Source organism: Atractosteus spatula, chromosome 5 (genome assembly GCF_055471065.1).
Source record: "Atractosteus spatula isolate fAtrSpa1 chromosome 5, fAtrSpa1.hap1, whole genome shotgun sequence".
NCBI lineage: Eukaryota > Metazoa > Chordata > Actinopteri > Semionotiformes > Lepisosteidae > Atractosteus > Atractosteus spatula.
Window position 1 is genome coordinate 12,708,022 of NC_142710.1, and position 72,089 is coordinate 12,780,110.

The following is a 72,089-nucleotide window of genomic DNA, read 5'->3' on the forward strand; positions in this document are numbered from 1 at the left end:
CTACAACAATGCCTGTCCCAACTACCACCACTACTCCACCAAGCACAACAACAGCCCCAACAACTACAACTCCTGCCCCTACTACCACAACTAACCCCACCACCACAACAACTCCTGAAACTACTACAACACCTGCCCCTACTACAACAACTAACCCCACCACCACAACAACTCCTGAAACTACTACAACACCTGTCCCAACAACCACAACTAACCCCACCACCACAACAACTCCTGAAACTACTACACCCGCCCCAACTACCACCACTACTCCACCAAGCACAACAACAGCCCCAACAACTACAACAACTGCTCCTACTACCACAACAACTGCCCCCACAACAACAACTCCTGAAACTACTACAACACCTGCCCCAACTACCACCACTACTCCACCAAGCACAACAACAGCGCCAACAACTACAACAACTGCCCCTACTACCACAACAACTGCCCCCACCACCACAACAACTCCTGAAACTACTACAACACCTGCCCCAACTACCACCACTACTCCACCAAGCACAACAACAGCCCCAACAACTACAACACCTGCCCCTACTACCACAACTAACCCCACCACCACAACAACTCCTGAAACTACTACAACACCTGCCACTACTACCACAACAACTGCCCCCACCACTACAACAACTCCTGAAACTACTACAACACCTGCCCCAACTACCACCACTACTCCACCAAGCACAACAACAGCCCCAACAACTACAACACCTGCCCCTACTACCACAACTAACCCCACCACCACAACAACTCCTGAAACTACTACAACACCTGCCACTACTACCACAACAACTGCCCCCACCACCACAACAACTCCTGAAACTACTACAACACCTGCCCCTACTACAACAACAACTGCCCCCACCACCACAACAACTCCTGAAACTACTACAACACCTGCCCCAACAACCACCACTACTCCTCCAAGCACAACAACAGCCCCAACAACTACAACACCTGCCCCTACTACCACAACTGCCCCCACCACCACAACAACTTCTGAAACTACTACAACACCTGCCCCAACTACCACCACTACTCCACCAAGCACAACAGCAGCCCCAACAACTACAACACCTGCCCCTACTACCACAACTAACCCCACCACCACAACAACTCCTGAAACTACTACAACACCTGCCACTACTACCACAACAACTGCCCCCACCACTACAACAACTCCTGAAACTACTACAACACCTGCCCCAACTACCACCACTACTCCACCAAGCACAACAACAGCCCCAACAACTACAACACCTGCCCCTACTACCACAACTAACCCCACCACCACAACAACTCCTGAAACTACTACAACACCTGCCACTACTACCACAACAACTGCCCCCACCACCACAACAACTCCTGAAACTACTACAACACCTGCCCCTACTACAACAACAACTGCCCCTACCACCACAACAACTCCTGAAACTACTACAACACCTGCCCCAACAACCACCACTACTCCTCCAAGCACAACAACAGCCCCAACAACTACAACACCTGCCCCTACTACCACAACTGCCCCCACCACCACAACAACTTCTGAAACTACTACAACACCTGCCCCAACTACCACCACTACTCCACCAAGCACAACAACAGCCCCAACAACTACAACAACTGCCCCTACTACTACAACAACTGCCCCCACAACAACAACTCCTGAAACTACAACAACACTTGCCCCAACTACAACCACTACTACTCCAAGCACAACAACAGCCCCAACAACTACAACTCCTGCCCCTACTACCGCAACTAACCTCACCACCACAACAACTCCTGAAACTACTACAACACCTGCCCCTACTACCACAACAACTGCCCCCCCCACCACCACAACAACTCCTGAAACTACAACAACACCTGCCCCAACTACCACCACTACTCCACCAAGCACAACAACAGCCCCAACAACTACAACACCTGCCCCTACTACCACAACTAACCCCACCACCACAACAACTCCTGAAACTACTACAACACCTGCCACTACTACCACAACAACTGCCCCCACCACCACAACAACTCCTGAAACTACTACAACACCTGCCCAAACTACCACGACTACTCCACCAAGCACAACTACAGCCCCAACAACTACAACACCTGCCCCAACTACAACCACTACTCCTCCAAGCACAACAACAGCCCCAACAACTACAACTCCTGTTCCTACTACCACAACTAACCCCACCACCACAACAACTCCTGAAACTACAACAACACCTGCCCCAACTACCACCACTACTCCACCAAGCACAACAACAACCCCAACAACTACAACACCTGCCCCTACTACCACAACTAACCCCACCACCACAACAACTCCTGAAACTACTACAACACCTGCCACTACTACCACAACAACTGCCCCCACCACTACAACAACTCCTGAAACTACTACAACACCTGCCCCAACTACCACCACTACTCCTCCAAACACAACAACAGCCCCAACAACTACAACTCCTGCCCCTACTACCACAACTAACCCCACCACCACAACAACTCCTGAAACTACTACAACACCTGCCCCTACTACAACAACTAACCCCACCACCACAACAACTCCTGAAACTACTACAACACCTGCCCCTACTACCACAACAACTGCCCCCACCACCACAACAACTCCTGAAACTACTACAACACCTGCCCCAACTACCACCACTACTCCACCAAGCACAACAACAGCCCCAACAACTACAACTCCTGCCCCTACTACCACATCTAACCCCACCACCACAACAACTCCTGCCCCTACTACAACACCTGCCCCTACTACAACAACTAACCCCACCACCACAACAACTCCTGAAACTACTACAACACCTGCCCCTACTACCACAACAACTGCCCCCACCACCACAACAACTCCTGAAACTACAACAACACCTGCCCCAACTACCACCACTACTCCTCCAAGCACAACAACAGCCCCAACAACTACAACACCTACCCCTACTACCACAACTAACCCCACCACCACAACAACTCCTGAAACTACTACACCCGCCCCAACTACCACCACTACTCCACCAAGCACAACTACAGCCCCAACGACTACAACACCTGCCCCTACTACAACAACAACTGCCCCCACCACCACAACAACTCCTGAAACTACAACAACACCTGCCCCAACTACCACCACTACTCCTCCAAGCACAACAACAGCCCCAACAACTACAACACCTACCCCTACTACCACAACTAACCCCACCACCACAACAACTCTTGAAACTACTACAACACCTGCCACTACTACCACAACAACTGCCCCCACCACCACAACAACTCCTGAAACTACTACAACACCTGCTCCTACTACCACAACAACTGCCCCCACCACCACAACAACTCCTGAAACTACTACAACACCTGCCCCAACTACCACCACTACTCCTCCAAGCACAACAACAGCCCCAACAACTACAACACCTGCCCCTACTACCACAACTAACCCCACCACCACAACAACTCCTGAAACTACTACACCTACCCCAACTACCACCACTACTCCACCAAGCACAACTACAGCCCCAACGACTACAACACCTGCCCCTACTACCACAACAACTGCCCCCACCACAACAACTCCTGAAACTACTACAACACCTGCCCAAACTACCACGACTACTCCACCAAGCACAACTACAGCCCCAACAACTACAACACCTGCCCCTACTACCACCACTACTCCACCAAGCACAACTACAGCCCCAACAACTACAACACCTGCCCCTACTACCACAACTAACCCCACCACCACAACAACTCCTGAAACTACTACAACACCTGCCCCAACTACCACCACTACTCCTCCAAGCACAACAACAGCCCCAACAACTACAACACCTGCCCCTACGACCACAACTAACCCCACCACCACAACAACTCCTGAAACTACTACACCTGCCCCAACTACCACCACTACTCCACCAAGCACAACTACAGCCCCAACGACTACAACACCTGCCCCTACTACCACAACAACTGCCCCCACCACAACAACTCCTGAAACTACTACAACACCTGCCCAAACTACCACGACTACTCCACCAAGCACAACTACAGCCCCAACAACTACAACACCTGCCCCTACTACCACCACTACTCCACCAAGCACAACTACAGCCCCAACAACTACAACACCTGCCCCTACTACCACAACTAACCCCACCACCACAACAACTCCTGAAACTACTACAACACCTGCCACTACTACCACAACAACTGCCCCCACCACCACAACAACTCCTGAAACTACTACAACACCTGCCCCTACTACCACAACAACTGCCCCCACCACCACAACAACTCCTGAAACTACAACAACACCTGCCCCAACAACCACGACTACTCCACCAAGCACAACTACAGCCCCAACAACTACAACACCTGCCCCTAGTACCACCACTACTCCAGCAAGCACAACAGCCCCAACAACTACAACTCCTGCCCCTACTACCACAACTAACCCCACCACTACAACAACTCCTGAAACTACTACAACACCTGTCCCTACTACCACAACAACTGCCCCCACCACCACAACAACTCCTGAAACTACTACAACACCTGCCCCAACTACCACCACTACTCCACCAAGCACAACAACAGCCCCAACAACTACAACACCTGCCCCAACTACCACAACTGCCCCCACCACCACAACAACTCCTGAAACTACTACAACACCCGCCCCAACTACCACCACTACTCCTCCAAGCACAACAACAGCCCCAACAACTACAACACCTGCCCCTACTACCACAACTAACCCCACCACCACAACAACTCCTGAAACTACTACACCTACCCCAACTACCACCACTACTCCACCAAGCACAACTACAGCCCCAACGACTACAACACCAGCCCCTACTACCACAACAACTGCCCCCACCACAACAACTCCTGAAACTACTACAACACCTGCCCAAACTACCACGACTACTCCACCAAGCACAACTACAGCCCCAACAACTACAACACCTGCCCCTACTACCACCACTACTCCACCAAGCACAACTACAGCCCCAACAACTACAACACCTGCCCCTACTACCACAACTAACCCCACCACCACAACAACTCCTGAAACTACTACAACACCTGCCCCAACTACCACCACTACTCCTCCAAGCACAACAACAGCCCCAACAACTACAACACCTGCCCCTACGACCACAACTAACCCCACCACCACAACAACTCCTGAAACTACTACACCTGCCCCAACTACCACCACTACTCCACCAAGCACAACTACAGCCCCAACGACTACAACACCTGCCCCTACTACCACAACAACTGCCCCCACCACAACAACTCCTGAAACTACTACAACACCTGCCCAAACTACCACGACTACTCCACCAAGCACAACTACAGCCCCAACAACTACAACACCTGCCCCTACTACCACCACTACTCCACCAAGCACAACTACAGCCCCAACAACTACAACACCTGCCCCTACTACCACAACTAACCCCACCACCACAACAACTCCTGAAACTACTACAACACCTGCCACTACTACCACAACAACTGCCCCCACCACCACAACAACTCCTGAAACTACTACAACACCTGCCCCTACTTCCACAACAACTGCCCCCACCACCACAACAACTCCTGAAACTACAACAACACCTGCCCCAACAACCACGACTACTCCACCAAGCACAACTACAGCCCCAACAACTACAACACCTGCCCCTAGTACCACCACTACTCCAGCAAGCACAACAGCCCCAACAACTACAACTCCTGCCCCTACTACCACAACTAACCCCACCACTACAACAACTCCTGAAACTACTACAACACCTGTCCCTACTACCACAACAACTGCCCCCACCACCACAACAACTCCTGAAACTACTACAACACCTGCCCCAACTACCACCACTACTCCACCAAGCACAACAACAGCCCCAACAACTACAACACCTGCCCCAACTACCACAACTGCCCCCACCACCACAACAACTCCTGAAACTACTACAACACCCGCCCCAACTACCACCACTACTCCACCAAGCACAACAACAGCCCCAACAACTACAACACCTGCCCCTACTACCACAACTAACCCCACCACCACAACAACTCCTGAAACTACTACAACACCTGCCACTACTACCACAACAACTGCCCCCACCACTACAACAACTCCTGAAACTACTACAACACCTGCCCCAACTACCACCACTACTCCACCAAGCACAACAACAGCCCCAACAACTACAACACCTGCCCCTACTACCACAACTAACCCCACCACCACAACAACTCCTGAAACTACTACAACACCTGCCACTACTACCACAACAACTGCCCCCACCACCACAACAACTCCTGAAACTACTACAACACCTGCCCCAACAACCACCACTACTCCTCCAAGCACAACAACAGCCCCAACAACTACAACACCTGCCCCTACTACCACAACTGCCCCCACCACCACAACAACTTCTGAAACTACTACAACACCTGCCCCAACTACCACCACTACTCCACCAAGCACAACAACAGCCCCAACAACTACAACAACTGCCCCTACTACTACAACAACTGCCCCCACAACAACAACTCCTGAAACTACAACAACACTTGCCCCAACTACAACCACTACTACTCCAAGCACAACAACAGCCCCAACAACTACAACTCCTGCCCCTACTACCACAACTAACCCCACCACCACAACAACTCCTGAAACTACTACAACACCTGCCCCTACTACCACAACAACTGCCCCCCCCACCACCACAACAACTCCTGAAACTACAACAACACCTGCCCCAACTACCACCACTACTCCACCAAGCACAACAACAGCCCCAACAACTACAACACCTGCCCCTACTACCACAACTAACCCCACCACCACAACAACTCCTGAAACTACTACAACACCTGCCACTACTACCACAACAACTGCCCCCACCACTACAACAACAACTCCTGAAACTACAACAACACCTGCCCCAACTACCACCACTACTCCTCCAAGCACAACAACAGCCCCAACAACTACAACACCTGCCCCTACTACCACAACTAACCCCACCACCACAACAACTCCTGAAACTACTACAACACCTGTCCCTACTACCACAACAACTGCCCCCACCACCACAACAACTCCTGAAACTACTACAACACCTGCCCCAACTACCACCACTACTCCACCAAGCACAACAACAGCCCCAACAACTACAACAACTGCCCCTACTACCACAACAACTGCCCCCACAACAACAACTCCTGAAACTACAACAATGCCTGTCCCAACTACCACCACTACTCCACCAAGCACAACAACAGCCCCAACAACTACAACTCCTGCCCCTACTACCACAACTAACCCCACCACCACAACAACTCCTGAAACTACTACAACACCTGCCCCTACTACAACAACTAACCCCACCACCACAACAACTCCTGAAACTACTACAACACCTGTCCCAACAACCACAACTAACCCCACCACCACAACAACTCCTGAAACTACTACACCCGCCCCAACTACCACCACTACTCCACCAAGCACAACAACAGCCCCAACAACTACAACAACTGCTCCTACTACCACAACAACTGCCCCCACAACAACAACTCCTGAAACTACTACAACACCTGCCCCAACTACCACCACTACTCCACCAAGCACAACAACAGCGCCAACAACTACAACAACTGCCCCTACTACCACAACAACTGCCCCCACCACCACAACAACTCCTGAAACTACTACAACACCTGCCCCAACTACCACCACTACTCCACCAAGCACAACAACAGCCCCAACAACTACAACACCTGCCCCTACTACCACAACTAACCCCACCACCACAACAACTCCTGAAACTACTACAACACCTGCCACTACTACCACAACAACTGCCCCCACCACTACAACAACTCCTGAAACTACTACAACACCTGCCCCAACTACCACCACTACTCCACCAAGCACAACAACAGCCCCAACAACTACAACACCTGCCCCTACTACCACAACTAACCCCACCACCACAACAACTCCTGAAACTACTACAACACCTGCCACTACTACCACAACAACTGCCCCCACCACCACAACAACTCCTGAAACTACTACAACACCTGCCCCTACTACAACAACAACTGCCCCCACCACCACAACAACTCCTGAAACTACTACAACACCTGCCCCAACAACCACCACTACTCCTCCAAGCACAACAACAGCCCCAACAACTACAACACCTGCCCCTACTACCACAACTGCCCCCACCACCACAACAACTTCTGAAACTACTACAACACCTGCCCCAACTACCACCACTACTCCACCAAGCACAACAGCAGCCCCAACAACTACAACACCTGCCCCTACTACCACAACTAACCCCACCACCACAACAACTCCTGAAACTACTACAACACCTGCCACTACTACCACAACAACTGCCCCCACCACTACAACAACTCCTGAAACTACTACAACACCTGCCCCAACTACCACCACTACTCCACCAAGCACAACAACAGCCCCAACAACTACAACACCTGCCCCTACTACCACAACTAACCCCACCACCACAACAACTCCTGAAACTACTACAACACCTGCCACTACTACCACAACAACTGCCCCCACCACCACAACAACTCCTGAAACTACTACAACACCTGCCCCTACTACAACAACAACTGCCCCTACCACCACAACAACTCCTGAAACTACTACAACACCTGCCCCAACAACCACCACTACTCCTCCAAGCACAACAACAGCCCCAACAACTACAACACCTGCCCCTACTACCACAACTGCCCCCACCACCACAACAACTTCTGAAACTACTACAACACCTGCCCCAACTACCACCACTACTCCACCAAGCACAACAACAGCCCCAACAACTACAACAACTGCCCCTACTACTACAACAACTGCCCCCACAACAACAACTCCTGAAACTACAACAACACTTGCCCCAACTACAACCACTACTACTCCAAGCACAACAACAGCCCCAACAACTACAACTCCTGCCCCTACTACCGCAACTAACCTCACCACCACAACAACTCCTGAAACTACTACAACACCTGCCCCTACTACCACAACAACTGCCCCCCCCACCACCACAACAACTCCTGAAACTACAACAACACCTGCCCCAACTACCACCACTACTCCACCAAGCACAACAACAGCCCCAACAACTACAACACCTGCCCCTACTACCACAACTAACCCCACCACCACAACAACTCCTGAAACTACTACAACACCTGCCACTACTACCACAACAACTGCCCCCACCACCACAACAACTCCTGAAACTACTACAACACCTGCCCAAACTACCACGACTACTCCACCAAGCACAACTACAGCCCCAACAACTACAACACCTGCCCCAACTACAACCACTACTCCTCCAAGCACAACAACAGCCCCAACAACTACAACTCCTGTTCCTACTACCACAACTAACCCCACCACCACAACAACTCCTGAAACTACAACAACACCTGCCCCAACTACCACCACTACTCCACCAAGCACAACAACAACCCCAACAACTACAACACCTGCCCCTACTACCACAACTAACCCCACCACCACAACAACTCCTGAAACTACTACAACACCTGCCACTACTACCACAACAACTGCCCCCACCACCACAACAACTCCTGAAACTACTACAACACCTGCCCAAACTACCACGACTACTCCACCAAGCACAACTACAGCCCCAACAACTACAACACCTGCCCCAACTACAACCACTACTCCTCCAAGCACAACAACAGCCCCAACAACTACAACTCCTGTTCCTACTACCACAACTGCCCCCACCACTACAACAACAACTCCTGAAACTACAACAACACCTGCCCCAACTACCACCACTACTCCTCCAAGCACAACAACAGCCCCAACAACTACAACACCTGCCCCTACTACCACAACTAACCCCACCACCACAACAACTCCTGAAACTACTACAACACCTGTCCCTACTACCACAACAACTGCCCCCACCACCACAACAACTCCTGAAACTACTACAACACCTGCCCCAACTACCACCACTACTCCACCAAGCACAACAACAGCCCCAACAACTACAACACCTGCCCCTACTACCACAACTAACCCCACCACCACAACAACTCCTGAAACTACTACAACACCTGCCACTACTACCACAACAACTGCCCCCACCACTACAACAACTCCTGAAACTACTACAACACCTGCCCCAACTACCACCACTACTCCACCAAGCACAACAACAGCCCCAACAACTACAACACCTGCCCCTACTACCACAACTAACCCCACCACCACAACAACTCCTGAAACTACTACAACACCTGCCACTACTACCACAACAACTGCCCCCACCACCACAACAACTCCTGAAACTACTACAACACCTGCCCCTACTACAACAACAACTGCCCCCACCACCACAACAACTCCTGAAACTACTACAACACCTGCCCCAACAACCACCACTACTCCTCCAAGCACAACAACAGCCCCAACAACTACAACACCTGCCCCTACTACCACAACTGCCCCCACCACCACAACAACTTCTGAAACTACTACAACACCTGCCCCAACTACCACCACTACTCCACCAAGCACAACAACAGCCCCAACAACTACAACACCTGCCCCTACTACCACAACTAACCCCACCACCACAACAACTCCTGAAACTACTACAACACCTGCCACTACTACCACAACAACTGCCCCCACCACTACAACAACTCCTGAAACTACTACAACACCTGCCCCAACTACCACCACTACTCCACCAAGCACAACAACAGCCCCAACAACTACAACACCTGCCCCTACTACCACAACTAACCCCACCACCACAACAACTCCTGAAACTACTACAACACCTGCCACTACTACCACAACAACTGCCCCCACCACCACAACAACTCCTGAAACTACTACAACACCTGCCCCTACTACAACAACAACTGCCCCCACCACCACAACAACTCCTGAAACTACTACAACACCTGCCCCAACAACCACCACTACTCCTCCAAGCACAACAACAGCCCCAACAACTACAACACCTGCCCCTACTACCACAACTGCCCCCACCACCACAACAACTTCTGAAACTACTACAACACCTGCCCCAACTACCACCACTACTCCACCAAGCACAACAACAGCCCCAACAACTACAACAACTGCCCCTACTACTACAACAACTGCCCCCACAACAACAACTCCTGAAACTACAACAACACTTGCCCCAACTACAACCACTACTACTCCAAGCACAACAACAGCCCCAACAACTACAACTCCTGCCCCTACTACCACAACTAACCCCACCACCACAACAACTCCTGAAACTACTACAACACCTGCCCCTACTACCACAACAACTGCCCCCCCCACCACCACAACAACTCCTGAAACTACAACAACACCTGCCCCAACTACCACCACTACTCCACCAAGCACAACAACAGCCCCAACAACTACAACACCTGCCCCTACTACCACAACTAACCCCACCACCACAACAACTCCTGAAACTACTACAACACCTGCCACTACTACCACAACAACTGCCCCCACCACTACAACAACAACTCCTGAAACTACAACAACACCTGCCCCAACTACCACCACTACTCCTCCAAGCACAACAACAGCCCCAACAACTACAACACCTGCCCCTACTACCACAACTAACCCCACCACCACAACAACTCCTGAAACTACTACAACACCTGTCCCTACTACCACAACAACTGCCCCCACCACCACAACAACTCCTGAAACTACTACAACACCTGCCCCAACTACCACCACTACTCCACCAAGCACAACAACAGCCCCAACAACTACAACAACTGCCCCTACTACCACAACAACTGCCCCCACAACAACAACTCCTGAAACTACAACAATGCCTGTCCCAACTACCACCACTACTCCACCAAGCACAACAACAGCCCCAACAACTACAACTCCTGCCCCTACTACCACAACTAACCCCACCACCACAACAACTCCTGAAACTACTACAACACCTGCCCCTACTACAACAACTAACCCCACTACCACAACAACTCCTGAAACTACTACAACACCTGTCCCAACAACCACAACTAACCCCACCACCACAACAACTCCTGAAACTACTACACCCGCCCCAACTACCACCACTACTCCACCAAGCACAACAACAGCCCCAACAACTACAACAACTGCTCCTACTACCACAACAACTGCCCCCACAACAACAACTCCTGAAACTACTACAACACCTGCCCCAACTACCACCACTACTCCACCAAGCACAACAACAGCGCCAACAACTACAACAACTGCCCCTACTACCACAACAACTGCCCCCACCACCACAACAACTCCTGAAACTACTACAACACCTGCCCCAACTACCACCACTACTCCACCAAGCACAACAACAGCCCCAACAACTACAACACCTGCCCCTACTACCACAACTAACCCCACCACCACAACAACTCCTGAAACTACTACAACACCTGCCACTACTACCACAACAACTGCCCCCACCACTACAACAACTCCTGAAACTACTACAACACCTGCCCCAACTACCACCACTACTCCACCAAGCACAACAACAGCCCCAACAACTACAACACCTGCCCCTACTACCACAACTAACCCCACCACCACAACAACTCCTGAAACTACTACAACACCTGCCACTACTACCACAACAACTGCCCCCACCACCACAACAACTCCTGAAACTACTACAACACCTGCCCCTACTACAACAACAACTGCCCCCACCACCACAACAACTCCTGAAACTACTACAACACCTGCCCCAACAACCACCACTACTCCTCCAAGCACAACAACAGCCCCAACAACTACAACACCTGCCCCTACTACCACAACTGCCCCCACCACCACAACAACTTCTGAAACTACTACAACACCTGCCCCAACTACCACCACTACTCCACCAAGCACAACAACAGCCCCAACAACTACAACACCTGCCCCTACTACCACAACTAACCCCACCACCACAACAACTCCTGAAACTACTACATCACCTGCCACTACTACCACAACAACTGCCCCCACCACTACAACAACAACTCCTGAAACTACAACAACACCTGCCCCAACTACCACCACTACTCCTCCAAGCACAACAACAGCCCCAACAACTACAACACCTGCCCCTACTACCACAACTAACCCCACCACCACAACAACTCCTGAAACTACTACAACACCTGTCCCTACTACCACAACAACTGCCCCCACCACCACAACAACTCCTGAAACTACTACAACACCTGCCCCAACTACCACAACTAACCCCACCACCACAACAACTCCTGAAACTACTACAACACCTGCCACTACTACCACAACAACTGCCCCCACCACTACAACAACTCCTGAAACTACTACAACACCTGCCCCAACTACCACCACTACTCCTCCAAGCACAACAACAGCCCCAACAACTACAACACGTGCCCCTACTACGACAACAACTGCCCCCACCACCACATCAACTCCTGAAACTACTACAACGCCTGTCCCAACTACCACCACTACTCCACCAAGCACAACAACAGCCCCAACAACTACAACTCCTGCCCCTACTACCACAACTAACCCCACCACCACAACAACTCCTGAAACTACTACAACACCTGCCCCTACTACAACAACTAACCCCACCACCACAACAACTCCTGAAACTACTACAACACCTGCCCCAACAACCACAACTAACCCCACCACCACAACAACTCCTGAAACTACTACACCCGCCCCAACTACCACCACTACTCCACCAAGCACAACAACAGCCCCAACGACTACAACACCTGCCCCTACTACCACAACAACTGCCCCCACCACAACAACTGCTGAAACTACTACACCTGCCCCAACTACCATGACTACTCCACCAAGCACAACTACAGCCCCAACAACTACAACACCTGCCCCTACTACCACCACTACTCCACCAAGCACAACAGCCCCAACAACTACAACTCCTGCCCCTACTACCACAACTAACCCCACCACCACAACAACTCCTGAAACTACTACAACACCTGTCCCTACTACCACAACAACTGCCCCCACCACCACAACAACTCCTGAAACTACTACAACACCTGCCCCAACAACCACCACTACTCCTCCAAGCACAACAACAGCCCCAACAACTACAACACCTGCCCCTACTACCACAACTGCCCCCACCACCACAACAACTTCTGAAACTACTACAACACCTGCCCCAACTACCACCACTACTCCACCAAGCACAACAACAGCCCCAACAACTACAACACCTGCCCCTACTACCACAACTAACCCCACCACCACAACAACTCCTGAAACTACTACAACACCTGTCCCTACTACCACAACAACTGCCCCCACCACCACAACAACTCCTGAAACTACTACAACACCTGCCCCAACTACCACAACTAACCCCACCACCACAACAACTCCTGAAACTACTACAACACCTGCCACTACTACCACAACAACTGCCCCCACCACTACAACAACTCCTGAAACTACTACAACACCTGCCCCAACTACCACCACTACTGCTCCAAGCACAACAACAGCCCCAACAACTACAACACGTGCCCCTACTACGACAACAACTGCCCCCACCACCACATCAACTCCTGAAACTACTACAACGCCTGTCCCAACTACCACCACTACTCCACCAAGCACAACAACAGCCCCAACAACTACAACTCCTGCCCCTACTACCACAACTAACCCCACCACCACAACAACTCCTGAAACTACTACAACACCTGCCCCTACTACAACAACTAACCCCACCACCACAACAACTCCTGAAACTACTACAACACCTGCCCCAACAACCACAACTAACCCCACCACCACAACAACTCCTGAAACTACTACACCCGCCCCAACTACCACCACTACTCCACCAAGCACAACAACAGCCCCAACGACTACAACACCTGCCCCTACTACCACAACAACTGCCCCCACCACAACAACTGCTGAAACTACTACACCTGCCCCAACTACCACGACTACTCCACCAAGCACAACTACAGCCCCAACAACTACAACACCTGCCCTTACTACCACCACTACTCCACCAAGCACAACAGCCCCAACAACTACAACTCCTGCCCCTACTACCACAACTAACCCCACCACCACAACAACTCCTGAAACTACTACAACACCTGTCCCTACTACCACAACAACTGCCCCCACCACCACAACAACTCCTGAAACTACTACAACACCTGCCCCAACTACCACCACTACTCCACCAAGCACAACAACAGCCCCAACAACTACAACACCTGCCCCAACTTCCACAACTAACCCCACCACCACAACAACTCCTGAAACTACTACAACACCTGCCCCAACAACCACGACTACTCCACCAAGCACAACTACAGCCCCAACAACTACAACACCTGCCCCTACTACCACCACTACTCCACCAAGCACAACAGCCCCAACAACTACAACTCCTGCCCCTACTACCACAACTAACCCCACCACCACAACAACTCCTGAAACTACTACAACACCTGTCCCTACTACCACAACAACTGCCCCCACCACCACAACAACTCCTGAAACTACTACAACACCTGCCCTAACTACCACCACTACTCCACCAAGCACAACAACAGCCCCAACAACTACAACAACTGCCCCTACTACCACAACAACTGCCCCCACCACCACAACAACTCCTGAAACTACTACAACAACTGCCTCAACTACCACCACTACTCCACCAAGCACAACAACATCCCCAACAACTACAACACCTGCTCCAACTACCACAACTAACCCCACCACCACAACAACTCCTGAAACTACTACAACACCTGCACCAACAACCACGACTACTCCACCAAGCACAACTACAGCCCCAACAACTACAACACCTGCCCCTACTACCACCACTACTCCACCAAGCACAACAGCCCCAACAACTACAACTCCTGCCCCTACTACCACAACTAACCCCACCACTACAACAACTCCTGAAACTACTACAACACCTGTCCCTACTACCACAACAACTGCCCCCACCACCACAACAACTCCTGAAACTACTACAACACCTGCCCCAACTACCACCACTACTCCACCAAGCACAACAACAGCCCCAACAACTACAACAACTGCCCCTACTACCACAACTAACCCCACCACCACAACAACTCCTGAAACTACTACAACACCTGCCCCTACTACAACAACTAACCCCACCACCACAACAACTCCTGAAACTACTACAACACCTGCCCCAACAACCACAACTAACCCCACCACCACAAAAACTCCTGAAACTACTACACCCGCCCCAACTACCACCACTACTCCACCAAGCACAACAAAAGCCCCAACAACTACAACAACTGCTCCTACTACCACAACAACTGCCCCCACAACAACAACTCCTGAAACTACTACAACACCTGCCCCAACTACCACCACTACTCCACCAAGCACAACAACAGCCCCAACAACTACAACACCTGCCCCAACTACCACAACTAACCCCACCACCACAACAACTCCTGAAACTACTACAACACCCGCCCCAACTACCACCACTACTCCACCAAGCACAACAACAGCGCCAACAACTACAACAACTGCCCCTACTACCACAACAACTGCCCCCACCACCACAACAACTCCTGAAACTACTACAACACCTGACCCAACTACCACCACTACTCCACCAAGCACAACAACAGCCCCAACAACTACAACACCTGCCCCTACTACCACAACTAACCCCACCACCACAACAACTCCTGAAACTACTACAACACCTGCCACTACTACCACAACAACTGCCCCCACCACTACAACAACTCCTGAAACTACTACAACACCTGCCCCAACTACCACCACTACTCCACCAAGCACAACAACAGCCCCAACAACTACAACACCTGCCCCTACTACCACAACTAACCCCACCACCACAACAACTCCTGAAACTACTACAACACCTGCCACTACTACCACAACAACTGCCCCCACCACCACAACTACTCCTGAAACTACTACAACACCTGCCCCTACTACAACAACAACTGCCCCCACCACCACAACAACTCCTGAAACTACTACAACACCTGCCCCAACAACCACCACTACTCCTCCAAGCACAACAACAGCCCCAACAACTACAACACCTGCCCCTACTACCACAACTGCCCCCACCACCACAACAACTCCTGAAACTACTACAACACCTGCCCCAACAACCACGACTGCTCCACCAAGCACAACAACAGCCCCAACAACTACAACACCTGCCCCTACTACCACCACTACTCCACCAAGCACAACAGCCCCAACAACTACAACTCCTGCCCCTACTACCACAACTAACCCCACCACCACAACAACTCCACCAAGCACAACAACAGCGCCAACAACTACAACAACTGCCCCTACTACCACAACAACTGCCCCCACCACCACAACAACTCCTGAAACTACTACAACACCTGCCCCAACTACCACCACTACTCCACCAAGCACAACAACAGCCCCAACAACTACAACACCTGCCCCTACTACCACAACTAACCCCACCACCACAACTCCTGAAACTACTACAACACCTGCCACTACTACCACAACAACTGCCCCCACCACCACAACAACTCCTGAAACTACTACAACACCTGCCCCTACTACAACAACAATTGCCCCCACCACCACAACAACTCCTGAAACTACTACAACACCTGCCCCAACAACCACCACTACTCCTCCAAGCACAACAACAGCCCCAACAACTACAACACCTGCCCCTACTACCACAACTGCCCCCACCACCACAACAACTTCTGAAACTACTACAACACCTGCCCCAACTACCACCACTACTCCACCAAGCACAACAACAGCCCCAACAACTACAACACCTGCCCCTACTACCACAACTAACCCCACCACCACAACAACTCCTGAAACTACTACAACACCTGCCCCAACTACCACCACTACTCCACCAAGCACAACAACAGCCCCAACAACTACAACAACTGCCCCTACTACCACAACAACTGCCCCCACAACAACAACTCCTGAAACTACAACAACACCTGTCCAAACTACCACCACTACTCCACCAAGCACAACAACAGCCCCAACAACTACAACTCCTGCCCCTACTACCACAACTAACCCCACCACCACAACAACTCCTGAAACTACTACAACACCTGCCCCTACTACAACAACTAACCCCACCACCACAACAACTCCTGAAACTACTACAACACCTGCCCCAACAACCACAACTAACCCCACCACCACAACAACTCCTGAAACTACTACACCCGCCCCGACTACCACCACTACTCCACCAAGCACAACAACAGCCCCAACAACTACAACAACTGCTCCTACTACCACAACAACTGCCCCCACAACAACAACTCCTGAAACTACTACAACACCTGCCCCAACTACCACCACTACTCCACCAAGCACAACAACAGCCCCAACATCTACAACACCTGCCCCAACTACCACAACTAACCCCACCACCACAACAACTCCTGAAACTACTACAACACCCGCCCCAACTACCACCACTACTCCACCAAGCACAACAACAGCGCCAACAACTACAACAACTGCCCCTACTACCACAACAACTGCCCCCACCACCACAACAACTCCTGAAACTACTACAACACCTGCCCCAACTACCACCACTACTCCACCAAGCACAACAACAGCCCCAACAACTACAACACCTGCCCCTACTACCACCACTAACCCCACCACCACAACAACTCCTGAAACTACTACAACACCTGCCACTACTACCACAACAACTGCCCCCACCACCACAACAACTCCTGAAACTACTACAACACCTGCCCCTACTACAACAACAACTGCCCCCACCACCACAACAACTCCTGAAACTACTACAACACCTGCCCCAACAACCACCACTACTCCTCCAAGCACAACAACAGCCCCAACAACTACAACACCTGCCCCTACTACCACAACTGCCCCCACCACCACAACAACTTCTGAAACTACTACAACACCTGCCCCAACTACCACCACTACTCCACCAAGCACAACAACAGCCCCAACAACTACAACACCTGCCCCTACTACCACAACTAACCCCACCACCACAACAACTCCTGAAACTACTACAACACGTGCCACTACTACCAGAACAACTGCCCCCACCACTACAACAACAACTCCTGAAACTACAACAACACCTGCCCCAACTACCACCACTACTCCTCCAAGCACAACAACAGCCCCAACAACTACAACACCTGCCCCTACTACCACAACTAAACCCACCACCACAACAACTCCTGAAACTACTACAACACCTGTCCCTACTACCACAACAACTGCCCCCACCACCACAACAACTCCTGAAACTACTACAACACCTGCCCCAACTACCACCACTACTCCACCAAGCACAACAACAGCCCCAACAACTACAACAACTGCCCCTACTACCACAACAACTGCCCCCACAACAACAACTCCTGAAACTACAACAACACCTGCCCCAACTACAACCACTACTACTCCAAGCACAACAACAGCCCCAACATCTACAACTCCTGCCCCTAGTACCACAACTAACCCCACCACCACAACAACTCCTGAAACTACTACAACACCTGCCCCTACTACCACAACAAGTGCCCCCCCCACCACCACAACAACTCCTGAAACTACAACAACACCTGCCCCAACTACCACCACTACTCCACCAAGCACAACAACAGCCCCAACAACTACAACACCTGCCCCTACTACCACAACTAACCCCACCACCACAACAACTCCTGAAACTACTACAATACCTGCCACTACTACCACAACAACTGCCCCCACCACTACAACAACTCCTGAAACTACTACAACACCTGCCCCAACTACCACCACTACTCCTCCAAGCACAACAACAGCCCCAACAACTACAACACGTGCCCCTACTACGACAACAACTGCCCCCACCACCACATCAACTCCTGAAACTACTACAACGCCTGTCCCAACTACCACCACTACTCAACCAAGCACAACAACAGCCCCAACAACTACAACTCCTGCCCCTACTACCACAACTAACCCCACCACCACAACAACTCCTGAAACTACTACAACACCTGCCCCTACTACAACAACTAACCCCACCACCACAACAAATCCTGAAACTACTACAACACCTGCCCCAACAACCACAACTAACCCCACCACCACAACAACTCCTGAAACTACTACACCCGCCCCAACTACCACCACTACTCCACCAAGCACAACAACAGCCCCAACGACTACAACACCTGCCCCTACTACCACAACAACTGCCCCCACCACAACAACTCCTGAAACTACTACAACACCTGCCCCTACTACAACAACTAACCCCACCACCACAACAAATCCTGAAACTACTACAACACCTGCCCCAACAACCACAACTAACCCCACCACCACAACAACTCCTGAAACTACTACACCCGCCCCAACTACCACCACTACTCCACCAAGCACAACAACAGCCCCAACGACTACAACACCTGCCCCAACTTCCACAACTAACCCCACCACCACAACAACTCCTGAAACTACTACAACACCTGCCCCAACAACCACGACTACTCCACCAAGCACAACTACAGCCCCAACAACTACAACACCTGCCCCTACTACCACCACTACTCCACCAAGCACAACAGCCCCAACAACTACAACTCCTGCCCCTACTACCACAACTAACCCCACCACCACAACAACTCCTGAAACTACTACAACACCTGTCCCTACTACCACAACAACTGCCCCCACCACCACAACAACTCCTGAAACTACTACAACACCTGCCCCAACTACCACCACTACTCCTCCAAGCACAACAACAGCCCCAACAACTACAACTCCTGCCCCTACTACCACAACTAACCCCACCACCACAACAACTCCTGAAACTACTACAACACCTGCCCCTACTACAACAACTAACCCCACCACCACAACAACTCCTGAAACTACTACAACACCTGCCCCTACTACCACAACAACTGCCCCCACCACCACAACAACTCCTGAAACTACTACAACACCTGCCCCAACTACCACCACTACTCCACCAAGCACAACAACAGCCCCAACAACTACAACACCTGCCCCAACTACCACAACTAACCCCACCACCACAACAACTCCTGAAACTACTACAACACCTGCCCCTACTACCACAACAACTGCCCCCACCACCACAACAACTCCTGAAACTACTACAACACCTGCCCCAACTACCACCACTACTCCACCAAGCACAACAACAGCCCCAACAACTACAACAACTGCCCCTACTACCACAACAACTGCCTCCACAACAACAACTCCTGAAACTACAACAACACCTGCCCCAACTACAACCACTACTACTCCAAGCACAACAACAGCCCCAACAACTACAACTCCTGCCCCTACTACCACAACTAACCCCACCACCACAACAACTCCTGAAACTACTACAACACCTGCCCCTACTACCACAACAACTGCCCCCCCCACCACCACAACAACTCCTGAAACTACAACAACACCTGCCCCAACTACCACCACTACTCCACCAAGCACAACAACAGCCCCAACAACTTCAACACCTGCCCCTACTACCACAACTAACCCCACCACCACAACAACTCCTGAAACTACTACAACTCCTGCCACTACTACCACAACAACTGCCCCCACCACCACAACAACTCCTGAATCTACTACAACACCTGCCCCTACTACAACAACAACTGCCCCCACCACCACAACAACTCCTGAAACTACTACAACACCTGCCCAAACAACCACCACTACTCCTCCAAGCACAACAACAGCCCCAACAACTACAACACCTGCCCCTACTACCACAACTAACCCCACCACCACAACAACTCCTGAAACTACTACAACACCTGCCCCAACTACCACCACTACTCCACCAAGCACAACAACAGCCCCAACAACTACAACAACTGCCCCTACTACCACAACAACTGCCCCCACAACAACAACTCCTGAAACTACAACAACACCTGCCCCAACTACAACCACTACTACTCCAAGCACAACAACAGCCCCAACAACTACAACTCCTGCCCCTACTACCACAACTAACCCCACCACCACAACAACTCCTGAAACTACTACAACACCTGCCCCTACTACCACAACAACTGCCCCCCCCACCACCACAACAACTCCTGAAACTACAACAACACCTGCCCCAACTACCACCACTACTCCTCCAAGCACAACAACAGCCCCAACAACTACAACACCTGCCCCTACTACCACAACTAACCCCACCACCACAACAACTCCTGAAACTACTACAACACCTGTCCCTACTACCACAACAACTGCCCCCACCACAACAACAACTCCTGAAACTACTACAACACCTGCCCCAACTACCACCACTACTCCACCAAGCACAACAACAGCCCCAACAACTACAACAACTGCCCCTACTACCACAACAACTGCCCCCACAACAACAACTCCTGAAACTACAACAACACCTGCCCCAACTACAACCACTACTACTCCAAGCACAACAACAGCCCCAACAACTACAACTCCTGCCCCTACTACCACAACTAACCCCACCACCACAACAACTCCTGAAACTACTACAACACCTGCCACTACTACCAGAACAACTGCCCCCACCACTACAACAACTCCTGAAACTACTAGAACACCTGCCCCAACTACCACCACTACTCCTCCAAGCACAACAACAGCCCCAACAACTACAACACGTGCCCCTACTACGACAACAACTGCCCCCACCACCACATCAACTCCTGAAACTACTACAACGCCTGTCCCAACTACCACCACTACTCCACCAAGCACAACAACAGCCCCAACAACTACAACTCCTGCCCCTACTACCACAACTAACCCCACCACCACAACCACTCCTGAAACTACTACAACACCTGCCCCTACTAAAACAACTAACCCCACCACCACAACAACTCCTGAAACTACTACAACACCTGCCCCAACAACCACAACTAACCCCACCACCACAACAACTCCTGAAACTACTACAACACCTGCCCCAACAACCACGACTGATCCACCAAGCACAACTACAGCCCCAACAACAACAACACCTGCCCCTACTACCACCACTACTCCACCAAGCACAACAGCCCCAACAACTACAACTCCTGCCCCTACTACCACAACTAACCCCACCACCACAACAACTCCTGAAACTACTACAACACCTGCCCCTACTACCACAACAACTGCCCCCCCCACCACCACAACAACTCCTGAAACTACAACAACACCTGCACCAACTACCACCACTACTCCACCAAGCACAACAACAGCCCCAACAACTACAACACCTGCCCCTACTACCACAACTAACCCCACCACCACAACAACTCCTGAAACTACTACAACACCTGCCACTACTACCACAACAACTGCCCCCACCACTACAACAACTCCTGAAACTACTACAACACCTGCCCCAACTACCACCACTACTCCTCCAAGCACAACAACAGCCCCAACAACTACAACTCCTGCCCCTACTACCACAACTAACCCCACCACCACAACAACTCCTGAAACTACTACAACACCTGCCCCTACTACCACAACAACTGCCCCCACCACCACAACAACTCCTGAAACTACTACAACACCTGCCCCAACTACCACCACTACTCCACCAAGCACAACAACAGCCCCAACAACTACAACACCTGCCCCAACTACCACAACTAACCCCACCACCACAACAACTCCTGAAACTACTACAACACCTTCCCCTACTACCACAACAACTGCCCCCACCACCACAACAACTCCTGAAACTACTACAACACCTGCCCCAACTACCACCACTACTCCACCAAGCACAACAACAGTCCCAACAACTACAACAACTGCCCCTACTACCACAACAACTGCCCCCACAACAACAACTCCTGAAACTACAACAACACCTGCCCCAACTACAACCACTACTACTCCAAGCACAACAACAGCCCCAACAACTACAACTCCTGCCCCTACTACCACAACTAACCCCACCACCACAACAACTCCTGAATCTACTACAACACCTGCCCCTACTACCACAACAACTGCCCCCCCCACCACCACAACAACTCCTGAAACTACAACAACACCTGCCCCAACTACCACCACTACTCCACCAAGCACAACAACAGCCCCAACAACTACAACACCTGCCCCTACTACCACAACTAACCCCACCACCACAATAACTCCTGAAACTACTACAACTCCTGCCACTACTACCACAACAACTGCCCCCACCACCACAACAACTCCTGAATCTACTACAACACCTGCCCCTACTACAACAACAACTGCCCCCACCATCACAACAACTCCTGAAACTACTACAACACCTGCCCCAACAACCACCACTACTCCTCCAAGCACAACAACAGCCCCAACAACTACAACACCTGCCCCTACTACCACAACTAACCCCACCACCACAACAACTCCTGAAACTACTACAACACCTGCCCCAACTACCACCACTACTCCACCAAGCACAACAACAGCCCCAAAAACTACAACAACTGCCCCTACTACCACAACAACTGCCCCCACAACAACAACTCCTGAAACTACAACAACACCTGCCCCAACTACAACCACTACTACTCCAAGCACAACAACAGCCCCAACAACTACAACTCCTGCCCCTACTACCACAACTAACCCCACCACCACAACAACTCCTGAAACTACTACAACACCTGCCCCTACTACCACAACAACTGCCCCCCCCACCACCACAACAACTCCTGAAACTACAACAACACCTGCCCCAACTACCACCACTACTCCTCCAAGCACAACAACAGCCCCAACAACTACAACACCTGCCCCTACTACCACAACTAACCCCACCACCACAACAACTCCTGAAACTACTACAACACCTGTCCCTACTACCACCACTACTCCACCAAGCACAACAACAGCCCCAACAACTACAACAACTGCCCCTACTACCACAACAACTGCCCCCACAACAACAACTCCTGAAACTACAACAACACCTGCCCCAACTACAACCACTACTACTCCAAGCACAACAACAGCCCCAACAACTACAACTCCTGCCCCTACTACCACAACTAACCCCACCACCACAACAACTCCTGAAACTACTACAACACCTGCCCCTACTACCACCACTACTCCACCAAGCACAACAACAGCCCCAACAACTACAACACCTGCCCCTACTACCACAACTAACCCCACCACCACAACAACTCCTGAAACTACTACAACACCTGCCACTACTACCAGAACAACTGCCCCCACCACTACAACAACTCCTGAAACTACTAGAACACCTGCCCCAACTACCACCACTAGTCCTCCAAGCACAACAACAGCCCCAACAACTACAACACGTGCCCCTACTACGACAACAACTGCCCCCACCACCACATCAACTCCTGAAACTACTACAACGCCTGTCCCAACTACCACCACTACTCCACCAAGCACAACAACAGCCCCAACAACTACAACTCCTGCCCCTACTACCACAACTAACCCCACCACCACAACCACTCCTGAAACTACTACAACACCTGCCCCTACTACAACAACTAACCCCACCACCACAACAACTCCTGAAACTACTACAACACCTGCCCCAACAACCACAACTAACCCCACCACCACAACAACTCCTGAAACTACTACAACACCTGCCCCAACAACCACGACTGCTCCACCAAGCACAACTACAGCCCCAACAACTACAACACCTGCCCCTACTACCACCACTACTCCACCAAGCACAACAGCCCTAACAACTACAACTCCTGCCCCTACTACCACAACTAACCCCACCACCACAACAACTCCTGAAACTACTACAACACCTGCCCCTACTACCACAACAACTCCCCCCCCCACCACCACAACAACTCCTGAAACTACAACAACACCTGCCCCAACTACCACCACTACTCCACCAAGCACAACAACAGCCCCAACAACTACAACACCTGCCCCTACTACCACAACTAACCCCACCACCACAACAACTCCTGAAACTACTACAACACCTGCCACTACTACCACAACAACTGCCCCCACCACTACAACAACTCCTGAAACTACTACAACACCTGCCCCAACTACCACCACTACTCCTCCAAGGACAACAACAGTCCCAACAACTACAACACGTGCCCCTACTACGACAACAACTGCCCCCACCACCACATCAACTCCTGAAACTACTACAACGCCTGTCCCAACTACCACCACTACTCCACCAAGCACAACAACAGCCCCAACAACTACAACTCCTGCCCCTACTACCACAACTAACCCCACCACCACAACAACTCCTGAAACTACTACAACACCTGCCCCTACTACAACAACTAACCCCACCACCACAACAACTCCTGAAACTACTACAACAACTGCCCCAACAACCACAACTAACCCCACCACCACAACAACTCCTGAAACTACTACAACACCTGCCCCAACAACCACGACTGCTCCACCAAGCACAACTACAGCCCCAACAACTACAACACCTGCCCCTACTACCACCACTACTCCACCAAGCACAACAGCCCCAACAACTACAACTCCTGCCCCTACTACCACAACTAACCCCACCACCACAACAACTCCTGAAACTACTACAACACCTGTCCCTACTACCACAACAGCTGCCCCCACCACCACAACAACTCCTGAAACTACTACAACACCTGCCCTAACTACCACCACTACTCCACCAAGCACAACAACAGCCCCAACAACTACAACAACTGCCCCTACTACCACAACAACTGCCCCCACCACCACAACAACTCCTGAAACTACTACAACAACTGCCTCAACTACCACCACTACTCCACCAAGCACAACAACAGCCCCAACAACTACAACACCTGCCCCAACTACCACAACTAACCCCACCACCACAACGACTCCTGAAACTACTACAACACCTGCACCAACAACCACGACTACTCCACCAAGCACAACTACAGCCCCAACAACTACAACACCTGCCTCTACTACCACCACTACTCCACCAAGCACAACAGCCCCAACAACTACAACTCCTGCCCCTACTACCACAACTAACCCCACCACTACAACAACTCCTGAAACTACTACAACATCTGTCCCTACTACCACAACAACTGCCCCCACCACCACAACAACTGCTGAAACTACTACAACACCTGCCCCAACTACCACCACTACTCCACCAAGCACAACAACAGCGCCAACAACTACAACAACTGCCCCTACTACCACAACAACTGCCCCCACCACCACAACAACTCCTGAAACTACTACAACACCTGCCCCAACTACCACCACTACTCCACCAAGCACAACAACAGCCCCAACAACTACAACACCTGCCCCAACTACCACAACTAACCCCACCACCACAACAACTCCTGAAACTACTACAACACCCGCCCCAACTACCACCACTACTCCACCAAGCACAACAACAGCCCCAACAACTACAACACCTGCCCCTACTACCACAACAACTACCCCCACAACAACTCCTGAAACTACAACAACACCTGCCCCAACAACCACCACTACTCCACCAAGCACAACAACAGCCCTAACAACTACAACACCTGCCCCTACTACCACAACTAACCCCACCACCACAACAACTCCTGAAACTACTACAACACCTGCCACTACTACCACCACAACAACTGCCCCCACCACTACAACAACTCCTGAAACTACTACAACACCTGCCCCAACTACCACAACAACTGCCCTCACCACCACAACAACTCCTGAAACTACTACAACACCTGCCCCAACAACCACCACTACTCCTCCAAGCACAACAACAGCCCCAACAACTACAACATCTGCCCCTACTACCACAACTAACCCCACCACCACAACAACTCCTGAAACTACTACACCTGCCCCAACTACCACGACTACTCCACCAAGCACAATTACAGCCCCAACAACTACAACACCTGCCCCTACTACCACCACTACTCCACCAAGCACAACAGCCCCAACGACTACAACACCTGCCCCTACTACCACAACAACTGCCCCCACCACAACAACTGCTGAAACTACTACACCTGCCCCAACTACCACGACTACTCCACCAAGCACAATTACAGCCCCAACAACTACAACACCTGCCCCTACTACCACCACTACTCCACCAAGCACAACAGCCCCAACAACTACAACTCCTGCCCCTACTACCACAACTAACCCCACCACCACAACAACTCCTGAAACTACTACAACACCTGTCCCTACTACCACAACAACTGCCCCCACCACCACAACAACTCCTGAAACTACTACAACACCTGCCCCAACTACCACCACTACTCCACCAAGCACAACAACAGCCCCAACAACTACAACACCTGCCCCAACTTCCACAACTAACCCCACCACCACAACAACTCCTGAAACTACTACAACACCTGCCCCAACAACCACGACTACTCCACCAAGCACAACTACAGCCCCAACAACTACAACACCTGCCCCTACTACCACCACTACTCCACCAAGCACAACAGCCCCAACAACTACAACTCCTGCCCCTACTACCACAACTAACCCCACCACCACAACAACTCCTGAAACTACTACAACACCTGTCCCTACTACCACAACAACTGCCCCCACCACCACAACAACTCCTGAAACTACTACAACAGCTGCCCTAACTACCACCACTACTCCACCAAGCACAACAACAGCCCCAACAACTACAACAACTGCCCCTACTACCACAACAACTGCCCCCACCACCACAACAACTCCTGAAACTACTACAACAACTGCCTCAACTACCACCACTACTCCACCAAGCACAACAACAGCCCCAACAACTACAACACCTGCTCCAACTACCACAACTAACCCCACCACCACAACAACTCCTGAAACTACTACAACACCTGTCCCTACTACCACAACAGCTGCCCCCACCACCACAACAACTCCTGAAACTACTACAACACCTGCCCTAACTACCACCACTACTCCACCAAGCACAACAACAGCCCCAACAACTACAACAACTGCCCCTACTACCACAACAACTAACCCCACCACCACAACAACTCCTGAAACTACTACAACAACTGCCTCAACTACCACCACTACTCCACCAAGCACAACAACAGCCCCAACAACTACAACACCTGCCCCAACTACCAGAACTAACCCCACCACCACAAAAACTCCTGAAACTACTACAACACCTGCACCAACAACCACGACTACTCCACCAAGCACAACTACAGCCCCAACAACTACAACACCTGCCCCTACTACCACCACTACTCCACCAAGCACAACAGCCCCAACAACTACAACTCCTGCCCCTACTACCACAACTAACCCCACCACTACAACAACTCCTGAAACTACTACAACACCTGTCCCTACTACCACAACAATTGCCCCCACCACCACAACAACTCCTGAAACTACTACAACACCTGCCCCAACTACCACCACTACTCCACCAAGCACAACAACAGCGCCAACAACTACAACTGCCCCTACTACCACAACAACTGCCCCCACCACCACAACAACTCCTGAAACTACTACAACACCTGCCCCAACTACCACCACTACTCCACCAAGCACAACAACAGCCCCAACAACTACAACACCTGCCCCAACTACCACAACTAACCCCACCACCACAACAACTCCTGAAACTACTACAACACCCGCCCCAACTACCACCACTACTCCACCAAGCACAACAACAGCCCCAACAACTACAACTCCTGCCCCTACTACCACAACAACTACCCCCACAACAACTCCTGAAACTACAAGAACACCTGCCCCAACAACCACCACTACTCCACCAAGCACAACAACAGCCCCAACAACTACAACACCTGCCCCTACTACCACAACTAACCCCACCACCACAACAACTCCTGAAACTACTACAACACCTGCCACTATTACCACCACAAGAACTGCCCCCACCACTACAACAACTCCTGAAACTACTACAACACCTGCCCCAACTACCACCACTACTCCACCAAGCACAACAACAGCCCCAACAACTACAACACCTGCCCCTACTACCACAACTAACCCCACCAACACAACAACTCCTGAAACTTCTACAACACCTGCCACTACTACCACAACAACTGCCCCAACCACCACAACAACTCCTGAAACTACTACAACACCTGCCCCTACTACCACAACAACTGCCCCCACCACCACAACAACTCCTGAAACTACTACAACACCTGCTCCAACAACCACCACTACTCCTCCAAGCACAACAACAGCCCCAACAACTACAACACCTGCCCCTACTACCACAACTAACCCCACCACCACAACAACTTCTGAAACTACTACACCCGCCCCAACTACCACCACTACTCCACCAAGCACAACAACAGCCCCAACGACTACAACACCTGCCCCTACTACCACAACAACTGCCCCCACCACAAAAACTGCTGAAACTACTACACCTGCCCCAACTACCACGACTACTCCACCAAGCACAACTACAGCCCCAACAACTACAACACCTGCCCCTACTACCACCACTACTCCACCAAGCACAACAGCCCCAACAACTACAACTCCTGCCCCTACTACCACAACTAACCCCACCACCACAACAACTCCTGAAACTACTACAACACCTGTCCCTACTACCACAACAACTGCCCCCACCACCACAACAACTCCTGAAACTACTACAACACCTGCCCCAACTACCACCACTACTCCACCAAGCACAACAACAGCCCCAACAACTACAACACCTGCCCCAACTTCCACAACTAACCCCACCACCACAACAACTCCTGAAACTACTACAACACCTGCCCCAACAACCACGACTACTCCACCAAGCACAACTACAACCCCAACAACTACAACACCTGCCCCTACTACCACCACTACTCCACCAAGCACAACAGCCCCAACAACTACAACTCCTGCCCCTACTACCACAACTAACCCCACCACCACAACAACTCCTGAAACTACTACAACACCTGCCACTACTACCACAACAACTGCCCCCACCACTACAACAACTCCTGAAACTACTACAACACCTGCCCCAACTACCACCACTACTCCTCCAAGCACAACAACAGCCCGAACAACTACAACTCCTGCCCCTACTACCACAACTAACCCCACCACCACAACAACTCCTGAAACTACTACAACACCTGCCCCTACTACAACAACTAACCCCACCACCACAACAACTCCTGAAACTACTACAACACCTGCCCCTACTACCACAACAACTGCCCCCACCACCACAACAACTCCTGAAACTACTACAACACCTGCCCCAACTACCACCACTACTCCACCAAGCACAACAACAGCCCCAACAACTACAACTCCTGCCCCTACTACCACAACTAACCCCACCACCACAACAACTCCTGAAACTACTACAACACCTGCCCCTACTACCACAACAACTGCCCCCCCCACCACCACAACAACTCCTGAAACTACAACAACACCTGCCCCAACTACCACCACTACTCCACCAAGCACAACAACAGCCCCAACAACTACAACACCTGCCCCTACTACCACAACTAACCCCACCACCACAACAACTCCTGAAACTACTACAACACCTGCCACTACTACCACAACAACTTCCCCCACCACTACAACAACTCCTGAAACTACTACAACACCTGCCCCAACTACCACCACTACTACTCCAAGCACAACAACAGCCCCAACAACTACAACACCTGCCCCTACTACGACAACAACTGCCCCCACCACCACATCAACTCCTGAAACTACTAGAACACCTGCCCCAACTACCACCACTACTCCACCAAGCACAACAACAGCCACAACAACTACAACACCTGCCCCAACTACCACAACTAACCCCACCACCACAACAACTCCTGAAACTACTACACCTTCCCCAACAACCACGACTACTCCACCAAGCACAACTACAGTCCCAACAACTACAACACCTGCCCCTATTACCAGCACTACTCCACCAAGCACAACAGCCCCAACAACTACAACTCCTGCCCCTACTACCAGAAGTAACCCCACCACCACAACAACTCCTGAAACTACTACAACACCTGTCCCTACTACCACAACTGCCCCCACCACCACAACAACTCCTGAAACTACTACAACACCTGCCCCAACTACCACCACTACTCCACCAAGCACAACAACAGCCCCAACAGCTACAACACCTGCCCCTACTACAACAACAACTGCCCCCACCACCACATCAACTCCTGAAACTACTACAACACCTGTCCCAACTACCACCACTACTCCACCAAGCACAACAGCCCCAACAACTACAGCTCCTGCACCTACTGCCACAACTAACCCCACCACCACAACAACTCCTGAAACTACTAAAACACCTGCCCCTACTACAACAACTAACCCCACCACCACAACAACTCCTGAAACTACTACAACACCTGCCCCTACTACCACAACACCTAACCCCACCACCACAACAACTCCTGAAACTACTACAACACCTGCCCCAACTACCACCACGACTCCTCCAAGCACAACAACAGCCCCAACAACTACAACACCTGCCCCTACTACCACAACTAACCCCACCACCACAACAACTCCTGAAACTACTACAACACCTGGCACTACTACCACAACTAACCCCACCACCACAACAACTCCTGAAACTACTACAACACCTGCCCCTACTACCACAACAACTGCCCCCACCACCACAACAACTCCTGAAACTACTACAACACCTGCCCCAACTACCTCCACTACTCCTCCAAGCACAACAACAGCCCCAACAACTACAACACCTGCCCCTACTACCACAACAACTTCCCCCACCACCACAACAACTCCTGAAACTACTACAACACCTGCCCCAACTACCACCACTACTCCACTAAGCACAACAACAGCCCCAACAACTACAACTCCTGCCCCTACTACCACAACTAACCCCACCACCACAACAACTCCTGAAACTACTACAACACCTGCCCCAACTACCACCACTACTCCACTAAGCACAACAACAGCCCCAACAACTACAACACCTGCCCCAACTACCACAACTAACCCCACCACCACAACAACTCCTGAAACTACTACACCTTCCCCAACAACCACGACTACTCCACCAAGCACAACTACAGTCCCAACAACTACAACACCTGCCCCTATTACCACCACTACTCCACCAAGCACAACAGCCCCAACAACTACAACTCCTGCCCCTACTACCAGAAGTAACCCCACCACCACAACAACTCCTGAAACTACTACAACACCTGTCCCTACTACCACAACTGCCCCCACCACCACAACAACTCCTGAAACTACTACAACACCTGCCCCAACTACCACCACGACTCCACCAAGCACAACAACAGCCCCAACAGCTACAACACCTGCCCCTACTACAACAACAACTGCCCCCACCACCACATCAACTCCTGAAACTACTACAACACCTGTCCCAACTACCACCACTACTCCACCAAGCACAACAGCCCCAACAACTACAGCTCCTGCATCTACTACCACAACTAACCCCACCACCACAACAACTCCTGAAACTACTAAAACACCTGCCCCTACTACAACAACTAACCCCACCACCACAACAACTCCTGAAACTACTACAACACCTGCCCCTACTACCACAACAACTAACCCCACCACCACAACAACTCCTGAAACTACTACAACACCTGCCCCAACTACCACCACGACTCCTCCAAGCACAACAACAGCCCCAACAACTACAACACCTGCCCCTACTACCACAACTAACCCCACCACCACAACAACTCCTGAAACTACTACAACACCTGGCACTACTACCACAACAACTGCCCCCACCACTACAACAACTCCTGAAACTACTACATCACCTGCCCCAAATACCACCACTACTCCTCCAAGCACAACAACAGCCCCAACAACTACAACACCTGCCCCAACTACCACAACTAACCCCACCACCACAACAACTCCTGAAACTACTACAACACCTGCCCCTACTACAACAACTAACCCCACCACCACAACAACTCCTGAAACTACTACAACACCTGCCCCTACTACCACAACAACTGCCCCCACCACCACAACAACTCCTGAAACTACTACAACACCTGCCCCAACTACCACCACTACTCCTCCAAGCACAACAACAGCCCCAACAACTACAACACCTGCCCCTACTACCACAACAACTGCCCCCACCACCACAACAACTCCTGAAACTACTACAACACCTGCCCCAACTACCACCACTACTCCACTAAGCACAACAACAGCCCCAACAACTACAACTCCTGCCCCTACTACCACAACTAACCCCACCACCACAACAACTCCTGAAACTACTACAACACCTGTCCCTACTAAAACAACAACTGCCCCCACCACCACAACAACTCCTGAAACTAGTACAACACCTGCCAGTACTATCACAACAACTGCCCCCACCACTACAACTCCTGAAACTACAACAACACCTACCCCAACTACCACCACTACTCCTCCAAGCACAACAACAGCCCCAACAACTACAACTCCTGCCCCTACTACCACAACTAACCCCACCACCACAACAACTCCTGAAACTACTACAACACCTGTCCCTACTACCACAACAACTGCCCCCAGCACCACAACAACACCTGAAACTACTACAACACCTGCACCAACTACCACCACTACTCCACCAAGCACAACAACAGCCCCAACATCTACAACAACTACAACTACAGCTCCTGCACCTACTACCACAACTAACCCCACCACCACAACAACTCCTGAAACTACTAAAACACCTGCCCCTACTACAACAACTAACCCCACCACCACAACAACTACTGAAACTACTACAACACCTGCCACTACTACCACAACAACTAACCCCACCACCACAACAACTCCTGAAACTACTACAACACCTGCCCCAACTACCACCACGACTCCTCCAAGCACAACAACAGCCCCAACAACTACAACACCTGCCCCTACTACCACAACTAACCCCACCACCACAACAACTCCTGAAACTACTACAACACCTGGCACTACTACCACAACAACTGCCCCCACCACTACAACAACTCTTGAAACTACTACATCACCTGCCCCAACTACCACCACTACTCCTCCAAGCACAACAACAGCCCCAACAACTACAACACCTGCCCCAACTACCACAACTACTCCACCAAGCACAACAACAGCCCCAACAACTACAACACCTGCCCCTACAACCACCACTACTCCACCAAGCACAACAACAGCCCCAACAACTACAACACCTGCCCCTACTACCACAACAACTACCCCCACCACAAAAACTCCTGAAACTGCTATGCAAGCCCGAAATGCCACCACTACTACTCCACCAAGCACAACAACAGCCCCAGCAACTACAACACCTGCCCCTACTACCACAACAACTGCCCCCACCACCACAACAACTCCTGAAACTACAACACCTGCCCCAACTACCACCACTACTCTACCTAGCACAACTACAGCCCCAACGACTACAACACCTGCCCCTACTATCACAACAACTGCCCCCACCACCACAACAACTCCTGAAACTACTACAACTCCTGCCCCTACTACCACAACTAACCCCACCACCACAACAACTCCTGAAACTACTACAACACCTGCCCCTACTACCACAACTACTTCCCCCCCCACCACAACAACTCCTGAAACTACTACAACACCTGCCCCTACTACAACAACTAACCCCACCACCACAATAACTCCTGAAACTACTACAACACCCGCCCCAACTACCACCACTACTCCACCAAGCACAGCAACAGCCCCAACAACTACAACACCTGCCCCAACTACCACAACTAACCCCACCACCACAACAACTCCTGAAACTACTACAACACCTGCCCGAACAACCACGACTACTCCACCAAGCACAAATACAGCCCCAACAACTACAACACCTACCCCTACTACCACCACTACTCCACAAAGCACAACAATAGCCCCAAGAACTACAACTCCTGCCCCTGCTACCACAACTAACCCCACCACCACAACAACTCCTGAAACGAGTACAACACCTGCCCCAACAACCACGACTACTCCACCAAGCACAACTACAGCCCCAACAACTACAACACCTGCCCCTACTACCACCACTACTCCACCAAGCACAACAACAGCCCCAACAACTACAACTCCTGCCCCTTCTACCACAACTAACCCCACCACCACAACAACTCCTGAAACTACTACAACACATGTCCCTACTACCACAACAACTGCCCCCACCACCACAACAACTCCTGAAACTACTACAACACCTGCCCCAACTACCACCACTACTCCACCAAGCACAACAACAGCCCCAACAACTACAACACCTGCCCCTGGAACCACAACAACTACCCCCAACACCACAACAACTCCTGAAACTACTACAACACCTGCCCCAACTACCACCACTACTCCACCAAGCACAACTACAGCCCCAACAACTATAACACCTGCCCCTACTACCACAACTAACCCCACCACTACAACAACTCCTGAAACTACTACACCCGCCCCAACTACCACCACTACTCCAACAAGCACAACAACAGCCCCAACAACTACAACACCTGCCCCTACTACCACAACTAACCCCACCACCACAACAACTCCTGAAACTACTACAACACCCGCCCCAACTACCACCACTACTCCACCAAGCACAACAACAGCCCCCACAACTACAACACCTGCCCCTACTACCACAACAACTACCCCCACAACAACTCCTGAAACTACAACAACACCTGCCCCAACTACCACCACTACTCCACCAAGCGCAACAAGTCCTGAAACTACTACAACACCTGCCCCAACTACCACAACAACTGCCCCCACCACCACAACAACTCCTGAAACTACTACAACACCTGCCTCAACTACCACCACTACTCCACCAAGCAGAACAACAGCCCCAACAACTACAACAACTGCCCCCTCCACCACAACAACTGCTGAAACTACAACAACACCTGCCCCAACTACCACCACTACTCCACCAAGCACAACAACAGCCGCAACAACTACAACACCTGCCCCTACGTCCACAACTAACCCCACCACCACAACAACTCCTGAAACTAGTACAACACCTGCCACTACTACCACAACAACTGCCCCCACCACCACATCAACTCCTGAAACTACTACAACGCCTGTCCCAACTACCACCACTACTCCACCAAGCACAACAACAGCCCCAACAACTACAACAACTGCCCCCTCCACCACAACAACTGCTGAAACTACAACAACACCTGCCCCAACTACCACCACTACTCCACCAAGCACAACAACAGCCGCAACAACTACAACACCTGCCCCTACGTCCACAACTAACCCCACCACCACAACAACTCCTGAAACTAGTACAACACCTGCCACTACTACCACAACAACTGCCCCCACCACCACATCAACTCCTGAAACTACTACAACGCCTGTCCCAACTACCACCACTACTCCACCAAGCACAACAACAGCCCCAACAACTACAACACCTGCCTCTACTACGACAACAACTGCCCCCACCACAACAACTCCTGAAACTACTACAACACCTGCCCCCACCACCACAACAACTCCTGAAACTACTACAACACCTGCCCCTACTACCACAACAGCTGCCCCCACCACCACAACAACTCCTGAAACTACTACAACTCCTGCCCCTACTACCACAACTAACCCCACCACCACAACAACTCCTGAAACTACTACAACACCTGCCCCTACTACCACAACTACTGCCCCCACCACCACAACAACTCCTGAAACTACTACAACACCTGCCCCAACTACCACCACTACTCCACCAAGCACAACTACAGCCCCAACAACTACAACACCTGCCCCTACTACCACCACTACTCCACCAAGCACAACACAACTAACAACTACAACAACTGCCCCTACTACCACAACAACTGCCCCCACAACAACAACTCCTGAAACTACAACAACACCTGCCCCAACTACAACCACTACTACTCCAAGCACAACAACAGCCCCAACAACTACAACTCCTGCCCCTACTACCACAACTAACCCCACCACCACAACAACTCCTGAAACTACTACAACACCTGCCCCTACTACCACAACAACTGCCCCCCCCACCACCACAACAACTCCTGAAACTACAACAACACCTGCCCCAACTACCACCACTACTCCTCCAAGCACAACAACGGCCCCAACAACTACAACATCTGCCCCTACTACCACAACTAACCCCACCACCACAACAACTCCTGAAACTACTACAACACCTGTCCCTACTACCACAACAACTGCCCCCACCACAACAACAACTCCTGAAACTACTACAACACCCGCCCCAACTACCACCACTACTCCACCAAGCACAACAACAGCCCCAACAACTACAACACCTGCCCCTACTACCACAACAACTACCCCCACAACAACTCCTGAAACTACAACACCTGCCCCAACTACCACCACTACTCCACCAAGCACAACAACAGCCCCAACATCTACAACACCTGCCCCTACTACCACAACTAACCCCACCACCACAACAACTCCTGAAACTACTACAACACCTGCCACTACTACCACAACAACTGCCCCCACCACTACAACTCCTGAAACTACTACAACACCTGCCCCAACTACCACCACTACTCCTCCAAGCACAACAACAGCCCCAACAACTACAACACCTGCCTCTACTACGACAACAACTGCCCCCACCACCACATCAACTCCTGAAACTACTACAACACCCGCCCCAACTACCACCACTACTCCACCAAGCACAACTACAGCCCCAACAACTACAACACCTGCCCCTACTACCACAACAACTGCCCCCACCACAACAACTCCAGAACCTACTACAACACCTGCCCCAACTACCACCACTACTCCACCAAGCACAACAACAGCCCCAACAACTACAACACCTTCCCCTACTACCACAACTAACCCCACCACCACAGCAACTCCTGAAACTACTACACCCGCCCCAACTACCACCACTAGTCCACCAAGCACAACAACAGCCCCAACAACTACAACACCTGCCCCTACTACCACAACAACTGCCCCCACCACCACAACAACTCCCGTAACTACAACAACACCTGCCCCAACTACCACCACTGCTCCACCAAGCACAACAAAAGCCCCAACAACTACAACACCTGCCCCTACTACCACAACTAATCCCACCACCACAACAACTCCTGAAACTACTACAACACCTGCCACTACTACCACAACAACTGCCCCCACCACCACATCAACTCCTGAAACTGCTACAACACCTGCCCCTACTACAACAATTAACCCCACCACCACAACAACTCCTGAAACTACTACAACACCTTCCCCTACTACCACAACAACTGCCCCCACCACCACAACAACTCCTGAAACTACTACAACACCTGCCCCTACTACAACAACTAACCCCACAACCACAACAACTCCTGAAACTACTACAACACCTGCCCCTACTACCACAACAACTGCCCCCACCACCACAACAACTCCTGAAACTACTACAACACCTGCCCCAACTACCACCACTACTCCTCCAAGCACAACAACAGCCCCAACAACTACAACACCTGCCCCAACTACCACCACTACTCCACCAAGCACAACAACAGCCCCAACAACTACAACACCTGCCCCTACTACCACAACAATTACCCCCACCACAAAAACTCCTGAAACTGCTATGCAAGCCCGAAATTCCACCACTACTACTCCACCAAGCACAACAACAGCCCCAACAACTACAAATCCTGCCCCTACTACCACAACTAACCCCACCACCACAACAACTCCTGAAACTACTGCAACACCTGCCCCTACTACCACAACAACTGCCCCCACCACCACAACAACCCCTGAAACTACTACAACACCTGCCCCTACTACAACAACTAACCCCACCACCACAATAACTCCTGAAACTAATACAACACCTGCCACTACTACCACAACAACTGCCCCCACCACCACATCAACTCCTGAAACTACTACAACGCCTGTCCCAACTACCACCACTACTCCACCAAGCACAACAACAGCCCCAACAACTACAACACCTGCCTCTACTACGACAACAACTGCCCCCACCACAACAACTCCTGAAACTACTACAACACCTGCCCCCACCACCACAACAACTCCTGAAACTACTACAACACCTGCCCCTACTACCACAACAGCTGCCCCCACCACCACAACAACTCCTGAAACTACTACAACTCCTGCCCCTACTACCACAACTAACCCCACCACCACAACAACTCCTGAAACTACTACAACACCTGCCCCTACTACCACAACTACTGCCCCCACCACCACAACAACTCCTGAAACTACTACAACACCTGCCCCAACTACCACCACTACTCCACCAAGCACAACTACAGCCCCAACAACTACAACACCTGCCCCTACTACCACCACTACTCCACCAAGCACAACACAACTAACAACTACAACAACTGCCCCTACTACCACAACAACTGCCCCCACAACAACAACTCCTGAAACTACAACAACACCTGCCCCAACTACAACCACTACTACTCCAAGCACAACAACAGCCCCAACAACTACAACTCCTGCCCCTACTACCACAACTAACCCCACCACCACAACAACTCCTGAAACTACTACAACACCTGCCCCTACTACCACAACAACTGCCCCCCCCACCACCACAACAACTCCTGAAACTACAACAACACCTGCCCCAACTACCACCACTACTCCTCCAAGCACAACAACGGCCCCAACAACTACAACATCTGCCCCTACTACCACAACTAACCCCACCACCACAACAACTCCTGAAACTACTACAACACCTGTCCCTACTACCACAACAACTGCCCCCACCACAACAACAACTCCTGAAACTACTACAACACCCGCCCCAACTACCACCACTACTCCACCAAGCACAACAACAGCCCCAACAACTACAACACCTGCCCCTACTACCACAACAACTACCCCCACAACAACTCCTGAAACTACAACACCTGCCCCAACTACCACCACTACTCCACCAAGCACAACAACAGCCCCAACATCTACAACACCTGCCCCTACTACCACAACTAACCCCACCACCACAACAACTCCTGAAACTACTACAACACCTGCCACTACTACCACAACAACTGCCCCCACCACTACAACAACTCCTGAAACTACTACAACACCTGCCCCAACTACCACCACTACTCCTCCAAGCACAACAACAGCCCCAACAACTACAACACCTGCCTCTACTACGACAACAACTGCCCCCACCACCACATCAACTCCTGAAACTACTACAACACCCGCCCCAACTACCACCACTACTCCACCAAGCACAACTACAGCCCCAACAACTACAACACCTGCCCCTACTACCACAACAACTGCCCCCACCACAACAACTCCAGAACCTACTACAACACCTGCCCCAACTACCACCACTACTCCACCAAGCACAACAACAGCCCCAACAACTACAACACCTTCCCCTACTACCACAACTAACCCCACCACCACAGCAACTCCTGAAACTACTACACCCGCCCCAACTACCACCACTAGTCCACCAAGCACAACAACAGCCCCAACAACTACAACACCTGCCCCTACTACCACAACAACTGCCCCCACCACCACAACAACTCCCGTAACTACAACAACACCTGCCCCAACTACCACCACTGCTCCACCAAGCACAACAAAAGCCCCAACAACTACAACACCTGCCCCTACTACCACAACTAATCCCACCACCACAACAACTCCTGAAACTACTACAACACCTGCCACTACTACCACAACAACTGCCCCCACCACCACATCAACTCCTGAAACTGCTACAACACCTGCCCCTACTACAACAATTAACCCCACCACCACAACAACTCCTGAAACTACTACAACACCTTCCCCTACTACCACAACAACTGCCCCCACCACCACAACAACTCCTGAAACTACTACAACACCTGCCCCTACTACAACAACTAACCCCACAACCACAACAACTCCTGAAACTACTACAACACCTGCCCCTACTACCACAACAACTGCCCCCACCACCACAACAACTCCTGAAACTACTACAACACCTGCCCCAACTACCACCACTACTCCTCCAAGCACAACAACAGCCCCAACAACTACAACACCTGCCCCAACTACCACCACTACTCCACCAAGCACAACAACAGCCCCAACAACTACAACACCTGCCCCTACTACCACAACAACTACCCCCACCACAAAAACTCCTGAAACTGCTATGCAAGCCCGAAATTCCACCACTACTACTCCACCAAGCACAACAACAGCCCCAACAACTACAAATCCTGCCCCTACTACCACAACTAACCCCACCACCACAACAACTCCTGAAACTACTGCAACACCTGCCCCTACTACCACAACAACTGCCCCCACCACCACAACAACTCCTGAAACTACTACAACACCTGCCCCAACTACCACGACTACTCCACCAAGCACAACATCATCCCCAACAACTACAACACCTGCCCCTACTACCGCAACAACTGCCCCCACCACCACAACAACTCTCGAAACTACAACACCTGCCCCAACTACCACCACTACTCCACCAAGCACTACTACAGCCCCAAAAACTACAACACCTGCCACTACTACCACCACTACACCACGAAGCAAAACAACAGCCCCAACAACTACAACACCTGCCCCTACTACCACAACTAACCCCACCACCACAATAACTCCTGAAAATACTACAACGCCTGCCCCTACTACCACCACTACTCCGAGAACCACAACAACAGCCCCAACTACTACAACACCTGCCCCAACTACCACCACTACTCCACCAAGCACAACAACAGCCCCAACAACTACAACACCTGCCCCTCCTACGACAACTAACCCCACCACCACAACAACTTCTGAAACTACTACAAAACCTGTCCCTACTACCACAACAACTGCCCCCACCGCCACAAGAACTCCTGAAACTACTACAACACCTGCCCCAACTACCACCACTATTCCTCCAAGCACAACAACAGCCCCAACATCTACAACACCTGCCCCTACTACCACAACTAACCCCACCACCACAACAACTCCTGAAACTACTACAACGCCTGCCCCAACTACCACCACTACTCCACGAAGCACAACAACAGCCCCAACTACTACAACACCTGCCCCAACTACCACCAATACTCCTTCAAGCACAATAGCCCCAACAACTACAACACCTGCCCCAACTACCACCACTACTCCACTTAGCACAACCACAGCCCCAACAACTTCAACTCCTGCCCCTACTATCACAACTAACCCCACCACCACAACAACTCCTGAAACTACTACAACACCTGCCCCCACCACCACAACAACTCCTGAAACTACTACAACACCTGCCCCTACTACCACAACAACTGCCCCCACCACCACAACAACTCCTGAAACTACTACAACTCCTGCCCCTACTACCACAACTATCCCCACCACCACAACAACTCCTGAAACTACTACAACACCTGCCCCTACTACCACAACTACTGCCCCCACCACCACAACAACTTCTGAAACTACTACAACACCTGCCCCTACTACAACAACTAACCCCACCACCACAATAACTCCTGAAACTAAAACAACACCTGCTCCTACTACCACAACAACTGCCCCCACCACCACAACAACTCCTGAAACTACTACAACACGTATCCCAACTACCACCACTACTCCACCAAGCACAGCAACAGCCCCAACAACTACAACACCTGCCCCTACTACCACCCCTTCTCCACAAAGCACAACAACAGCCCCAACAACTACAACACCTGCCCCTGCAACCACAACAACTACCCCCAACACCACAACAACTCCTGAAACTACTACAACACCCGCCCCAACTACCACCACTACTCCACCAAGCACAACTACAGCCCCAACAACTACAACACCTGCCCCTACTACCACAACAACTGCCCCCACCACAACAACTCCCGAAACTACTACAACACCCGCCCCAACTACCACCACTACTCCACCAAGCACAACAACAGCCCCAACAACTACAACACCTGCCCCAACTACCACAACTAACCCCACCACCACAACAACTCCTGAAACTACTACACCCGCCCCAACTACCACCACTACTCCCTCAAGCACAACAACAGCCCCAACAACTACAACACCTGCCCCTACTACCGCAACAACTGCCCCCACCACCACAACAACTCTCGAAACTACAACACCTGCCCCAACTACCACCACTACTCCACCAAGCACTACTACAGCCCCAACTACTACAACACCTGCCCCAACTACCACCACTAACCCCACCACCACAAGAACTCCTGAAACTACTACAACACCTGCCCCAACTACCACCACTATTCCTCCAAGCACAACAACAGCCCCAACAACTACAACACCTGCCCCTACTACCACAACTAACCCCACCACCACAACAACTCCTGAAACTACTACAACGCCTGCCCCAACTACCACCACTACTCCACGAAGCACAACAACAGCCCCAACTACTACAACAGCTGCCCCAACTACCACCACTACTCCATCAAGCACAATAGCCCCAACAACTACAACACCTGCCCCAACTACCACCACTACTCCACTTAGCACAACCACAGCCCCAACAACTTCAACTCCTGCCCCTACTATCACAACTAACCCCACCACCACAACAACTCCTGAAACTACTACAACACCTGCCCCCAACCCCACAACAACTCCTGAAACTACTACAACACCTGCCCCTACTACCACAACAACTGCCCCCACCACCACAACAACTCCTGAAACTACTACAACTCCTTCCCCTACTACCACAACTAACCCCACCACCACAACAACCCCTGAAACTACTACAACACCTGCCCCTACTACAACAACTAACCCCACCACCACAATAACTCCTGAAACTAATACAACACCTGCTCCTACTACCACAACAACTGCCCCCACCACCACAACAACTCCTGAAACTACTACAACACGTGTCCCAACTACCACCACTACTCCACCAAGCACAGCAACAGCCCCAACAACTACAACACCTGCCCCTACTACCACCACTACTCCACAAAGCACAACAACAGCCCCAACAACTACAACTCCTGCCTCTTCTACCACAACTAACCCCACCACCACAACAACTCCTGAAACTACTACAACACCCGCCCCAACTACCACCACTACTCCACCAAGTACAACTACAGCCCCAACAACTACAACAGCTGCCCCTACTACCACCACTACTCCACCAAGCACAACAGCCCCAACAACTACAACTCCTGCCCCTACTACCACAACTAACCCCACCACCACAACAACTCCTGAAACTACTACAACACCTGCCCCTACTACCACAACAACTGCCCCCCCCACCACAACAACTCCTGAAACTACTACAGCACCTGCCCCTACTACCACCACTACTCCACCAAGTACAACTACAGCCCCAACAACTACAACAGCTGCCCCTACTACCACCACTACTCCACCAAGCACAACAACAGCCCCAACAGCTACAAAACCTGCCCCTACTACCACAACTAACCCCACCACCACAACAACTCCTGAAACTACTACACCCGCCCCAACTACCACCACGACTCCACCAAGCACAACAACAGCCCCAACAATTACAACACCTGCCCCTTCTACCACAACAACTGCCCCCACCACCACATCAACTCCTGAAACTACTACAACACCTGCCCCAACTACCACCACTACTCCACCAAGCACAACAACAGCCCCAACAACTACAACACCTGCCCCTTCTACCACAACAACTGCCCCCACCACCACAACAACTCCTGAAACTACAACAACACCTGCCCCAACTACCAGCACTACTCCACCAATCACAACTACAGCCCCAACGACTACAACACCTGCCCCTACTATCAAAACAACTGCCCCCACCACCACAACAACTCCTGAAACTACCACAACACCTGCCCCAACTACCACGACTACTCCACCAAGCACAACTAGAGCCCCAACAACTACAACACCTTTCCCTACTACCACCACTACTCCACCTAGCACAACAACAGCCCCAACAACTACAACTCCTGCCCCTACTACCACAACTAACCCCACCACCACAACAACTCCTGAAACTACAACAACACCTGCCCCAACTACCACCACCACTACACCACCAAGCACAACAAGAGCCCCAACAACTTCAACACTTGCCCTAACTACCACCAGTACTCCAACAAGCACAACAAAAGCCACAACAACTACAACACCTGCCCCTACTACCACAACAACTGCCCCTACCATCACAACTCCCGAAACTACTACAACACCTGCCCCTACTACCACAACAACTGCCCTCACCACCACAACAACTCCTGAAACTACAACAACACACATCCCAACTACCACCACTACTCCACCAAGCACAACAGCCCCAACAACTACAACACCTACCCCTAGTACCAGAACAACTGCCCCCACCACCACAACAACTCCTGAAACTACTACAACACCTGCCCCAACTACCACCGCTACTCCACCAAACACAACTACAGCCCCAACAACTACAACACCTGCCCTTACTACCACAACTACCCCCACCACTACAACAACTCCTGAATCTACTACAACGCCTGCCCCAACTACCAACAGTACTCCACTAAGCACAACAACAGCCCCAACAACTACAACACCTGCCCCTACTACCACAACATCTTCTCCCACCACCACAACAACTCCTGAAAGTACTACAACACCATCCCCAATTACCAGCAGAACTCCACCAATCACAACAAGAGCCACAACAACTACAACACCTGCCACTACCACCACAACAATTGCCCCCACCACCACAACTCCCGAAACTACTACAACACCCGCCTCAACTACCACCACTATTCCACCAAGCATAACAACAGCCCCACCAACTACAACACCTGCCCCAACTACCACAACTTACCCCACCACCACAACAACTCCTGAAACTACTACAACACCTGCCCCAACTACCACCACTATTCCACCAAGCATAACAACAGCCCCAACAACTACAACAACTGCCCCTACTACCACAACTAACCCCACCACCACAACAACTCCTGAAACTACTACAACACCTGTCCCTACTACCACAACAACTGCCCCCACCACCACAACAACTCCTGAAACTACTACAACACCTGCCCCAACTACCACCACTATTCCACCAAGCACAGCAACAGCCCCAACAACTACAACAACTGCCCCAACTACCACAACTAACCCCACCACGACAACAACTCCTGAAACTACTACAACACCTGCCCCAACTACCACCACTATTCCACCAAGCATAACAACAGCCCCACCAACTATAAAACCTGCCGCTGCTACCACAACAATTACCCCCACCACCACAAAAACTCCTGAAACTGCTATGCAAGCCCGAACTGCCACCACTACTACTCCACCAAGCACAACAACAGCCCAAACATCCACAACACCTGCCCCTACTACCACAACTACCCCCACCACCACAACTACTGAAACTACAACAACAGCTGCCCCAACTACCACCACCACTACACGAAGCACAACAAGAGCCCAAACGACTACAACATCTGCCCCTACTACCACAACAACTGCCTCCAACTCCAGAATAACTCCTGAAACTAGAACACCCATCCCAACTACCACCAGTACTACTGTACCTAGCACAACAACAGCAGCCTCAACAACTACAACACCCGCCTTTACTACCACAACAACTACCCCCACCACCATAACTCCTGAGACTTCTACAACACCTTCCCCAACTACTACCACGACTACTCCACCAACCTCAACAACAGCTCCAACAACTACAACACCTGCCCCTAATACCTCAACTATGCCTACCACCACAACAAGTCCTGAAACTACAACGCCTGCCCCAACTACCACCACTACTTCACCAAGCACAACAAAAGCCCCAACATCCACAACAACTGCCCCTACTACCACAACAACTGCCCCCACGATCACAACTCATGAAACTACAACAATGCCTGCCCCAACTACCACCACTACTCCACCAAGCACAACAACAGCCCCAACGACTACAACACCTGCCCCTACTACCACAACTAACCCCACCACCACAACAACTCCTGAAACTACTACAACACCTGCCCCAACTACCACCACTACTCCACCAAGCACAACAACAGCCCCAACAACTACAACACCTGCCCCTACTACCACAACAACTGCCCCCACCAGCACAACTCCAAAAACTACTACAACAGCCCCCACAACTACAACAACTTTCCCTACTACCACAACTACCCCCACCATCACCACAACTCCTGTAACTACCACAACACCTGCCCCAACTACCACAACAATCCCCACCACCACAACCACTCCTGAAACTACCAGAACACCTGCCCCAACTACCACTACTACTCCACCAAGCACAAAAACAGCCCCAAAAACTACAACACCTGCCCTTACTACCACAACAACTGCCCTCACCAGTACAACTCCCGAAACTACTACAACACCCGCCCCAACTACCACCACTACTCCACCAAGCACAACAACAGCCCCAACAACTACAACACCTGCCCCTACTACCACAACTAACCCCACCACCACAACAACAACTCCTGAAACTACTACAACACCTGCCTCAACTACCACCACTACTCCACCAAGCACAACAACAGCCCCAACAACTACAACAACTTCCTCTACTACCAGAACAACTGCCCCCACCACCTCAACTTCTGAAACTACTACAACACCTGCCCCAACTACCACCACTACTCCACCAACCTCCTCAATAGCCCCATCTACAACAACTGCCCCCACCACCATAGCAACTCCTGGAATTACAAAACCCATCCCAACTTCCACCACTACTCCACCAAACACAACAGCCCGATCAACCACAACAATGGCCTTTACTATCAGTTCTACACCTCATCTCTCCAGCGCCAGTCCTTCAGCTCCTTCAGTTATTCCTACATCTCCTGCTGCTGCTCCAGTCACTAATATTCCTTCACCCACTGAGAGACCTACTGCACCACCCAGTACAGTCCCTGAGTCTGTACCAAGCACAGTGACGAGGGCATCACTGACCTCAACCAGTTCTGTGGCTCATCTCTCCAGCGCCAGTCCTTCAGCTCCTTCAGTTATTCCTACATCTCCTGCTGCTGCTCCAGTCACTAATATTCCTTCACCCACTGAGAGACCTACTGCACCGCCCAGTACAGTCCCTGAGTCTGTACCAAGCACAGTGACGAGGGCATCACTGACCTCAACCAGTTCTGTGGCTCATCTCTCCAGCGCCAGTCCTTCAGCTCCTGCAGTTATTCCTACATCTCCTGCTGCTGCTCCAGTCACTAATATTCCTTCACCCACTGAGAGACCTACTGCACCGCCCAGTACAGTCCCTGAGTCTGTACCAAGCACAGTGACGAGGGCATCACTGACCTCAACCAGTTCTGTGGCTCATCTCTCCAGTGCCAGTCCTTCAGCTCCTTCAGTTATTCCTACATCTCCTGCTGCTGCTCCAGTCACTAATATTCCTTCACCCACTGAGAGACCTACTGCACCGCCCAGTACAGTCCCTGAGTCTGTACCAAGCACAGTGACGAGGGCATCACTGACCTCAACCAGTTCTGTGGCTCATCTCTCCAGCGCCAGTCCTTCAGCTCCTGCAGTTATTCCTACATCTCCTGCTGCTGCTCCAGTCACTAATATTCCTTCACCCACTGAGAGACCTACTGCACCGCCCAGTACAGTCCCTGAGTCTGTACCAAGCACAGTGACGAGGGCATCACTGACCTCAACCAGTTCTGTGGCTCATCTCTCCAGCGCCAGTCCTTCAGCTCCTGCAGTTATTCCTACATCTCCTGCTGCTGCTCCAGTCACTAATATTCCTTCACCCACTGAGAGACCTACTGCACCGCCCAGTACAGTCCCTGAGTCTGTACCAAGCACAGTGACGAGGGCATCACTGACCTCAACCAGTTCTGTGGCTCATCTCTCCAGCGCCAGTCCTTCAGCTCCTGTAGTTATTCCTACATCTCCTGCTGCTGCTCCAGTCACTAATATTCCTTCACCCACTGAGAGACCTACTGCACCGCCCAGTACAGTCCCTGAGTCTGTACCAAGCACAGTGACGAGGTCATCACTGACCTCAACCAGTTCTGTGGCTCATCTCTCCAGCGCCAGTCCTTCAGCTCCTGCAGTTATTCCTACATCTCCTGCTGCTGCTCCAGTCACTAATATTCCTTCACCCACTGAGAGACCTACTGCACCGCCCAGTACAGTCCCTGAGTCTGTACCAAGCACAGTGACGAGGTCATCACTGACCTCAACCAGTTCTGTGGCTCATCTCTCCAGCGCCAGTCCTTCAGCTCCTGTAGTTATTCCTACATCTCCTGCTGCTGCTCCAGTCACTAATACAGCAGGAGTCAACTCAACTTCTGCTGCCAGTAACTGGACCACTGTTGCCAGAGATACCATCACAACAGTGTCTGCAATGTCCACGGAAATGTAAGTAACCATATACTGTATATGTGGTATGAGGCTGATGTAGTGATGTATCTTTCCATATTTATTTCATGCTAAGACACTTGTTTTCCTGATTTCCTCTTTAATGTTGGAAGCTAATAAATCCACATAAACAACAAAATCACACTTATACGAGCTTTTTATTTGATTTAAATTGTCATTGTGTACAGTATAATATATAAATAATGTGATATAATAAATATGGATATAGCAGAATATTGTAAATAAATATCGTCATGAGGGAATCTCTGCCAGGAAAATATTCTATCAAACATCATGAAGGATAAAATCACTCCAGTACGAAGCAGGCACAATCTTCCAATGATTAAATAACAACAATATAAAATATTAAAAACCCACATAAAAATAAATAAAGACAAAAGATATTAAAAAAATGACAGAGATATTAATGAAAGGACAAAGGTGTAAATGTATAGAAAACAGAGATATCCTCAAGGCATGTGCAGTACTTATATAAGAGCATTGCTGGAAATTTTACTGAATCAGAGTTAAATCTTTCATCTCTTCACAGAGAGGGATCAGTCATTGCTGTACTCATGCTGGAGTTCAACACTATAAACCCTGTTCCCCATGACGCTGAGATTCTCAGAGCCTTCACTGCTTTCCTGGCTCCCTATAAATCTCTGGGAATCTATCCGGTTAACGTCACAACAATCCATTATAAGAGTAAGTTCTTGTCGGGACCAAGAATGTCTTCTGGAGTCTCAGTTTCTGACAGCTCCTGTATCCAGTTGGTTCCTCTTTCCTGGTGTGCTGACGAGTGGTTGTGTGTGTTTACAGACACAACAGGAAACTCCTTTGCTGTCACTGTTGACTTCCTCATCAGCAATCTCACCATCCCGAAAGGGGCCGACCTGACCAACGAAACATACATCAAGATCCAGAACATCATCAACGACCTGGTGAGACCCTTACTAAAGAGAACACAACAGCTGGACGCCACTAACTGGGAGCTCTGCCTTGACATCTGTACTGGACAAACACTCACTTTGACTTCGCGTCAGAGAACTGAGCAACTATACACTTCCTCCAAACATGTTGTCTTCAGATACGTCTTGAAACGATAAGAAGCAAAACAGGAGAGAGTAAAGGAGATCAGGTTCTGTCTGAGAAGAGATTAATCTCTTCTGCATTTTCACCTCCATATTGTACAGAGATGTGGGCAGTTAAAAGCTGAAAAGCTATTGAAGGAGCAGACGTAATTAGCAAGTGCTCATTTTAAGTTTGCATACATTCAGCTGATATTGTGATGCATTTGAAATCTTGATGATGTTTTCTCTTTCAATTCTAGTTCCAGGACATCCTTTCCAAACACCTGGGTGCAAATCAAACCACATTCCCTCCTGCTAAATTCAGGTAAGGACTTTAGTGCAGTCAGAAAGCAATTCTGTGCTGCTGAATTTTGTATACCTTGATAATAATCTGCTGACTACACCAGAGAACATGAATGTAAGGGTTACATTATCAATTGTACAGACTGACCTTGAAAGGGATATTATTCCATTTGATCCATGATGTTCAGCAAAGAGAGTGAGATATGGCGACTTAAAAGGGTCCATTGGATCACTCTGTTCATAAACTGATTATTTGTTCATTTCCATAGCAATGAGAGCAACCAGATCCAGGCTGAAGTGCTGTTTAACTTCCTTATCAATGACATCAAGAGCCCCAGTGCATTACTGAAGGAGATCCTGAACATTACAGGACCTGCCAAGGGTATCACAGCCTCACTGAGCATCAATGGTAAGATCCAGCACCATGACTTCTAAATCACTGCAGCATTATTGATCATCCACAGTTTTCATCTCAAGGAAGATAGTGATGTTCTCGTTTTCCCCATGGACTACTCAGTTAGTGAAAGATCATTTTCAACAGTATAAACATCCATATTTTGTGCATCTCAGCGATGGACATGTATGTAAACGTGTTATCTTGTGTTAACATGCATGTTTATGAACTAATGCAGGTCGGCCAACTACAACAACGGCACCTCCCACTGCAGCACCAACCTCAGCTCCAGCTTCAGCGTGAGTCCCACAGTTTTATACCTGTAGTTCCAGTGAGAACGGCGATACGGCTTTCTGTCTTCTTCAGCCTCACTCTTTACCACACACTGCTGGGACGTCCACTGTTTTCAACCTGTATGTGTGTTCTCTTCACAGGGAGGGCTCAGTCATTGCTGTACTCACGCTGGAGTTCAACACTATAAACCCTGTTCCCCATGACGCTGAGATTCTCAGAGCCTTCACTGCTTTCCTGGCTCCCTATAAATCCCTGGGAATCTATCCGGTTAACGTCACAACAGTCCATTATAAGAGTAAGTTCTTGTCGGGACCAAGAATGTCTTCTGGAGTCTCAGTTTCTGACAGCTCCTGTATCCAGTTGGTTCCTCTTTCCTGGTGTGCTGACGAGTGGTTGTGTGTGTTTACAGACACAACAGGAAACTCCTTTGCCGTCACTGTTGGCTTCCTAATCAGGAATCTCACCATCCCGAAAGGGGCCGACCTGACCAACGAAACATACAGCAAGATCCAGAACATCATCAACGACCTGGTGAGACCCTTACTAAAGAGAACACAACAGCTGGACGCCACTAACGGGGAGCTCTGCCTTGATATCTGTACTGGACAAACACTCACTTTGACTTCGCGTCAGAGAACTGAGCAACTATACACTTCCTCCAAACATGTTGTCTTCAGATACGTCTTGAAGCGATAGGAAGCAAAACAGGAGAGAGTAAAAGAGATCAGGTTCTGTCTGAAAAGATATTAATTTCTTCTGCATTTTCACCTCCATATTGTACAGAGATGTGGGCAGTTAAAAGCTGAAAAGCTATTGAAGGAGCAGACGTAATTAGCAAGTGCTCATTTTAAGTTTGCATCCATTCAGCTGATATTGTGATGCATTTGAAATCTTGATGATGTTTTCTCTTTCAATTCTAGTTCCAGGACATCCTTTCCAAACACCTGGGTGCAAATCAAGCCACATTCCCTCCTGCTAAATTCAGGTAAGGACTTTAGTGCAGTCAGAAAGCAATTCTGTGCTGCTGAATTTTGTATACCTTGATAATAATCTGCTGACTACACCAGAGAACATGAATGTAAGGGTTACATTATCAATTGTACAGACTGACCTTGAAAGGGATATTATTCCATTTGATCCATGATGTTCAGCAAAGAGAGTGAGATACAGTATGGTGACTTAAAAGGGTCCATTGGATCACTCTGTTCATAAACTGATCATTTGTTCATTTCCATAGCAATGAGAGCAACCAGATCCAGGCTGAAGTGCTGTTTAACTTCCTTATCAATGACATCAAGAACCCCAGTGCATTACTGAAGGAGATCCTGAACATTACAGGACCTGCCAAGGGTATCACAGCCTCACTGAGCATCAATGGTAAGATCCAGCACCATGACTTCTAAATCACTGCAGCATTATTGATCATCCACAGTTTTCATCTCAAGGAAGATAGTGATGTTCTCGTTTTCCCCATGGACTACTCAGTTAGTGAAAGATCATTTTCAACAGTATAAACATCCATATTTTGTGCATCTCAGCGATGGACATGTATGTAAACGTGTTATCTTGTGTTAACATGCATGTTTATGAACTAATGCAGGTCGGCCAACTACAACAACGGCACCTCCCACTGCAGCACCAACCTCAGCTCCAGCTTCAGCGTGAGTCCCACAGTTTTATACCTGTAGTTCCAGTGAGAACGGCAATACGGCTTTCTGTCTTCTTCAGCCTCACTCTTTACCACACACTGCTGGGACGTCCACTGTTTTCAACCTGTATGTGTGTTCTCTTCACAGGGAGGGCTCAGTCATTGCTGTACTCACGCTGGAGTTCAACACTATAAACCCTGTTCCCCATGACGCTGAGATTCTCAGAGCCTTCACTGCTTTCCTGGCTCCCTATAAATCCCTGGGAATCTATCCGGTTAACGTCACAACAGTCCATTATAAGAGTAAGTTCTTGTCGGGACCAAGAATGTCTTCTGGAGTCTCAGTTTCTGACAGCTCCTGTATCCAGTTGGTTCCTCTTTCCTGGTGTGCTGACGAGTGGTTGTGTGTGTTTACAGACACAACAGGAAACTCCTTTGCCGTCACTGTTGACTTCCTCATCAGGAATCTCACCATCCCGAAAGGGGCCGACCTGACCAATGAAACATACAGCAAGATCCAGAACATCATCAACGACCTGGTGAGACCCTTACTAAAGAGAACACAACAGCTGGACGCCACTAACGGGGAGCTCTGCCTTGACATCTGTACTGGACAAACACTCACTTTGACTTCGCGTCAGAGAACTGAGCAACTATACACTTCCTCCAAACATGTTGTCTTCAGATACGTCTTGAAACGATAAGAAGCAAAACAGGAGAGAGTAAAGGAGATCAGGTTCTGTCTGAGAAGAGATTAATTTCTTCTGCATTTTCACCTCCATATTGTACAGAGATGTGGGCAGTTAAAAGCTGAAAAGCTATTGAAGGAGCAGACGTAATTAGCAAGTGCTCATTTTAAGTTTGCATCCATTCAGCTGATATTGTGATGCATTTGAAATCTTGATGATGTTTTCTCTTTCAATTCTAGTTCCAGGACATCCTTTCCAAACACCTGGGTGCAAATCAAACCACATTCCCTCCTGCTAAATTCAGGTAAGGACTTTAGTGCAGTCAGAAAGCAATTCTGTGCTGCTGAATTTTGTATACCTTGATAATAATCTGCTGACTACACCAGAGAACATGAATGTAAGGGTTACATTATAAATTGTACAGACTGACCTTGAAAGGGATATTATTCCATTTGATCCATGATGTTCAGCAAAGAGAGTGAGATACAGTATGGCGACTTAAAAGGGTCCATTGGATCACTCTGTTCATAAACTGATCATTTGTTCATTTCCATAGCAATGAGAGCAACCAGATCCAGGCTGAAGTGCTGTTTAACTTCCTTATCAATGACATCAAGAACCCCAGTGCATTACTGAAGGAGATCCTGAACATTACAGGACCTGCCAAGGGTATCACAGCCTCACTGAGCATCAATGGTAAGATCCAGCACCATGACTTCTAAATCACTGCAGCATTATTGATCATCCACAGTTTTCATCTCAAGGAAGATAGTGATGTTCTCGTTTTCCCCATGGACTACTCAGTTAGTGAAAGATCATTTTCAACAGTATAAACATCCATATTTTGTGCATCTCAGCGATGGACATGTATGTAAACGTGTTATCTTGTGTTAACATGCATGTTTATGAACTAATGCAGGTCGGCCAACTACAACAACGGCACCTCCCACTGCAGCACCAACCTCAGCTCCAGCTTCAGCGTGAGTCCCACAGTTTTATACCTGTAGTTCCAGTGAGAACGGCAATACGGCTTTCTGTCTTCTTCAGCCTCACTCTTTACCACACACTGCTGGGACGTCCACTGTTTTCAACCTGTATGTGTGTTCTCTTCACAGGGAGGGCTCAGTCATTGCTGTACTCACGCTGGAGTTCAACACTATAAACCCTGTTCCCCATGACGCTGAGATTCTCAGAGCCTTCACTGCTTTCCTGGCTCCCTATAAATCCCTGGGAATCTATCCGGTTAACGTCACAACAGTCCATTATAAGAGTAAGTTCTTGTCGGGACCAAGAATGTCTTCTGGAGTCTCAGTTTCTGACAGCTCCTGTATCCAGTTGGTTCCTCTTTCCTGGTGTGCTGACGAGTGGTTGTGTGTGTTTACAGACACAACAGGAAACTCCTTTGCCGTCACTGTTGACTTCCTCATCAGGAATCTCACCATCCCGAAAGGGGCCGACCTGACCAATGAAACATACAGCAAGATCCAGAACATCATCAACGACCTGGTGAGACCCTTACTCAAGAGAACACAACAGCTGGACGCCACTAACGGGGAGCTCTGCCTTGACATCTGTACTGGACAAACACTCACTTTGACTTCGCGTCAGAGAACTGAGCAACTATACACTTCCTCCAAACATGTTGTCTTCAGATACGTCTTGAAACGATAAGAAGCAAAACAGGAGAGAGTAAAGGAGATCAGGTTCTGTCTGAGAAGAGATTAATTTCTTCTGCATTTTCACCTCCATATTGTACAGAGATGTGGGCAGTTAAAAGCTGAAAAGCTATTGAAGGAGCAGACGTAATTAGCAAGTGCTCATTTTAAGTTTGCATCCATTCAGCTGATATTGTGATGCATTTGAAATCTTGATGATGTTTTCTCTTTCAATTCTAGTTCCAGGACATCCTTTCCAAACACCTGGGTGCAAATCAAACCACATTCCCTCCTGCTAAATTCAGGTAAGGACTTTAGTGCAGTCAGAAAGCAATTCTGTGCTGCTGAATTTTGTATACCTTGATAATAATCTGCTGACTACACCAGAGAACATGAATGTAAGGGTTACATTATCAATTGTACAGACTGACCTTGAAAGGGATATTATTCCATTTGATCCATGATGTTCAGCAAAGAGAGTGAGATACAGTATGGCGACTTAAAAGGGTCCATTGGATCACTCTGTTCATAAACTGATTATTTGTTCATTTCCATAGCAATGAGAGCAACCAGATCCAGGCTGAAGTGCTGTTTAACTTCCTTATCAATGACATCAAGAACCCCAGTGCATTACTGAAGGAGATCCTGAACATTACAGGACCTGCCAAGGGTATCACAGCCTCACTGAGCATCAATGGTAAGATCCAGCACCATGACTTCTAAATCACTGCAGCATTATTGATCATCCACAGTTTTCATCTCAAGGAAGATAGTGATGTTCTCGTTTTCCCCATGGACTACTCAGTTAGTGAAAGATCATTTTCAACAGTATAAACATCCATATTTTGTGCATCTCAGCGATGGACATGTATGTAAACGTGTTATCTTGTGTTAACATGCATGTTTATGAACTAATGCAGGTCGGCCAACTACAACAACGGCACCTCCCACTGCAGCACCAACCTCAGCTCCAGCTTCAGCGTGAGTCCCACAGTTTTATACCTGTAGTTCCAGTGAGAACGGCAATACAGCTTTCTGTCTTCTTCAGCCTAACTCTTTACCACACACTGCTGGGACGTCCACTGTTTTCAACCTGTATGTGTGTTCTCTTCACAGGGAGGGCTCAGTCATTGCTGTACTCACGCTGGAGTTCAACACTATAAACCCTGTTCCCCATGACGCTGAGATTCTCAGAGCCTTCACTGCTTTCCTGGCTCCCTATAAATCCCTGGGAATCTATCCGGTTAACGTCACAACAGTCCATTATAAGAGTAAGTTCTTGTCGGGACCAAGAATGTCTTCTGGAGTCTCAGTTTCTGACAGCTCCTGTATCCAGTTGGTTCCTCTTTCCTGGTGTGCTGACGAGTGGTTGTGTGTGTTTACAGACACAACAGGAAACTCCTTTGCCGTCACTGTTGGCTTCCTCATCAGGAATCTCACCATCCCGAAAGGGGCCGACCTGACCAACGAAACATACAGCAAGATCCAGAACATCATCAACGACCTGGTGAGACCCTTACTAAAGAGAACACAACAGCTGGACGCCACTAACGGGGAGCTCTGCCTTGATATCTGTACTGGACAAACACTCACTTTGACTTCGCGTCAGAGAACTGAGCAACTATACACTTCCTCCAAACATGTTGTCTTCAGATACGTCTTGAAGCGATAGGAAGCAAAACAGGAGAGAGTAAAAGAGATCAGGTTCTGTCTGAAAAGATATTAAATTCTTCTGCATTTTCACCTCCATATTGTACAGAGATGTGGGCAGTTAAAAGCTGAAAAGCTATTGAAGGAGCAGACGTAATTAGCAAGTGCTCATTTTAAGTTTGCATCCATTCAGCTGATATTGTGATGCATTTGAAATCTTGATGATGTTTTCTCTTTCAATTCTAGTTCCAGGACATCCTTTCCAAACACCTGGGTGCAAATCAAGCCACATTCCCTCCTGCTAAATTCAGGTAAGGACTTTAGTGCAGTCAGAAAGCAATTCTGTGCTGCTGAATTTTGTATACCTTGATAATAATCTGCTGACTACACCAGAGAACATGAATGTAAGGGTTACATTATCAATTGTACAGACTGACCTTGAAAGGGATATTATTCCATTTGATCCATGATGTTCAGCAAAGAGAGTGAGATACAGTATGGTGACTTAAAAGGGTCCATTGGATCACTCTGTTCATAAACTGATCATTTGTTCATTTCCATAGCAATGAGAGCAACCAGATCCAGGCTGAAGTGCTGTTTAACTTCCTTATCAATGACATCAAGAACCCCAGTGCATTACTGAAGGAGATCCTGAACATTACAGGACCTGCCAAGGGTATCACAGCCTCACTGAGCATCAATGGTAAGATCCAGCACCATGACTTCTAAATCACTGCAGCATTATTGATCATCCACAGTTTTCATCTCAAGGAAGATAGTGATGTTCTCGTTTTCCCCATGGACTACTCAGTTAGTGAAAGATCATTTTCAACAGTATAAACATCCATATTTTGTGCATCTCAGCGATGGACATGTATGTAAACGTGTTATCTTGTGTTAACATGCATGTTTATGAACTAATGCAGGTCGGCCAACTACAACAACGGCACCTCCCACTGCAGCACCAACCTCAGCTCCAGCTTCAGCGTGAGTCCCACAGTTTTATACCTGTAGTTCCAGTGAGAACGGCAATACGGCTTTCTGTCTTCTTCAGCCTCACTCTTTACCACACACTGCTGGGACGTCCACTGTTTTCAACCTGTATGTGTGTTCTCTTCACAGGGAGGGCTCAGTCATTGCTGTACTCACGCTGGAGTTCAACACTATAAACCCTGTTCCCCATGACGCTGAGATTCTCAGAGCCTTCACTGCTTTCCTGGCTCCCTATAAATCCCTGGGAATCTATCCGGTTAACGTCACAACAGTCCATTATAAGAGTAAGTTCTTGTCGGGACCAAGAATGTCTTCTGGAGTCTCAGTTTCTGACAGCTCCTGTATCCAGTTGGTTCCTCTTTCCTGGTGTGCTGACGAGTGGTTGTGTGTGTTTACAGACACAACAGGAAACTCCTTTGCCGTCACTGTTGGCTTCCTCATCAGGAATCTCACCATCCTGAAAGGGGCCGACCTGACCAATGAAACATACAGCAAGATCCAGAACATCATCAACGACCTGGTGAGACCCTTACTAAAGAGAACACAACAGCTGGACGCCACTAACGGGGAGCTCTGCCTTGACATCTGTACTGGACAAACACTCACTTTGACTTCGCGTCAGAGAACTGAGCAACTATACACTTCCTCCAAACATGTTGTCTTCAGATACGTCTTGAAGCGATAGGAAGCAAAACAGGAGAGAGTAAAAGAGATCAGGTTCTGTCTGAAAAGATATTAATTTCTTCTGCATTTTCACCTCCATATTGTACAGAGATGTGGGCAGTTAAAAGCTGAAAAGCTATTGAAGGAGCAGACGTAATTAGCAAGTGCTCATTTTAAGTTTGCATCCATTCAGCTGATATTGTGATGCATTTGAAATCTTGATGATGTTTTCTCTTTCAATTCTAGTTCCAGGACATCCTTTCCAAACACCTGGGTGCAAATCAAACCACATTCCCTCCTGCTAAATTCAGGTAAGGACTTTAGTGCAGTCAGAAAGCAATTCTGTGCTGCTGAATTTTGTATACCTTGATAATAATCTGCTGACTACACCAGAGAACATGAATGTAAGGGTTACATTATAAATTGTACAGACTGACCTTAAAAGGGATATTATTCCATTTGATCCATGATGTTCAGCAAAGAGAGTGAGATACAGTATGGCGACTTAAAAGGGTCCATTGGATCACTCTGTTCATAAACTGATTATTTGTTCATTTCCATAGCAATGAGAGCAACCAGATCCAGGCTGAAGTGCTGTTTAACTTCCTTATCAATGACATCAAGAACCCCAGTGCATTACTGAAGGAGATCCTGAACATTACAGGACCTGCCAAGGGTATCACAGCCTCACTGAGCATCAATGGTAAGATCCAGCACCATGACTTCTAAATCACTGCAGCATTATTGATCATCCACAGTTTTCATCTCAAGGAAGATAGTGATGTTCTCGTTTTCCCCATGGACTACTCAGTTAGTGAAAGATCATTTTCAACAGTATAAACATCCATATTTTGTGCATCTCAGCGATGGACATGTATGTAAACGTGTTATCTTGTGTTAACATGCATGTTTATGAACTAATGCAGGTCGGCCAACTACAACAACGGCACCTCCCACTGCAGCACCAACCTCAGCTCCAGCTTCAGCGTGAGTCCCACAGTTTTATACCTGTAGTTCCAGTGAGAACGGCAATACGGCTTTCTGTCTTCTTCAGCCTCACTCTTTACCACACACTGCTGGGACGTCCACTGTTTTCAACCTGTATGTGTGTTCTCTTCACAGGGAGGGCTCAGTCATTGCTGTACTCACGCTGGAGTTCAACACTATAAACCCTGTTCCCCATGACGCTGAGATTCTCAGAGCCTTCACTGCTTTCCTGGCTCCCTATAAATCCCTGGGAATCTATCCGGTTAACGTCACAACAGTCCATTATAAGAGTAAGTTCTTGTCGGGACCAAGAATGTCTTCTGGAGTCTCAGTTTCTGACAGCTCCTGTATCCAGTTGGTTCCTCTTTCCTGGTGTGCTGACGAGTGGTTGTGTGTGTTTACAGACACAACAGGAAACTCCTTTGCCGTCACTGTTGACTTCCTCATCAGGAATCTCACCATCCCGAAAGGGGCCGACCTGACCAATGAAACATACAGCAAGATCCAGAACATCATCAACGACCTGGTGAGACCCTTACTAAAGAGAACACAACAGCTGGACGCCACTAACGGGGAGCTCTGCCTTGACATCTGTACTGGACAAACACTCACTTTGACTTCGCGTCAGAGAACTGAGCAACTATACACTTCCTCCAAACATGTTGTCTTCAGATACGTCTTGAAACGATAAGAAGCAAAACAGGAGAGAGTAAAGGAGATCAGGTTCTGTCTGAGAAGAGATTAATTTCTTCTGCATTTTCACCTCCATATTGTACAGAGATGTGGGCAGTTAAAAGCTGAAAAGCTATTGAAGGAGCAGACGTAATTAGCAAGTGCTCATTTTAAGTTTGCATCCATTCAGCTGATATTGTGATGCATTTGAAATCTTGATGATGTTTTCTCTTTCAATTCTAGTTCCAGGACATCCTTTCCAAACACCTGGGTGCAAATCAAACCACATTCCCTCCTGCTAAATTCAGGTAAGGACTTTAGTGCAGTCAGAAAGCAATTCTGTGCTGCTGAATTTTGTATACCTTGATAATAATCTGCTGACTACACCAGAGAACATGAATGTAAGGGTTACATTATCAATTGTACAGACTGACCTTGAAAGGGATATTATTCCATTTGATCCATGATGTTCAGCAAAGAGAGTGAGATACAGTATGGTGACTTAAAAGGGTCCATTGGATCACTCTGTTCATAAACTGATCATTTGTTCATTTCCATAGCAATGAGAGCAACCAGATCCAGGCTGAAGTGCTGTTTAACTTCCTTATCAATGACATCAAGAACCCCAGTGCATTACTGAAGGAGATCCTGAACATTACAGGACCTGCCAAGGGTATCACAGCCTCACTGAGCATCAATGGTAAGATCCAGCACCATGACTTCTAAATCACTGCAGCATTATTGATCATCCACAGTTTTCATCTCAAGGAAGATAGTGATGTTCTCGTTTTCCCCATGGACTACTCAGTTAGTGAAAGATCATTTTCAACAGTATAAACATCCATATTTTGTGCATCTCAGCGATGGACATGTATGTAAACGTGTTATCTTGTGTTAACATGCATGTTTATGAACTAATGCAGGTCGGCCAACTACAACAACGGCACCTCCCACTGCAGCACCAACCTCAGCTCCAGCTTCAGCGTGAGTCCCACAGTTTTATACCTGTAGTTCCAGTGAGAACGGCAATACGGCTTTCTGTCTTCTTCAGCCTCACTCTTTACCACACACTGCTGGGACGTCCACTGTTTTCAACCTGTATGTGTGTTCTCTTCACAGGGAGGGCTCAGTCATTGCTGTACTCACGCTGGAGTTCAACACTATAAACCCTGTTCCCCATGACGCTGAGATTCTCAGAGCCTTCACTGCTTTCCTGGCTCCCTATAAATCTCTGGGAATCTATCCGGTTAACGTCACAACAATCCATTATAAGAGTAAGTTCTTGTCGGGACCAAGAATGTCTTCTGGAGTCTCAGTTTCTGACAGCTCCTTTATCCAGCTGGTTCCTCTTTCCTGGTGTGCTGACGAGTGGTTGTGTGTGTTTACAGACACAACAGGAAACTCCTTTGCCGTCACTGTTGACTTCCTCATCAGGAATCTCACCATCCCGAAAGGGGCCGACCTGACCAACGAAACATACAGCAAGATCCAGAACATCATCAACGACCTGGTGAGACCCTTACTAAAGAGAACACAACAGCTGGACGCCACTAACAGGGAGCTCTGCCTTGACATCTGTACTGGACAAACACTCACTTTGACTTCGCGTCAGAGAACTGAGCAACTATACACTTCCTCCAAACATGTTGTCTTCAGATACGTCTTGAAGCGATAGGAAGCAAAACAGGAGAGAGTAAAAGAGATCAGGTTCTGTCTGAGAAGAGATTAATTTCTTCTGCATTTTCACTTCCATATTGTACAGAGATGTGGGCAGTTAAAAGCTGAAAAGCTATTGAAGGAGCAGACGTAATTAGCAAGTGCTCATTTTAAGTTTGCATACATTCAGCTGATATTGTGATGCATTTGAAATCTTGATGATGTTTTCTCTTTCAATTCTAGTTCCAGGACATCCTTTCCAAACACCTGGGTGCAAATCAAACCACATTCCCTCCTGCTAAATTCAGGTAAGGACTTTAGTGCAGTCAGAAAGCAATTCTGTGCTGCTGAATTTTGTATACCTTGATAATAATCTGCTGACTACACCAGAGAACATGAATGTAAGGGTTACATTATCAATTGTACAGACTGACCTTGAAAGGGATATTATTCCATTTGATCCATGATGTTCAGCAAAGAGAGTGAGATACAGTATGGTGACTTAAAAGGGTCCATTGGATCACTCTGTTCATAAACTGATCATTTGTTCATTTCCATAGCAATGAGAGCAACCAGATCCAGGCTGAAGTGCTGTTTAACTTCCTTATCAATGACATCAAGAACCCCAGTGCATTACTGAAGGAGATCCTGAACATTACAGGACCTGCCAAGGGTATCACAGCCTCACTGAGCATCAATGGTAAGATCCAGCACCATGACTTCTAAATCACTGCAGCATTATTGATCATCCACAGTTTTCATCTCAAGGAAGATAGTGATGTTCTCGTTTTCCCCATGGACTACTCAGTTAGTGAAAGATCATTTTCAACAGTATAAACATCCATATTTTGTGCATCTCAGCGATGGACATGTATGTAAACGTGTTATCTTGTGTTAACATGCATGTTTATGAACTAATGCAGGTCGGCCAACTACAACAACGGCACCTCCCACTGCAGCACCAACCTCAGCTCCAGCTTCAGCGTGAGTCCCACAGTTTTATACCTGTAGTTCCAGTGAGAACGGCAATACGGCTTTCTGTCTTCTTCAGCCTCACTCTTTACCACACACTGCTGGGACGTCCACTGTTTTCAACCTGTATGTGTGTTCTCTTCACAGGGAGGGCTCAGTCATTGCTGTACTCACGCTGGAGTTCAACACTATAAACCCTGTTCCCCATGACGCTGAGATTCTCAGAGCCTTCACTGCTTTCCTGGCTCCCTATAAATCCCTGGGAATCTATCCGGTTAACGTCACAACAGTCCATTATAAGAGTAAGTTCTTGTCGGGACCAAGAATGTCTTCTGGAGTCTCAGTTTCTGACAGCTCCTGTATCCAGTTGGTTCCTCTTTCCTGGTGTGCTGACGAGTGGTTGTGTGTGTTTACAGACACAACAGGAAACTCCTTTGCCGTCACTGTTGACTTCCTCATCAGGAATCTCACCATCCCGAAAGGGGCCGACCTGACCAATGAAACATACAGCAAGATCCAGAACATCATCAACGACCTGGTGAGACCCTTACTAAAGAGAACACAACAGCTGGACGCCACTAACGGGGAGCTCTGCCTTGACATCTGTACTGGACAAACACTCACTTTGACTTCGCGTCAGAGAACTGAGCAACTATACACTTCCTCCAAACATGTTGTCTTCAGATACGTCTTGAAACGATAAGAAGCAAAACAGGAGAGAGTAAAGGAGATCAGGTTCTGTCTGAGAAGAGATTAATTTCTTCTGCATTTTCACCTCCATATTGTACAGAGATGTGGGCAGTTAAAAGCTGAAAAGCTATTGAAGGAGCAGACGTAATTAGCAAGTGCTCATTTTAAGTTTGCATCCATTCAGCTGATATTGTGATGCATTTGAAATCTTGATGATGTTTTCTCTTTCAATTCTAGTTCCAGGACATCCTTTCCAAACACCTGGGTGCAAATCAAACCACATTCCCTCCTGCTAAATTCAGGTAAGGACTTTAGTGCAGTCAGAAAGCAATTCTGTGCTGCTGAATTTTGTATACCTTGATAATAATCTGCTGACTACACCAGAGAACATGAATGTAAGGGTTACATTATCAATTGTACAGACTGACCTTGAAAGGGATATTATTCCATTTGATCCATGATGTTCAGCAAAGAGAGTGAGATACAGTATGGTGACTTAAAAGGGTCCATTGGATCACTCTGTTCATAAACTGATCATTTGTTCATTTCCATAGCAATGAGAGCAACCAGATCCAGGCTGAAGTGCTGTTTAACTTCCTTATCAATGACATCAAGAACCCCAGTGCATTACTGAAGGAGATCCTGAACATTACAGGACCTGCCAAGGGTATCACAGCCTCACTGAGCATCAATGGTAAGATCCAGCACCATGACTTCTAAATCACTGCAGCATTATTGATCATCCACAGTTTTCATCTCAAGGAAGATAGTGATGTTCTCGTTTTCCCCATGGACTACTCAGTTAGTGAAAGATCATTTTCAACAGTATAAACATCCATATTTTGTGCATCTCAGCGATGGACATGTATGTAAACGTGTTATCTTGTGTTAACATGCATGTTTATGAACTAATGCAGGTCGGCCAACTACAACAACGGCACCTCCCACTGCAGCACCAACCTCAGCTCCAGCTTCAGCGTGAGTCCCACAGTTTTATACCTGTAGTTCCAGTGAGAACGGCAATACGGCTTTCTGTCTTCTTCAGCCTCACTCTTTACCACACACTGCTGGGACGTCCACTGTTTTCAACCTGTATGTGTGTTCTCTTCACAGGGAGGGCTCAGTCATTGCTGTACTCACGCTGGAGTTCAACACTATAAACCCTGTTCCCCATGACGCTGAGATTCTCAGAGCCTTCACTGCTTTCCTGGCTCCCTATAAATCTCTGGGAATCTATCCGGTTAACGTCACAACAATCCATTATAAGAGTAAGTTCTTGTCGGGACCAAGAATGTCTTCTGGAGTCTCAGTTTCTGACAGCTCCTGTATCCAGCTGGTTCCTCTTTCCTGGTGTGCTGACGAGTGGTTGTGTGTGTTTACAGACACAACAGGAAACTCCTTTGCCGTCACTGTTGACTTCCTCATCAGGAATCTCACCATCCCGAAAGGGGCCGACCTGACCAACGAAACATACAGCAAGATCCAGAACATCATCAACGACCTGGTGAGACCCTTACTAAAGAGAACACAACAGCTGGACGCCACTAACAGGGAGCTCTGCCTTGACATCTGTACTGGACAAACACTCACTTTGACTTCGCGTCAGAGAACTGAGCAACTATACACTTCCTCCAAACATGTTGTCTTCAGATACGTCTTGAAGCGATAGGAAGCAAAACAGGAGAGAGTAAAAGAGATCAGGTTCTGTCTGAGAAGAGATTAATTTCTTCTGCATTTTCACTTCCATATTGTACAGAGATGTGGGCAGTTAAAAGCTGAAAAGCTATTGAAGGAGCAGACGTAATTAGCAAGTGCTCATTTTAAGTTTGCATACATTCAGCTGATATTGTGATGCATTTGAAATCTTGATGATGTTTTCTCTTTCAATTCTAGTTCCAGGACATCCTTTCCAAACACCTGGGTGCAAATCAAACCACATTCCCTCCTGCTAAATTCAGGTAAGGACTTTAGTGCAGTCAGAAAGCAATTCTGTGCTGCTGAATTTTGTATACCTTGATAATAATCTGCTGACTACACCAGAGAACATGAATGTAAGGGTTACATTATCAATTGTACAGACTGACCTTGAAAGGGATATTATTCCATTTGATCCATGATGTTCAGCAAAGAGAGTGAGATACAGTATGGTGACTTAAAAGGGTCCATTGGATCACTCTGTTCATAAACTGATCATTTGTTCATTTCCATAGCAATGAGAGCAACCAGATCCAGGCTGAAGTGCTGTTTAACTTCCTTATCAATGACATCAAGAACCCCAGTGCATTACTGAAGGAGATCCTGAACATTACAGGACCTGCCAAGGGTATCACAGCCTCACTGAGCATCAATGGTAAGATCCAGCACCATGACTTCTAAATCACTGCAGCATTATTGATCATCCACAGTTTTCATCTCAAGGAAGATAGTGATGTTCTCGTTTTCCCCATGGACTACTCAGTTAGTGAAAGATCATTTTCAACAGTATAAACATCCATATTTTGTGCATCTCAGCGATGGACATGTATGTAAACGTGTTATCTTGTGTTAACATGCATGTTTATGAACTAATGCAGGTCGGCCAACTACAACAACGGCACCTCCCACTGCAGCACCAACCTCAGCTCCAGCTTCAGCGTGAGTCCCACAGTTTTATACCTGTAGTTCCAGTGAGAACGGCAATACGGCTTTCTGTCTTCTTCAGCCTCACTCTTTACCACACACTGCTGGGACGTCCACTGTTTTCAACCTGTATGTGTGTTCTCTTCACAGGGAGGGCTCAGTCATTGCTGTACTCACGCTGGAGTTCAACACTATAAACCCTGTTCCCCATGACGCTGAGATTCTCAGAGCCTTCACTGCTTTCCTGGCTCCCTATAAATCCCTGGGAATCTATCCGGTTAACGTCACAACAGTCCATTATAAGAGTAAGTTCTTGTCGGGACCAAGAATGTCTTCTGGAGTCTCAGTTTCTGACAGCTCCTGTATCCAGTTGGTTCCTCTTTCCTGGTGTGCTGACGAGTGGTTGTGTGTGTTTACAGACACAACAGGAAACTCCTTTGCCGTCACTGTTGACTTCCTCATCAGGAATCTCACCATCCCGAAAGGGGCCGACCTGACCAATGAAACATACAGCAAGATCCAGAACATCATCAACGACCTGGTGAGACCCTTACTAAAGAGAACACAACAGCTGGACGCCACTAACGGGGAGCTCTGCCTTGACATCTGTACTGGACAAACACTCACTTTGACTTCGCGTCAGAGAACTGAGCAACTATACACTTCCTCCAAACATGTTGTCTTCAGATACGTCTTGAAACGATAAGAAGCAAAACAGGAGAGAGTAAAGGAGATCAGGTTCTGTCTGAGAAGAGATTAATTTCTTCTGCATTTTCACCTCCATATTGTACAGAGATGTGGGCAGTTAAAAGCTGAAAAGCTATTGAAGGAGCAGACGTAATTAGCAAGTGCTCATTTTAAGTTTGCATCCATTCAGCTGATATTGTGATGCATTTGAAATCTTGATGATGTTTTCTCTTTCAATTCTAGTTCCAGGACATCCTTTCCAAACACCTGGGTGCAAATCAAACCACATTCCCTCCTGCTAAATTCAGGTAAGGACTTTAGTGCAGTCAGAAAGCAATTCTGTGCTGCTGAATTTTGTATACCTTGATAATAATCTGCTGACTACACCAGAGAACATGAATGTAAGGGTTACATTATCAATTGTACAGACTGACCTTGAAAGGGATATTATTCCATTTGATCCATGATGTTCAGCAAAGAGAGTGAGATACAGTATGGCGACTTAAAAGGGTCCATTGGATCACTCTGTTCATAAACTGATCATTTGTTCATTTCCATAGCAATGAGAGCAACCAGATCCAGGCTGAAGTGCTGTTTAACTTCCTTATCAATGACATCAAGAATCCCAGTGCATTACTGAAGGAGATCCTGAACATTACAGGACCTGCCAAGGGTATCACAGCCTCACTGAGCATCAATGGTAAGATCCAGCACCATGACTTCTAAATCACTGCAGCATTATTGATCATCCACAGTTTTCATCTCAAGGAAGATAGTGATGTTCTCGTTTTCCCCATGGACTACTCAGTTAGTGAAAGATCATTTTCAACAGTATAAACATCCATATTTTGTGCATCTCAGCGATGGACATGTATGTAAACGTGTTATCTTGTGTTAACATGCATGTTTATGAACTAATGCAGGTCGGCCAACTACAACAACGGCACCTCCCACTGCAGCACCAACCTCAGCTCCAGCTTCAGCGTGAGTCCCACAGTTTTATACCTGTAGTTCCAGTGAGAACGGCAATACGGCTTTCTGTCTTCTTCAGCCTCACTCTTTACCACACACTGCTGGGACGTCCACTGTTTTCAACCTGTATGTGTGTTCTCTTCACAGGGAGGGCTCAGTCATTGCTGTACTCACGCTGGAGTTCAACACTATAAACCCTGTTCCCCATGACGCTGAGATTCTCAGAGCCTTCACTGCTTTCCTGGCTCCCTATAAATCTCTGGGAATCTATCCGGTTAACGTCACAACAATCCATTATAAGAGTAAGTTCTTGTCGGGACCAAGAATGTCTTCTGGAGTCTCAGTTTCTGACAGCTCCTGTATCCAGCTGGTTCCTCTTTCCTGGTGTGCTGACGAGTGGTTGTGTGTGTTTACAGACACAACAGGAAACTCCTTTGCCGTCACTGTTGACTTCCTCATCAGGAATCTCACCATCCCGAAAGGGGCCGACCTGACCAACGAAACATACAGCAAGATCCAGAACATCATCAACGACCTGGTGAGACCCTTACTAAAGAGAACACAACAGCTGGACGCCACTAACAGGGAGCTCTGCCTTGACATCTGTACTGGACAAACACTCACTTTGACTTCGCGTCAGAGAACTGAGCAACTATACACTTCCTCCAAACATGTTGTCTTCAGATACGTCTTGAAGCGATAGGAAGCAAAACAGGAGAGAGTAAAAGAGATCAGGTTCTGTCTGAGAAGAGATTAATTTCTTCTGCATTTTCACTTCCATATTGTACAGAGATGTGGGCAGTTAAAAGCTGAAAAGCTATTGAAGGAGCAGACGTAATTAGCAAGTGCTCATTTTAAGTTTGCATACATTCAGCTGATATTGTGATGCATTTGAAATCTTGATGATGTTTTCTCTTTCAATTCTAGTTCCAGGACATCCTTTCCAAACACCTGGGTGCAAATCAAACCACATTCCCTCCTGCTAAATTCAGGTAAGGACTTTAGTGCAGTCAGAAAGCAATTCTGTGCTGCTGAATTTTGTATACCTTGATAATAATCTGCTGACTACACCAGAGAACATGAATGTAAGGGTTACATTATAAATTGTACAGACTGACCTTGAAAGGGATATTATTCCATTTGATCCATGATGTTCAGCAAAGAGAGTGAGATACAGTATGGCGACTTAAAAGGGTCCATTGGATCACTCTGTTCATAAACTGATCATTTGTTCATTTCCATAGCAATGAGAGCAACCAGATCCAGGCTGAAGTGCTGTTTAACTTCCTTATAAATGACATCAAGAATCCCAGTGCATTACTGAAGGAGATCCTGAACATTACAGGACCTGCCAAGGGTATCACAGCCTCACTGAGCATCAATGGTAAGATCCAGCACCATGACTTCTAAATCACTGCAGCATTATTGATCATCCACAGTTTTCATCTTAAGGAAGATAGTGATGTTCTCGTTTTCCCCATGGACTACTCAGTTAGTGAAAGATCATTTTCAACAGTATAAACATCCATATTTTGTGCATCTCAGCGATGGACATGTATGTAAACGTGTTATCTTGTGTTAACATGCATGTTTATGAACTAATGCAGGTCGGCCAACTACAACAACGGCACCTCCCACTGCAGCACCAACCTCAGCTCCAGCTTCAGCGTGAGTCCCACAGTTTTATACCTGTAGTTCCAGTGAGAACGGCAATACGGCTTTCTGTCTTCTTCAGCCTCACTCTTTACCACACACTGCTGGGACGTCCATTGTTTTCAACCTGTATGTGTGTTCTCTTCACAGGGAGGGCTCAGTCATTGCTGTACTCACGCTGGAGTTCAACACTATAAACCCTGTTCCCCATGACGCTGAGATTCTCAGAGCCTTCACTGCTTTCCTGGCTCCCTATAAATCCCTGGGAATCTATCCGGTTAACGTCACAACAATCCATTATAAGAGTAAGTTCTTGTCGGGACCAAGAATGTCTTCTGGAGTCTCAGTTTCTGACAGCTCCTGTATCCAGTTGGTTCCTCTTTCCTGGTGTGCTGACGAGTGGTTGTGTGTGTTTACAGACACAACAGGAAACTCCTTTGCCGTCACTGTTGACTTCCTCATCAGGAATCTCACCATCCCGAAAGGGGCCGACCTGACCAACGAAACATACAGCAAGATCCAGAACATCATCAACGACCTGGTGAGACCCTTACTAAAGAGAACACAACAGCTGGACGCCACTAACGGGGAGCTCTGCCTTGACATCTGTACTGGACAAACACTCACTTTGACTTCGCGTCAGAGAACTGAGCAACTATACACTTCCTCCAAACATGTTGTCTTCAGATACGTCTTGAAGCGATAGGAAGCAAAACAGGAGAGAGTAAAGGAGATCAGGTTCTGTCTGAGAAGAGATTAATCTCTTCTGCATTTTCACCTCCATATTGTACAGAGATGTGGGCAGTTAAAAGCTGAAAAGCTATTGAAGGAGCAGACGTAATTAGCAA

General features: G+C 49.0%; 4 protein-coding genes across 5 annotated transcripts in view; all 4 read left to right on the plus strand.

Annotated features, from left to right (window-relative positions):
* Window positions 1-1,136: 1,136 nt before the first annotated feature.
* Window positions 1,137-33,886, plus strand: LOC148834153 (uncharacterized; the record flags this gene model as incomplete). Its single annotated transcript, XM_088915747.1, has 2 exons — window positions 1,137-2,039; window positions 33,839-33,886. Coding segments are annotated over 2 exons (951 nt in total), but the record flags the coding sequence as incomplete, so codon positions are not given.
* Window positions 33,887-35,696: 1,810 nt separating this feature from the next.
* LOC148834154 (uncharacterized) lies at window positions 35,697-44,314 on the plus strand. Its single transcript, XM_088915749.1, has 4 exons — window positions 35,697-38,220; window positions 39,073-39,872; window positions 41,097-41,579; window positions 44,237-44,314. The coding sequence occupies exons 1-4, from the start codon at window positions 35,697-35,699 to the stop codon at window positions 44,312-44,314; spliced, it is 3,885 nt and encodes a 1,294-aa protein (XP_088771875.1).
* A 1,411-nt stretch (window positions 44,315-45,725) lies between these two features.
* Window positions 45,726-50,881, plus strand: LOC148834155 (uncharacterized; the record flags this gene model as incomplete). Its single annotated transcript, XM_088915750.1, has 2 exons — window positions 45,726-50,759; window positions 50,822-50,881. Coding segments are annotated over 2 exons (5,094 nt in total), but the record flags the coding sequence as incomplete, so codon positions are not given.
* Window positions 50,882-50,925: 44 nt separating this feature from the next.
* Window positions 50,926-72,089, plus strand: part of LOC148834156 (uncharacterized) — a 31,137-nt gene continuing 9,973 nt past the window's right edge. For both annotated transcript variants that reach the window (XM_088916678.1, XM_088916677.1), the window contains exons 1-63: window positions 50,926-50,974; window positions 51,525-51,679; window positions 51,794-51,915; window positions 52,305-52,369; window positions 52,617-52,756; window positions 52,980-53,040; window positions 53,176-53,330; window positions 53,445-53,566; window positions 53,956-54,020; window positions 54,273-54,412; window positions 54,636-54,696; window positions 54,832-54,986; window positions 55,101-55,222; window positions 55,612-55,676; window positions 55,929-56,068; window positions 56,292-56,352; window positions 56,488-56,642; window positions 56,757-56,878; window positions 57,268-57,332; window positions 57,585-57,724; window positions 57,948-58,008; window positions 58,144-58,298; window positions 58,413-58,534; window positions 58,924-58,988; window positions 59,241-59,380; window positions 59,604-59,664; window positions 59,800-59,954; window positions 60,069-60,190; window positions 60,580-60,644; window positions 60,897-61,036; window positions 61,260-61,320; window positions 61,456-61,610; window positions 61,725-61,846; window positions 62,236-62,300; window positions 62,553-62,692; window positions 62,916-62,976; window positions 63,112-63,266; window positions 63,381-63,502; window positions 63,892-63,956; window positions 64,209-64,348; window positions 64,572-64,632; window positions 64,768-64,922; window positions 65,037-65,158; window positions 65,548-65,612; window positions 65,865-66,004; window positions 66,228-66,288; window positions 66,424-66,578; window positions 66,693-66,814; window positions 67,204-67,268; window positions 67,521-67,660; window positions 67,884-67,944; window positions 68,080-68,234; window positions 68,349-68,470; window positions 68,860-68,924; window positions 69,177-69,316; window positions 69,540-69,600; window positions 69,736-69,890; window positions 70,005-70,126; window positions 70,516-70,580; window positions 70,833-70,972; window positions 71,196-71,256; window positions 71,392-71,546; window positions 71,661-71,782. In XM_088916678.1, coding sequence (XP_088772804.1) covers window positions 50,961-50,974; window positions 51,525-51,679; window positions 51,794-51,915; window positions 52,305-52,369; window positions 52,617-52,756; window positions 52,980-53,040; window positions 53,176-53,330; window positions 53,445-53,566; window positions 53,956-54,020; window positions 54,273-54,412; window positions 54,636-54,696; window positions 54,832-54,986; window positions 55,101-55,222; window positions 55,612-55,676; window positions 55,929-56,068; window positions 56,292-56,352; window positions 56,488-56,642; window positions 56,757-56,878; window positions 57,268-57,332; window positions 57,585-57,724; window positions 57,948-58,008; window positions 58,144-58,298; window positions 58,413-58,534; window positions 58,924-58,988; window positions 59,241-59,380; window positions 59,604-59,664; window positions 59,800-59,954; window positions 60,069-60,190; window positions 60,580-60,644; window positions 60,897-61,036; window positions 61,260-61,320; window positions 61,456-61,610; window positions 61,725-61,846; window positions 62,236-62,300; window positions 62,553-62,692; window positions 62,916-62,976; window positions 63,112-63,266; window positions 63,381-63,502; window positions 63,892-63,956; window positions 64,209-64,348; window positions 64,572-64,632; window positions 64,768-64,922; window positions 65,037-65,158; window positions 65,548-65,612; window positions 65,865-66,004; window positions 66,228-66,288; window positions 66,424-66,578; window positions 66,693-66,814; window positions 67,204-67,268; window positions 67,521-67,660; window positions 67,884-67,944; window positions 68,080-68,234; window positions 68,349-68,470; window positions 68,860-68,924; window positions 69,177-69,316; window positions 69,540-69,600; window positions 69,736-69,890; window positions 70,005-70,126; window positions 70,516-70,580; window positions 70,833-70,972; window positions 71,196-71,256; window positions 71,392-71,546; window positions 71,661-71,782 — 6,807 coding nt within the window. In that variant the 5' untranslated portion in view covers window positions 50,926-50,960. The remainder of the gene's footprint in view (window positions 50,975-51,524; window positions 51,680-51,793; window positions 51,916-52,304; window positions 52,370-52,616; window positions 52,757-52,979; window positions 53,041-53,175; window positions 53,331-53,444; window positions 53,567-53,955; window positions 54,021-54,272; window positions 54,413-54,635; window positions 54,697-54,831; window positions 54,987-55,100; window positions 55,223-55,611; window positions 55,677-55,928; window positions 56,069-56,291; window positions 56,353-56,487; window positions 56,643-56,756; window positions 56,879-57,267; window positions 57,333-57,584; window positions 57,725-57,947; window positions 58,009-58,143; window positions 58,299-58,412; window positions 58,535-58,923; window positions 58,989-59,240; window positions 59,381-59,603; window positions 59,665-59,799; window positions 59,955-60,068; window positions 60,191-60,579; window positions 60,645-60,896; window positions 61,037-61,259; window positions 61,321-61,455; window positions 61,611-61,724; window positions 61,847-62,235; window positions 62,301-62,552; window positions 62,693-62,915; window positions 62,977-63,111; window positions 63,267-63,380; window positions 63,503-63,891; window positions 63,957-64,208; window positions 64,349-64,571; window positions 64,633-64,767; window positions 64,923-65,036; window positions 65,159-65,547; window positions 65,613-65,864; window positions 66,005-66,227; window positions 66,289-66,423; window positions 66,579-66,692; window positions 66,815-67,203; window positions 67,269-67,520; window positions 67,661-67,883; window positions 67,945-68,079; window positions 68,235-68,348; window positions 68,471-68,859; window positions 68,925-69,176; window positions 69,317-69,539; window positions 69,601-69,735; window positions 69,891-70,004; window positions 70,127-70,515; window positions 70,581-70,832; window positions 70,973-71,195; window positions 71,257-71,391; window positions 71,547-71,660; window positions 71,783-72,089) is intronic.

What these genes read in the sequence shown, in the direction of transcription:
- LOC148834154 (XM_088915749.1), top strand. Translation starts at nt 35,697, where the DNA reads ATGCAAGCCCGAAATGCCACCACTACTACTCCACCAAGCACAACAACA. An exon ending in TACCACCACTACTCCACCAA is followed by an intron (nt 38,221 to 39,072) that starts GCACAACTACAG and finishes GCACAACAACAG; the next exon opens with CCCCAACAACTACAACACCT. An exon ending in CCACTACTACCACAACAACT is followed by an intron (nt 41,580 to 44,236) that starts GCCCCCACCACT and finishes TTCTCCACAAAG; the next exon opens with CACAACAACAGCCCCAACAA.